Raw genomic sequence first — 72,089 nt, forward strand, 5'->3', positions numbered from 1 at the left:
CTGGACTTACGTAGGGTCTCTTCGATTATGTCCACAGAGTAGCTGCTGCTTGGTAGAGTGGGCTGGCGGAGAAATGTTATGATGCCGGGTCTAAACCAGGAAGTCAAAATCAGGGACAGAATCGTGATACAATTGGGTAGGCAGAAAAAAATGAGCCAAAGTCAGGAACTAAACGCCAGGCGTTTCAGGGCTAAACAAAGCAGTGGACAAGGGTAAGTACAACTTATAACTGGCTGCTGATTGTTTGGGGCTTATATAGTGTGCAGCCCTACAAAAGCTCTCAGAAGAAAGCTAATTAGAACTGATGACAGAGCTCAGTGTTAACCCATGAGCGTCTACCGAGGATGGAACTACAAATCCCAGTAAATCTACATTGTTCACTGGCACCCACAGTGTAAATCCACTTGCATACTGTGACAGAGGCTGCGGCAGTAGGAATACATTCAGGTGCAGGTGTAACAGTTGGTTAATGTCATAATTAGTGTTGAGCGACCACTAAAATGCTCGGGTTGTCGAAGCGCGGGCCGAGCTCACCGTGATACTCGGGTGCTCGACCCAAGCAATGAGCCCAATGTTAGTCTATGGGAGACCAAAGCATTTTTGTGGCGGCACCCCCGGCAGTCTGTAGAAAGCCTAAAAAGTGCCCAAAACAATAGTGACAGTGCTCAAAAGACATGGGGGCAGCATGCGGATTGCCCCTGGAAGCATTTCTGACCCCCAGGTCACTGCTGTCAACAACGTGGTCAGATGTATTAAGACACTTTTACTGGCTCACAATAAAACGTTCAAAAACGAAACTGAAACGGTTTTCCTGTGAAATATGTTAAGGAATTTCCTTTCCAGGATAAAGACTTGTGTATAAGGTAAAATAAATAACCAAAAACAAAAATACTCCTCCACACCTTGGGCTATGTTCACAAGTAGGATTTTTCATGTGTTTTTGCACTTTTGTATTGCTTTCAACCGTGACAAATGCATTCACCGGGAAATGTCATTTTAACATTTTACAACCTTATCTGGCCATGTGCTGTGTGACACATGCATACAGTGCTGAAAAGACATGGGAACAACATGGGGAAGACCCCTGGAAGCATCTCTGACTCCCAGGTCACTGCCTAAAAGTGTGCCCATCAGAAGTGATCCTTGCCGCATCAGAAGATGCAGACTTGCAACTATCCCCGTGCAAGTCCTTGTCCCAGGGCATTGTTCAATTGTACCTCCCCCATTCCTTGCAATGCAAGCGCAAATATGCAGCCAACCACCCACCCACCTGCAGGCTGCAATACCAGACTGCTAGCTTTCACTTGAAATGGGGCCTTTTAGTTTGGAGGAGGCCGAAGCTGGCCACTACCTCATGGCTGCTTCGGCACGAGGTATCCATACTCAGTCCCCAGCCACCCGGCGGCCGGGTGTCCACGCTCGATCCCCAGCCGCCAGGGGGCGGCCGTGTGTCCATACTCGGTCCCCAGCCGCCCCGCGGCCGGGTGTCCACACACGGTCCCCAGCCGCCTGGGGGCGGCCGGGTGTCCATGAATGGTCCCCAGCCACCCCTATTTCTCCTGTCACCTTCCCACACACTTTTCTTAGCTGGCCTGCTTTAGGGCAGCATTGGACGAGCCCACCAGAGAAAGAGACTCCTCCAGTGGGCCCTGGCTTCTCCATCAGGGGAGTTGAGAGTGCCAAGGTGAGGAGCATGATGATGATGATAGAAGTTAGCATCTGCTTTGTTTTCTTTTAATGCAAGCATAATTGTGCAGCCTGCCACCCACCCACCCCCAGGCTGCAATGCCATACTGCTAGCTTGCACTTGAAATGGGGCCTTTTAGATTGGAGGAGGCCGAAGCTGGCCACTACCTCATGGCGGTTCGGCGGCCTGGTATCCATACTCAGTCCCCAGCCGCCCGGCGGCCGGGTGTCCATAAACGGTCCCCAGCCGCCCCTATTTCTCCTGTCACCTTCCCCCACACTTTTCTTAGCCTGGCCTGCTTTACTGCAGCATTGGACGAGCCCACCAGAGAACCAGACTCCTCCGGTGGGCCCTGGCTTCTCCATCAGGGGAGTTGAGAGTGCCAAGGTGAGGAGCATGATGATGATGATAGAAGTTAGCATCTGCTTTGTTTTCTTTTAATGCAAGCGTAAGTGTACAGCCTGCCACCCACCCACCCACCCAAAGGCTGAAATGCCATACTGCTAGCTTGCACTTGAAATGGGGCCTTTTAGTTTGGAGTAGGCCGAAGCTTGCCACTACCTCATGGCTGCTTCGGCGGTCTGGTATCCATACTCAGTCCCCAGACGCCCGGCGGCCGGGTGTCCACACTCGGTCCCCAGCTGCCAGGGGGCGGCCGGGTGTCCACACTCGGTCCCCAGCCACCAGGGGGCGGCTTGGTGTCCATACTCAATCCTCAGCCGCCCCGCGGCCGGGTGTCCACACACGGTCCCCAGCCGCCTGGGGGCAGCCGGGTGTCCATAAACGGTTCCCAGCCGCCCCTATTTCTCCTGTCACCTTCCCACACACTTTTCTTAGCCTGGCCTGCTTTAAGGCAGCATTGGACGAGCCCACCAGAGAACCAGACTCCTCCGGTGGGCCCTGGCTCCTCCATCAGGGGAGTTGAGAGTGCCAAGGTGAGGAGCATGATGATGATGATAGAAGTTAGCATCTGCTTTGTTTTCTTTTAATGCAAGCGTAAGTGTACAGCCTGCCACCCACCCACCCCCAGGCTGAAATGCCATACTGCTAGCTTGCACTTGAAATGGGGCCTTTTAGTTTGGATTAGGCCGAAGCTGGCCACTAACTCATGGCTGCTTCGGCGGCCTGGTATCCATACTCAGTCCCCAGACGCCCGGAGGCCGGGTGTCCACACTCGGTCCCCAGCTGCCAGGGGGCGGCCGGGTGTCCACACACGATCCTCAGCCGCCTGGGGGCGGCCGGGTGTCCATAAACGGTCCCCAGCTGCCCCTATTTCTCCTGTCACCTTCCCACACACTTTTCTTAGCCTGGCCTGCTTTACTGCAACATTGGACGAGCCCACCAGAGAACCAGACTCCTCCGGTGGGCCCTGGCTTCTCCATCAGGGGAGTTGAGATTGCCAAGGTGAGGAGCATGATGATGATGATAGAAGTTAGCATCTGCTTTGTTTTCTTTTAATGCAAGCGTAAGTGTACAGCCTGCCACCCACCCACTCCCAGGCTGCAATGCCATACTGCTAGCTTGCACTTGAAATGGGGCCTTTTAGTTTGGAGTAGGCCGAAGCTGGCCACTACCTCATGGCTGCTTCGGAGGCCTGGTATCCATACTCAGTCCCCAGCCGCCCGGCGGCCGGGTGTCCACACTCGGTCCCCAGCTGCCAGGGGGCGGCCGGGTGTTCATACTCGGTCCCCAGTCGCCCCGCGGCCGGGTGTCCACACACGATCCTCAGCCGCCTGGGGGTGGTCGGGTGTCCATAAACGGTCCCCAGCTGCCCCTATTTCTCCTGTCACCTTCCCACACACTTTTCTTAGCCTGGCCTGCTTTACTGCAACATTGGACGAGCCACCAGAGAACCAGACTCCTCCGGTGGGCCCTGGCTTCTCCATCAGGGGAGTTGAGAGTGAAAAGGTGAGGAGCATGATGATGATGATAGAAGTTAGCATCTGCTTTGTTTTCTTTTAATGCAAGCGTAAGTGTACAGGCTGCCACCCACCCACCCAAAGGCTGCAATGCCATACTGCTAGCTTGCACTTGAAATGGGACCTTTCAGTTTGGAGTAGGCCGAAGCTGGCCACTACCTCATGGCTGCTTCGGCGGCCTGGTATCCATACTCAGTCCCCAGCCGCCCAGCGGCCGCGTGTCCATACTCGGTCCCCAGCGGTCCCGTGGCCGGGTGTCCACACACGGTCCCCAGCCGCCTGGGGGCGGCCGGGTGTCCATAAACGGGCCCCAGCTGCCTCTATTTCTCCTGTCACCTTCCCACACACTTTTCTTAGCCTGGCCTGCTTTAGGGCAGCATTGGACGAGCCCACCAGAGAACCAGACTCCTCCGGTGGGCCCTGGCTTCTCCATCAGGGGAATTGAGAGTGCCAAAGTGAGGAGCATGATGATGATGATAGAAGTTAGCATCTGCTTTGTTTTCTTTGAATGCAAGCGCATGTATGTAGTAGCGGCTAGGCCTGAGGTGGTCAGCATTTTGGCGCATATCCTACCTCCTCCGAGGATTGCTGGATGTTTTCCTGCTTCTATCCCAGTTCTATGACTACCGTTAAAACAAAGCTTCAGGTGATAAATGATGGAGCAGGAGGAACAGGGACCATTCACATCAATATCAAGCCAATCAACCACACATGTCTTTTAGGATATGTTTCTGTACCAAAAGGAGCGGCTCGGCTACACAATTATAGGGCATACTGTGAGTGCAATACCTACTAAAAATTTAGAGGCACTCCAATGCCCCTTGGAAGTGACATGGAGGTCAGAGGGCCTTAACAACCATTTTTTCCATTTATAGCAACTGGGTCTCCTGTGCACTGTTGGCCTAAGCAGTGAATGGAAGGCGTTCCAAAAATTATGAGGAACTGCAATGCCCCTTGAAACAGACGTGGATTATAGCGTACTAAAAACCTTCTACTCATTATTGGGGAGTGAGTCTCCCTTAGTGTTAGCCTATGCATTGAAAAGCAAAAGCTGACTAAAATTAGGAGGAAATGCAATGCCCGCTGGAAGAGTCGTGGAGGTCGCAGTAGCTTAACAAGACGGTTTTAATGCCCCTTGGAAAAGTGGTGGAGGTCACAGTAGCTTAACAAGACGGTTTTAATGCCCCTTACAATAGCCATACAGTACAGCATCTTAAAAACATTATTCCCATTATTGGGGAGTGGGTCTCCCATAGTCTTTGCTTATGCCTTCCAATCAAAAGCTGACAAAAATAAGGACGGAGGAACTTTCAATAATGGCAACACGGACCACGGTCACCCTGGTGGTATAGTGGTGGTGGAGGCTGAGGATAAGAACATAAAACAGCCGAAAGGAGGAAGCGTATACCATGTGTGGGTGTGAAGCGGTGCATGTGAATACACCTCCCAAAATAACACAGTGGATTTGACTTTATGTTACTCTGCTGTCATTTGGTGGTGATGATAAGTCTGGCCCAATCCAGCCCTTGTTCATTTTGATAAGGGTCAGCTTGTCAGCATTGTCAGTTGACAGGCGAGTGCGCTTATCAGTTATAATTCCCCCAGCGGCACTAAAAACACGCTCCGATAACACGCTAGCGGCAGGGCAGGCCAGGACCTCCAAGGCGTACAGAGCGAGTTCATTCCAAGTGTCCAGCTTGGATACCCAATAATTAAAAGGCACAGAGGAATCACAGAGGACTCTGGTACGGTCGGCAAGGTATTCCCTCACTATCTTTTGAAACTTTCCACTCCTTGTGAGAGTACCCCGCGCCTCAGGGTCTGTCCGAAGGGAGTGTCTGAGAAAACTGTCCCAGAACATTGACAGTGTTCCCCTGCTTCTGCTGAATTGGAGTTGCGTCTCTCTCGCCTGTACGCCTTGGTTGGGCAACGAACTGTGACCTCTGCCGCTAGCGTGTTCAGATGGGAATTTTTTTAACAGTTCTGCAGCAAGGGCCTTCTGGTACTTCCCCATTTTTGTAGACCTCTCCACCTCAGGAATAAGAGAGTGAAAGTTCTCCTTGTAGCGGGGGTCTAAAAGTCTCACCAACCAGTAATGACTGTCACCCAACATTTTGACAATGCGAGGGTCACGGTTAAGGCAGCGTAACATAAAGTCAGCCATGCGTGCCAGACTGGTAACGGGCAAGACTTCCGTGTCCTCACCAAGATGACGACTGACCATGATCTCCTCCTCCTCCTCCTCCCCCCTGTCCTCAGGCCACCCATGGTGAACCGACGGTATGACAGATGTACAGGTACTACCGTCTACAGCGCATGATACAAGCTCCTGTTCGTCCTCCTCTTCCTCCTCCTCTCCCTAATTGTCCCCCAATGCACGTTGGGATGAGATGAGGCTGGGCTGTGTGTAATCGACTGCTATGGCTTCTTGATCCATCTCATCATACTCTGGCTGCAATGCCTCCTCTTTAATTCTCTGCAGAGAGCGTTGCAAAAGACAGACAAGTGGAATGCTGACGCTAATGATGGCGTCATCGCCACTCACCATCTTGGTGGACTCCTCAAAGTTTGTCAAGATGGTACATATGAAAATTAGATAGCCAGTGTGAGAAAAAAATATATGTAGATGTGTCTATTTAACCATAAAACCTATATGTATGACACATGAACTAAATGCAGTATAAAATGTAACATTTATTAATGATAATTTAAAAATACATAATTGGAGTAAAAGATAGGGAAAGGAGTCACAACAAGGAAAGGTCACAGAGGTAAGTATCCCACAATATTAGGATCCAGGTCTCACGGGTCAGTACCAGCTTAAATATGTAATACATGCCCTATCCTTGCACACCATTCTCACCTTGTCTTGCTACTTTTATATATCTAATATTGTGGGAAGTATATTAGCACATTGCACTTTATCACTGTTTCACTCTATTATTTGCATATACAACATTACAACACTTCATGTGGAGAATTGGTTTTGATGTATCCATTTTGTGCATGTTAATCTTAGTATTGCTGATACTTACCTCTGTGGCCTTTCCTTGTTGTGACTCCTTTCCCTATCTTTTACTCCAATTATGTATTTTTAAATTATCATTAATAAATGTTACATTTTATACTGCATTTAGTTCATGTGTCATACATATAGGTTTTAAGATGGTACATATGTCAGACATCCAGGTCCACTCCTGAGGTCTTATGTGTGGAGTCTGACCTGAATATCGACGGCCTTGTTGCAGCTGGTACTCCACAACTGCTCTCTTCTGCTCACAAATCCTTTGCAACATGTGGAGGGTAGAGTTCCAACGTGTGGGGACATCACACACCAGTCGGTGTGACAGAAGCTGCAAACGCTGCTGCAGCACAGCAAGGGCGGCGGAAGCTGTAGTCGACTTGCGAAAATGAGCTGACAGGCGGCGTACTTTGACGAGCAGATCTGGCAACTCGGGGTACGATTTAAGAAACCGCTGAACCACGAGGTTAAGCACATGAGCCAGGCATGGTACATGTGTGATCTCACCTCGCCTCAGAGCCGCCACCAGGTTACGGCCATTGTCACACACGACCATGCCTGGATGTAGGTTCAGCGGTCTCAGCCACAGATCTGCCTGCTCTTTCACAGCTGTCCACAACTCACAAGCAGTGTGAGGTTTCTCACCTAAGCTTATGAGGTTCAGCACAGCCTGTTGCCGCTTGGCGGAGGCAGTACTGCAGTGCTTCCAGCTTGTAACTGATGTGGTGATATCTGAGATGGAGGCTGAACATGAGGAGGAGGAGGAGGATGATGCGCAGGAACTGTACACTGCGGGGGCAACTCTGACTGACATAGGGCCCGCAATCCTCGGTGTGGGGAGGATGTGTTCCGTCCCAAGGTCAGACTGGGTCCTGGATTCCACTATGTTTACCCAGTGTGCCATCAGGGAGATGTACCGTCCCTGGCCACAAGCACTTGTCCACGTGTCGGTTGTCAGGTGGACTCTCCCAGTAACATCGTTCTTGAGGGTACGGCAGATGTTTTGGGACACGTGCTTGTGTAGTGCGGGGATGGCACACCAGACAAAATAGTGTCGACTTGGGGCCGAGTACCGAGGGACGGCCACTGCCATAAGGTTGCAGAAGGATTCCGTCTCCACCAGCCTAAAAGGCAGCATTTCCAACGCAAGCAGTCATGAAATGTGCGAATTTAGGACTGTGGCCTGTGGGGCGTTGGCTGCGAATTTCCGCTTTCGTTCAAAAGTCTGGGATATGGACAATTGAATGCTGCGGTGGGACGTGGCATGGACGTTGATCCTGTTTCTTGAGAAACTGCCATAACAAGTGAAGACTGAGAGGAGGGGGCATCTTTGCATGCAGTATGGACAGGGGATTGCCTTGCACACACAACAGGGGGTTCTATTGCACGCACAACAGCGGAAGAAGCAGTGGTGACACCCGCTGACACTGGTCGTGGACCCTGGGGTTCACCCCACAAAGTCGGGTGCTTTGCTGCCATGTGCCTGATCATGCTGGTGGTGGTCAGGCAGGTAGTTTTGTCACCCCTGCTGATGCTGGCATGGCAGGTGGTACAAATGGCCTTTTTGGGGTTATCAGCAGAGTCTTTTAAAAAATTCCAGACTCTGGAAGACCTACAGGTTGTACTGGCAACGTCCCTCGTGTTGGTGTTACGGGGAACTGTTGCCTGCCTTCTGTGTGCGGCCACTACACTGCTTCTTCCTGCCTGTTGGGGTACTCTCCCTCCCTCACCCTGTGTTCTGCTGGCCTCGCTCTGCATGTCCTCCTGCCACGTTGGGTCAGTTACTAGATCATCCACCACCTTCTCCTCTTCCACTTGTGCACCACGATCCTCCTCCTCACTTCCTGGCAATTGTGTCTTGTCATTGTCCACCTCTTGTGACAAATTGCCAGCGTCAACTTCCTGTGGCCATGGCTGTTCAAATATTTGGGCATCGCTACATGGGATCTCCTCTTCTACCACTTCAAGCGGAGCAGGCGAGGGGCACAAATTTGGAAATGAACCAGTGAACAGCTCTTCAGAGTGTCCAAGTGTGGGATCAGTTGCTGTCTGACGACACTCGGCATGGGGGGAGGAAGGAGCATCAGGGTGAGAAGGAGTATGCGGTTGAGACTCACGGCTACTAAGATTTAACCATGTGGAAGACAGACCGGAGGTGGTGGTGCCCAGGTAACTGGAAGTATTATCTGCTATCCAATTAATAACCTGTTCACACTGATCAGTTCGCAATACTGGTGTATTTCTGTGCTTCCCTAGTAATTCGGTCAAGAAGTAGGAGCGAGAAGATGTGGCTGTTGGTTGTGGCACATTTTCACCTTGGCCACGGCCCCGTCCTCTGCACGCACCATCACCAGAACGTCCAGTTCCACGTCCCTTGCCATGCACCTTGCCCATTGTAAATGATGTAAAATAGTTTACACTCGCACTATCAATGGAAAAAGTGTAATAAAAAGTAGATTAGAACCGTGGAAGAGGAAAACCACAGTTCTATTTCTCTGGCCTACACCCGACTCTTTTAAACAATCAGGGAGAAACTATTACTGTTTTTCTTTACGGAAAAAATACCAAAAGCTGAATAATAGAGTTTTTACCGTGGAATGGCAAAACCACAGTTATTGTTTACTGGGGTATACCAGACAATTTTAAAAGATATATTTGCGGCTCAACAGTGAGCGACACACTCAAACTGTTTTTTTTTAGGTAAAATGGCCCAAAAGTGGATAATACAGAAGTTTGAACCGTGGAACTGCAAAACCACACTTCTATTTCTCTGACCTACACCAGACTATTTTCAACAAATATATTTGTGTCTGAACAATCAGGAGACACTATTATTTTTTTTTTTAAGGCAAAAAATGCCAAAAGCAGAATAATAGAGATTTTTTACCGTGGAATGGCAAAACCACAGTTATAATTTACTGGTGTATACCAGACTCTTTAAAACAGATAATAGAGATTTTTTACCGTGGGACTGCAAAACCACAGTTATAATTTACTGGTGTATACCAGACTCTTTTAAACAGATATATTTGTGTCTGAACAATCAGGAGACACTATTACTGTTTTTCTTTACGGCAAAAAATGCCAAAAGCAGGATAATATAGAGATTTGACCCGTGGAACTGCAAAACCACAGTTCTGTTTCTCGGGCCTACACCAGACTATTTTAAACAGATATATTGGTGTCTGAACAATCAGGAGACACTATTACTGTTTTTTTTTACGGAAAAAATACCAAAAGCTGGATAATAGAGATTTTTTACCGTGGGACGGCAAAACCACAGTTATAATTTACTGGTGTATACCAGACTCTTTTAAACAGATATATTTGTGTCTGAAAATCAGGAGACACTATTAGTGGGTTTTTTTACGGCAAAAAATGCCAAAAGCAGGATAATACAGAGATTTGACCCGTGGAACTGCAAAACCACAGTTCTATTTCTTGGGCCTACACCAGACTATTTTCAACAGATATATTTGTGTCTGAACAATCAGGAGACACTATTACTGTTTTTCTTTACGGCAAAAAATGGCAAAAGCAGGATAATACAGAGATTTTTCACCGTGGAATGGCAAAACCACAATTATAATTTACTGGTGTATACCAGACTTTTTTAAATAGATATATTTGCGGCTGAACAGTGAGCGACACACTCAAACTGTTTTTTTTTTAGGGAAAAATGGCCCAAAAGTGCATAATACAGAGGTTTGAACCGTGAAACTGCAAAACCACACTTCTATTTCTCTGGCATACACCAGACTATTTTCAACAAATATATTTGTGTCTGAATAATCAGGGAGACACTATTACAGTTTTCTTTTTACTGCAAAAAATGCCAAAAGCAGGATAATAGAGATTTTTTACCATGGAACGGCAAAACCACAGTTATAATTTACTGGTGTATACCAGACTTTTTTAAATAGATATATTTGCCGCTGAACAGTGAGCAACACACTCAAACTGTTTTTTTTATGTAAAAATGGCCCAAAAGTGGATAATACAGAGGTTTGAATCTTGGAACTGCAAAATCACACTTCTATTTCTCTGGCCTACACCAGACTCTTTTAAAAAAATATATTTGTGTCTGAACTGTCACAGACACACTTTTTTTTGGGGGGGGGGGGACACCTAAAGGTTAATAAGATGGGTATTTGTACAGTGTGAAGGAGGAAAAAAAAAAAAGAGGATTTAGATGAAAAAAAAAAGGATTTTTCCTGGCCCCCGAGACCTGGAGCTAAGTCCAGCAATTTCAGCAACAGGAGCACACAGGACTGTAATGCAGCGTTTGCTGGTATAACCACTGCGTCTCCTATACTGCCTGCCTGACTGCCTGATATCTGGGGTGGATATTAGTCCTGATAAGGACTGTTTGTTTGATCTGGCAGCCTTTACAGACCCTACACTAACTATTTTGCAGTATATATCTCTCCCTAAATCAGCAGCGCTGTCCCTACACTGTCTGATCCCAGCTGTCTGTGTCCAAGATGGCGGCACCTGGTTTTAAATACTCGAGGTGACGCTGTGCGGCCGGCCAATCAATGTAATGCCCACAACCAACATGGCTGCGGCATTACAGTGACTGGCTGGCAATCCCTGCATGTTCATTGGCTTTGTAAAGAGCGCCAAATATGCAGGGCGGAGACCCGAGCTCCCGCCCGAGTAACCCGGAAATGCTCGGTCGCTCGCCGAACATCCCGAGTAGCGTGATGCTCGGGCAAGTACCAAGCAGTGTCGAGCATGTTCGCTCAATACTAGTCATAATGTATCTTTAACCGCTTCCCGACCGCCCACTGTAGATAAACGTCCGCGCTGCCTGGGCTCTGTGCAGCGCTGACGTTTAAAAACGGTGGGTGTTCCCGCAGCTCTCAGGACCCCCAGGGTCCTGCAAGTGCTTCGGGTGTGGTGCAGAGCGATAGCTCTGACAGGGAACATCATCGGGACCTGATTAGATCAGGTCCCAGTGATGTTAACCCTTTGCTGTCTTCTATATGCCGCGATCTATAGTGATCGCGGCATATAGAAGACAGCAGGAGGAGAGGGGGTGGTATACTTACCTCTCCGAAGACCCCTGATACCTTCCAGGACCTGACGTTGCTATGGCAGCTGGAGGTCACATGACCGCCTCCAGATCTGCCATATATGGTGTCCTGCCTGGCTCAGCCTGCAGCTGAAGCCTGGTGGGACACACTGACTGTGAAATAGCAAAGATCTCATGTAATGTAATACATGTCTATTACATTACATGAGATCAGTGATCATAAAAATAAAAATTAATGTCCCATACAGGGACTAAGTAAAAATGTAAAAAAAAAGGTAAAAAAAATGTTTTGAAACTGTTAAAAAAAATCACAAAATAAATAAAAATAAATAAATAAAATATTACACCGATAAATCCATATATTTATGCAAAAACAAAAAAAGTACACATATTTGGTATCGTCGCGTCCGAAACAACCCAAGCTATAAAACTGTCACACTAATTAACTCCTTCTGTGCACACCGTAATAAAAATAAATAAAAAACGGAGCAAAAAACTATGCTTTTTCCTCATATCGCCAAACAAAAAGTGGAAAAAAATGCGATCAAAAAGCAAAATGGAAATAAAAATGGTACCGCTGAAAACGTCATCTTGTTCCGCAAAAAACATGCCACCATACAGCTCCATCAGCCGAAAAATAAAAAAGTTATACCTCTCAGAATAAAGCAATGCAAAAAAAATATTTTTTCTATAGAATTGTTTTATTGTGTAAAAGTGCCAAAACATAAAAAAATATACAGTAAGTGTAGTATCACTGTAAACGTACTGACCCGAAGAATAATGCTGCCTTATCACTTTTACCACACGCAGAACGGCATAAAAAAAACCCTCAAAAAACAATTCCTGAATTGTTGGTTTTTGTTAATTTTACCTCCCAAAAAATGGAATAGAAAGCGATCAAAAAATGTCACGTACACAAAAATGGTACCAATAAAAACGTCAACTTGTCCCGCAAAAAACAAGCCATCACATGACTCTGTCGGCCGAAATATGGAAAAATTATAGCTCTCAAAATATGGCGATGCAAATACTAGATTTTGCAAAAAAAAGCATCTTTTAGTGTGTTACAGCTGTCAATCATAAAAACACGATATAAATCTGGTATCTCTGTAATCGCACCGACCCAAAGAATAAAGTAATCTCATCACTTATGCCGCACGAGGAACGGCGTAAAAAATAAATAAAACCAATTCTTCACCTGCTACTGATTTGTTTATTATGTCTCCTAATGTGCTCACCACACATCTAGATAAGTTCCCTAAGGGGTCTAGTTTACAAAATGGTGTCACTTGTGGGGGGTTTCCACTGTTTAGGCACATTAGGGGCTCCCCAAATGCGACATGGCGTCCGCTAATTATTCAAACAAATTTTACATTCAAAAAGTCAAATGGCGCTCCTTCCCTTTCCGAGCCATGCAGTGTACCCAAAGAGTGGTTTTCCCCCACATATGGGGTATCGGCATACTCAGGAGAAATTGCACAGCAAATTTAATGGTGCAATTTCTCCTGTTACCCTTATGATAATGCAAAATTAGGGGATGAAAAACATTTTTTGTGGGAAAAATGGGAAAATTTTATTTTAACGGCTCAATATTTTAAACTTCTGTGAAGCACCTGGGGGTGCAAGGTGCTCACCACACATCTAGATAAGTTCCCTAAGGGGTCTAGTTTCCAAAATGGTGTCACTTGTCGGGGGTTTCCACGGTTTAGGCACATCAGGAGCTCTCCAAACGCAACATGGCGTCTGCTAATTATTCCAACAAATTTTACATTCAAAAAGTCTAATGGCGCTCCTTCCCTTCCGAATCCTGCAGTGCACCCAAACAGTGGTCTTCCCTCACACATGTGGTATCAGCGCGCTCAAGAGAAATTGCACAAAAAAATTTGGGGTCCATTTTTTCCTGTTACCCCTGCAAAAATAAAAAAAATTGGGTCTAAAGTAACATTTTTGTGAAAAAAGTTAAATGTTCATTTTTTTCTTCCACATTCCAAAAATTCCTGTGAAGCACCTGAAGGGTTAATAAAGTTCTTGAATGTGGTTTTGAGCACCTTGAGGGGTGCAGTTTTTAGAATGGTGTCACTTTGGGGTATTTTCTGTCATAAAGACCCCTCAAAGTGACTTCAAATATGATGTGGTCCCTAAAAAAATGTTTTTGTAAATTTTGTTGTAAAAATGAGAAATCGCTGGTCAACTTTTAACCCTTATAACTCCCTAACAAAAAAAAATTTGGTTCCAAAATTGTGCTGATGTAAAGTAGACATGTGGGAAATGTTATTTATTAACTATTTTGTGTGACATATCTCTCTGATTTAAGGGCATGAAAATTCAAAGTTTGAAAATTGCAAAATTTTCAAAATTTTCGCCAAATTTCCGATTTTTTCACAAATAAACGCAAGTGATATCGAAGAAATTTTACCACTATCATGAAGTACAATATGTCACGAAAAACAATCTCAGAATCAGGGGAATCCGTTAAAGCGTTCCAGAGTAATTACTTCATAAAGTGACAGTGGTCAGAATTGAAAAAATTGGCCTGGTCACGAAGGCAAAAACAGGCTCTGGTGCGAAGTGGTTAAAGCGGTTGTTTTTTTATACAGAGTTTCAGATCTTAACGTTTTGGCTGCCTACAAAAATATGTGCGTAAGTTACATTTGTACAGCTAACCCAAAACTTACAAAGAGTTGACCTTTACTATATGGTAAGGATTAAATAAAATAAAAAATAGCATATTCACCAGCTTGAAACCCATGGTTCGAGTGCAAGACACTCTGGTGGTCAGCGCTGGGATAAGAAGTATTGACAATGTACACCCAATGGACATCCATTGTCAGTTACCTGACTGAAGAACGGGATGTCATCGCTTTCTGTGCTGGCGATAAGTATAACTAATTTAGTTTTTTTAATTTATCCCAGCCCTATCAAAATTGTCTTTAGCAGTCAGAAAAGCCCTTCCATACAAAATGTAGCTTTATTAGGCACCCTTAAGGCTGCATTCACACATCCATCTGAGTGTTATCATATGATTGAAATGGGCTGTTTTATTTTCCCCCAGTGTCATCCTAGTTGCATTCTGTTTGCATCTTGGTTGCTTTCTTTTTATCTGAACAGGTGTGCTTTCTTCCAAGTGAATAAAAAGTCCCCTGAAAGATCACATTTTTACTCAAATTTATCACCAAACAGTAAAGGACGTACACAAAATGGAAGCAAATCTGAAGCCTTCAGATTTACATTTAGGTTTCATGGATCCCTGATGAGTTGTATGGCCAAGTCTGCTTCATAAAAATGGATTCAGAATAGGACATTTTCTGACAGTCACATATCTCATGAATTCTCCAGCTGCATCAGTGAAATTAGGCATTAAATAGTGGGCACTGAATTTTATGAGTTGTGTTATGCACACACATGTCCAATCCTCTTTAAAGAGAAATATCCTTTTAGATGCTCTCCAATCTACCTAACAGACTGAGATCACCATTTTAAAGTATATTTTTTTCTGACTTGCCAATGCAGTCCAGAGTAAAACATGCATGTCTTTGATTCATGCTAACCGTGGATCAGGCAGCACGACTCAGCTGGCAGTTTCCTTTTGAATGCAAAAATTTAAAGGGGTTCTCTAGTCCAAACTGATAAGTCTGCAGTTACTTTGTGTGACTGGAGACTTATGAATCCCCCCAGTGCACGCACTGTACCCTGCAGGAATTCACCAGTTCCTGAGCCAGGGACATACCCTCAGCCAGTGGGCGCGGCCTCACTTTCATACGCTTGCATGGAACGAGGCTGCACCCCCTAGTTGGCCTTGCTCACTGTTTGGCCGCGTCCCTATGTATTGAGCGAGACCACGCCCACTGGCCGGGAGTATGTACAACTCATACATACCCTCCTGTCCCCGGCTCAGAAACTGGCGAATAAGTAAACAGGATAAAAGTGGCAAAATTTTAGCACATCCTCGAGTTGCACCAAAATTTTGCGACTTTTAAAAGGTTTTTACACCAGGATACTGGCATAAAAGCTTTGATGAATGGGGTCCTAAGTGTTTAGTCTTCCTTGTCACCTCAATCCTGTTTGCAATTTATACATGTCTATAATAACTTGTTTCAGGCAGAATGAGTCAGCTGACAGGTTGCCTTTAATATTTAGACCTCGCTCACATTGGTAAGCCACATATATAGGGCCTGGTGCCTCAGAGTTCCTGTGGATCGGCACAATGGAGGCATATGTACTCTGTGTGCCGCCTTATGGCAACTCTGTATTGCAGATAATTATGAAGATATTCTCCTATTGTAGAAAAGTGTTAGCTAGAGAATATGGCATCAGCTGGAACATGGGGTGATTTTCATTCAGATTTACACATCTGTGTTTGGTCACCTACACATAAAAATGGTATGAGTGTCATTAGTATGCTAACATAGAATGAATGAAAAGCGGCACTCACCACGGTCTGCGGTTAAAAGTCCTTTAATCCAGGGAACAGAACATCAAAGTGGAAGGTAGCGGGTGTGCGGGAGAGGGTAGGAGAGGACGACGGCCGTTTCATGCTTCTGTGACACCCCAGGGGTCTGGTTGCCACAGTGATAGAGATATTACGTCTGAGAGCAGGTGGGAGGTCCTTTGGTCAGGGATCCTGTGCATGCCACACCTCCTGCCCAGTCTTGGGAGGGGAAGGACTTCCCCTATATAAACCCGGGGCTGAGGCAGAGTGAGTGAAAAAAAGAAGACAGAACAAGAGTAGAGAAGAGAAGCAGCATAGCAAGAAACATCAGGAGCTCTGTGGGGAGCAGTGTTACAACGAGTCAGGGGCTGGCAGCTACAGAGCTCGCCCTGACTGAGAAGATTTCTTACCGGACCCGGAGTCCGAGGCTGTGGGGACTAACTCCTACCCAGCAGCAGAAACCGTCCGGCAGAGGATTTCAGGTCCTCTGGCCCAGAAGCCCGAAGGCACGGTCACACGCGTGGGACCAGCACCGCCATCGTGGAGCGGAAGCCATTAGAAGGCCCCGAGTCACCGGCCATACGGGTGAGCACCAAACGGTACACTCAGGGACGTGGGCTACTTATTCCCGCCTCTAGCAAGGTAGCCAGAAGAGTACAGTTAGTTGGGAAGGCCTACAACTCCGCCTGGCCAGGGGAGATCCCATCTGCTCAAGGACTGACCAGGCCCCTATCACTAGCAAGTACTCCGGGAGGGTCTATCTTTGTCACCAGTAAAGACCCTGAACTACACCGCACCGTCTCTGAGTGGTTCCTGCTACCCCCATCATCCACATCTGCTGCCCTGAGGCCATACCCCTCCCGTTGGGGGTTATACCATCTACGCTGCACCATCCATCCACCGGCCTCAGCGGACTGTCCTGCAGCGGCAGCTCCATAGCTGCATTCAACGGGTGGCGTAGTCGTCCTGCATCTACCGCTGATACATCGCCGCTCAGTTTGACTCCCTGGGCACGGACCGGGTCACCGCCACGAGACTACAGGCCTCAACAGATCCGGCTCCGGGTAAGCTCCCGCGTGCGCAACGCTGCGCGACACAGGCCCAGGGGCGCGTCAACTTTGGCGTAGTCGGCAGGATTTCGTGCCCGCAACCACCGGGTACTGCGTGCCTGAAAAGCAAAGACTGTTCAAACTTACCAGTGGTGAAGATTCCCGTTATCCGTGGAGGTTTCCCGCCATCCGGCGCCATCTTCTACCTTCTTCCCGCCATCCGCGAAGTTTTCCCGCCATCCGGCGCCATCTTCGACCTTCTTCCCGCCATCCGTGGAGTTTTCCCGCCATTGGACGCCATCTTGAGGACGCCGCGCGGGAAAAAGAGGGGCGTGGACTCCGAAAGCGCGCGAGAACTGAAGCCCCGCCTCACGTCCGGACGTTGCGTAAGGTCCTGGAAGGAGCCCAGCAGACGCCGACGTCACCGGAGCGCGACGGAAGGTCCTCAACCCTGACGATCCACTGCGGAGCCGCGGCCTACGGAACAGGATCATCGCAAGGTAGGCCACGGTCCACTAGGGGGGAGGAAGATGTCGGATACGGAGGAGAGCTTCACTGCCTCAACCCCCGCCAGCGCCACCGCTGCTGCAGTTATGCCCTTCACCATGCCCTATATCCCGGGAGCAGCTTGGCTACCCCAGTACTCAGGGGAGTCACATACCCTGCATGACTTTAGAGAAAAGCTGGATAGCCTCTTCCAGGTGTACCCCCTCACAGAAGAGCAAAAAGTGAGCATCCTGGTGGCCCAACTAACTGGGGCAGCCAAAAGGGAAGTAAAATCCTGGCCACCTGGGAGGAAGACTGTCGCAGGGATACTAACCCGGCTGAAGGACACCTTTGATACCCGCACCTCAGCCGAGATTAAGCTTAGATTCTACGGGTGCAAGCAGCGAGCGCATGAGAGTATAAGGGACTATGCACTAAACATACAAGAGGCCCTGAGGGCCATAAAGCAGACCGACCCTGATGGGGTGGGAAACGAGGACAGGCTGTTGACTGAACAATTTATAGAGGGTTTATATTGCAATGCCCACCGAACCCAGTTGCGGGCAATGGCCTTACAGGATCCCCATCTGGACTTTGCACAGTTCAAGGACAGAGCCATCCGGGTGCTCCGAGACCCGGCACCGGGTGGCGTTGTGACCCACAGGCGCCCAGCTATCACTTACCACCAGGAGGCGGCGCCCTTGTCGGCAGGGCCTGTGGGAGCTGATGCGCAGGCTTTGGACAATGACCCGGCTCCAGACCTACGCCATCAGGTCCAAGAGCTAGCTAAGAGCGTTGCTGCGCTAACCCGAACTGTGCAGTCTTTACAGGTTTCCACCCCAGGGAAGATCCAGCTGGCATCCGGACCGGAGGACATCCCGTGGCGTCGACCAAGGAGGACCCCACCGGCCAGAGGAAGACCCAGTGACCGATACAGCGAGGACGGACGACCCATCTGCCGCCGCTGCAATCAACCCGGACATATGGAAAGGTACTGTTCTTTAAACGGGCACAACCTGGGGTAGAGGGCCAACCCCCAGGAAAAAGATCACCAGGCCCATCGAACTGGCGCGACAGATATGTGGGAGGACGTCCAGTCTTGCCTGTGGTACTGGAGGGCATTCCCATGAGTGCCCTACTGGACACCGGGTCACAGGTCACCACCATCCCATACGTGCTCTTTAAGCAGTACTGGAATGACTCGGATATTACCCGCTACCCTGACGACGACTTGAGTATCATCGCCAGCAATGGCCAGCCCGTGCCACAGATCGGATTTAAAGAGGTGACCATCAAAATCGGTAGAGTCGAACTGGCAGCACAGGGACTGATCATTGTAGACATTGACAAACATGAGAGCCACCCAAAAATAACTCTAGGAACTAATGTAATTGAGAATTGTCTTGCAGAGGTGATTTTCCTTCTACAGCAGGTTGCCAAGAACGCCAGCTCCGGCGAGCAGCGAGTGCTCCAGAAAGAGATCCGGGCACTGATGCGACGGCAACAGGTGGAACTCTCCGGCGGTGAGATTGGTAGTGTAAGAATGTGTGACCCTTTCCCTATTGCCATGCCCCCAAAAAGTGAAATGATGATTTGGTGCCGGGCAGCTATTGGTCTGAGAGGTAGAGATTACCAGGCAATGGTAGAACCAGTTTACTCAGACAGTAGGCCCACCATTTTGACAGCACGGGGGGTGGTCAATGTACGCCATGGGAGGGTGCCCGTTCGCATAATCAATATCGGGGAGAGGGAAGTGTACCTGCCCCGGTATGCCACGCTAGCAAAATTATATACCATCAACCAAAACTCTATACAGTCTGTGGAACCCTTGCCTCCATCTCACCCGGAGGAAGGTAACGGCTCTAAGAAAGTAATGGAGGATTGGTGTCAGCAACTACACTTGGGAACTGACTCCACTCCCTCCCACCAGAAACAGGGAGTCTACCGGGTGGTTCAGGAGTATGAGAGAGTGTTTAGTAAACACCCGTTAGACTTCGGGCGAGTCAAGGGGGTAGAACACCGCATCCCCACGGGAGATCATCCTCCCATAAAAGAGAGGTATCGACCCGTACCCCCTGCACATTACCAACACGCCAAGGGGATGCTTAGAGACATGAAGGAGGCTGGGGTAATCCGGGATAGCTGTAGCCCCTGGGCAGCCCCGCTAGTTTTAGTCAAAAAGAAAGACAACACCATGAGGATGTGTGTAGATTACCGGAAAATCAACCGTATCACACACAAGGATGCGTACCCCTTACCAAGGATAGAGGAGTCATTGGCTGCTTTAAGATCTGCTAACTTCTTCTCTACCTTGGATCTCACTAGCGGGTACTGGCAGGTTCCTGTAGCAGAGGCGGACCGGGAGAAGACCGCATTCACCACCCCGATGGGACTTAGTGAGTTCACCTGCATGCCGTTCGGACTCTGCAACGCCCCAGGAACCTTCCAACGATTAATGGAGTGCTGTCTGGGCCACAGAAACTTCGAGACGGTCCTGTTGTACCTGGACGATGTCATCGTATACTCCAAAACTTATGAGGACCACCTGAAACACCTGGCGGAGGTGTTCGAAGCTCTGGCGAGTTACGGCCTAAAGGTGAAACCCTCCAAGTGTCACCTCCTGAAACCAAAGGTGCAGTACCTGGGACACGTGGTGAGCGCTGACGGAGTGGCTCCCGACCCCGATAAGATCACCGCAATTAAGGGATGGCCAAGCCCCTCCAGCGTAAAAGAAGTGCGGCAGTTCCTCGGTTTGTTAGGCTACTACCGAAGGTTTATTCCCGGTTTCACCAAAAAGGCAGCGCCTATGCAGGACCTCCTGATAGGCCAGTCCCGGAAGGCCAAGAACCAGAAGCCGCCCTTCAAATGGGAAGAGCTAGAAGAAGAGTCCTTCCGCCAGCTGAAGATGGCCCTCACGGGGGATGAAATCTTGGCGTACCCGGATTATAGCCAGCCCTTCATCCTCTACACCGACGCCAGTAACATCGGGCTAGGAGCCGTACTGTCCCAGATCCAGCAGGGGAAAGAACGAGTAATCGCCTACGCCAGCCGAAAACTGCGACCCACCGAAAGGAACCCCGAGAATTATAGCTCATTTAAGCTAGAGTTCCTGGCCGTGGTATGGGCAGTCACTGAGCGCTTTAAGCATTACCTTGCTTCTTCCCGGTTCACCGTGTACACGGATAACAACCCGTTGACACACCTGGACACGGCAAGACTCGGTGCCCTGGAGCAGAGGTGGATGGCCCGTCTGTCCAACTACGAGTTCATAATCAAATACCGGGCAGGGCGCTCCAATACTAACGCGGACGCCCTGTCCAGGATGCCCAACCTGCCGGACGAAGGAGAAGATCCGGAGGGACTGGAAGAAATTGAACTCCCTGCGTTCCACCGTCATGGGACTATCCAGTATTCCCACCGGGTAAGGAGTAAGCAGGCTGCTACGTTGAACCCCTTACCTCACTACAACTGGGCGGAAACGCAAGACAGCGACCCTGCCGTCCGACTGGTGAAGGAGATGCTGACTCGGCCGGAGGCTCGCCTTGAACCAGACGCTCCGGAGGAAGCCAAACAACTATGGGCAGAGAAGAGTCGACTGTTCCTTTACAAAGGGAAGTTGTGCCGCAGAATGGTTAACTCCCGGACGCATGAATTACTCTGGCAAGTAGTGGTGCCACGAAGAGACGCAGCCATGGTGATGGAGGCATACCACGACGGAGCTGGACACTTCGGGTGGAAGAAGCTGGAGTTCCTGCTGCGCGAGCGATTCCACTGGGTAGGCATGAGGGGAACCATTGAGAAGTGGTGCAGAGACTGTGGCCCGTGCAACCTGAGAAGGAAGGACCGCGCCAGCCAGAAGACTCCCCTGCAGTCCATCGTCACCCGGCAACCGTTGGAACTGGTAGCCTTGGATCATGTAAAACTGACCCCAAGCAGAAGTGGCTACGTCTACGCGTTAACCATCGTGGATCATTACTCCCGGTTTCTGGTTGTCGTCCCCGTCAAGGACTTAACGGCTCAAACAGCAGCTAGAGCCTTCCAGCAGCACTTTTGCCGTCCACACGGGTACCCGGACCAAGTGCTGACGGACCAGGGACCTGCCTTTGAAGCGGAGGTCTTCCAGGAATTCTGCAATCTGTATGGCTGCCGGAAGATAAGGACGACACCCTACCATCCGCAGACTAATGGACTTTGTGAAAAAATGAACCAGGTGGTAATGGATCTTCTAAAAACATTGCCCCTGGAAGAACGCAGTCTGTGGCCTGAAAAGTTGCCCGATCTGGTGGACCTATACAACCACATCCCGGTAGGTTCCACCAACTGTACCCCGGCTTACCTAATGAGGGCAAGACCTGGTAAGTTACCTGTTGACCTGGAAATGGGAGTCCTGACACCCGAGGACACTTCACCAGAAACAGACTGGGACACAGAGAGGCAGCAGCAGTACCGGAGAGTACAGGAGAGCGTGGAGCGAAGTCTCTGTCAGGCTAGGGAAAGACAAGAGAAAACTTACAACCAGTATGCTCCCGCTGTTCCCCTGGTACCCGGAGAGCAGGTCTTGAAGAGGAAGAGACGGCTCCACAAGTTGGACGACCAGTGGGAGAAGGACCCGTACACCGTACTGCCCTCAAGCCACGAAAACCCGAAGGTCTGTACCATCAGTAAAGACGGAGGGGAAACCACAGCCATTGTATCCCGGGACCACCTGAAGAAGTGTCCCGAACAACTGAGGAACCCTGAAGAGGAACAAGAAGACCATCGACCCGTAGAGGAAAGGGAAGATATGGTTAGTACCGTGCTCGGGGACTTCCCTCGGTCTTGGACTCAAGTCAATGGTGCAGTTGTGGTACCCGTACTCACCTTCCTCCAACCATCATCCCAAGAACCTACGGAGCAACCGGTAGAGCTGGAAGAACAGCCGGTCCAGGAGGCAGAAGACTCTACACAAGCAGACCCGGAAAATCAACCCTCTGCTTATAGTGAGCCTGCCATACCCCTAGTGAGCCAGAGGGCCCATAGACAGCTGCCCAGTTTACCCTTGACAGCTCCTACACCCTGTAGTTCAGGGCCAGACAGTCAGCTCCGTAAGTCCACTAGGGCCACTAGAGGCCAGCTACCCGCACGTTGGAGGATCTAAATGTTTAAGCTATCTTATAATGTTTACTTGTTTATAGTTGCTTGTGTATAATTTTGTGTTTCTAGTTCTTTTTAGGAGTCCTTGGTGGATTTACCGGGAATCCTTGTACATAGTTGGAGCGTAACCCAGGATGGACTAAAGACTGTTAAGGACTCGGGGCAGGACAGGCCCCTACCTGGTTACGTCTCCCTGTTTTGGTGAAATGGACACCTTGCTTTTCAAAACTGCACCCGGTTGCGGACACGCCGTAACCATCTTATGTGTTTTTCTTATTGTATTGTTATTGTTATACCTTGTTATGTTTTTCTAAAAAAAAAAAAAAAAAAAAATATGTTTAGTCCCGGAGTACTAAATTTCACTTGGGGGGAATGTGACACCCCAGGGGTCTGGTTGCCACAGTGATAGAGATATTACGTCTGAGAGCAGGTGGGAGGTCCTTTGGTCAGGGATCCTGTGCATGCCACACCTCCTGCCCAGTCTTGGGAGGGGAAGGACTTCCCCTATATAAACCCGGGGCTGAGGCAGAGTGAGTGAAAAAAAGAAGACAGAACAAGAGTAGAGAAGAGAAGCAGCATAGCAAGAAACATCAGGAGCTCTGTGGGGAGCAGTGTTACAACGAGTCAGGGGCTGGCAGCTACAGAGCTCGCCCTGACTGAGAAGATTTCTTACCGGACCCGGAGTCCGAGGCTGTGGGGACTAACTCCTACCCAGCAGCAGAAACCGTCCGGCAGAGGATTTCAGGTCCTCTGGCCCAGAAGCCCGAAGGCACGGTCACACGCGTGGGACCAGCACCGCCATCGTGGAGCGGAAGCCATTAGAAGGCCCCGAGTCACCGGCCATACGGGTGAGCACCAAACGGTACACTCAGGGACGTGGGCTACTTATTCCCGCCTCTAGCAAGGTAGCCAGAAGAGTACAGTTAGTTGGGAAGGCCTACAACTCCGCCTGGCCAGGGGAGATCCCATCTGCTCAAGGACTGACCAGGCCCCTATCACTAGCAAGTACTCCGGGAGGGTCTATCTTTGTCACCAGTAAAGACCCTGAACTACACCGCACCGTCTCTGAGTGGTTCCTGCTACCCCCATCATCCACATCTGCTGCCCTGAGGCCATACCCCTCCCGTTGGGGGTTATACCATCTACGCTGCACCATCCATCCACCGGCCTCAGCGGACTGTCCTGCAGCGGCAGCTCCATAGCTGCATTCAACGGGTGGCGTAGTCGTCCTGCATCTACCGCTGATACATCGCCGCTCAGTTTGACTCCCTGGGCACGGACCGGGTCACCGCCACGAGACTACAGGCCTCAACAGATCCGGCTCCGGGTAAGCTCCCGCGTGCGCAACGCTGCGCGACACAGGCCCAGGGGCGCGTCACTTCTATGGCACTTCTACGGGTCCACATTAAAGGATTTTTAACCGCAGACCGTGGCGAGTGCTGCTTTTCATTCATTTTATGTTAGCATACATTTAGACTTTATGCGAGCACCACCGCTAGTTCTATTGTACAGCATATAGCTCAGTATAGAAGGAAGTTCTTAGACTTACAGGGTCGGACTAGTGCCTATTTAGCTTCACCTTTTTCTGCTATGAGTGTCATTAATGTTTGGTCCATGTATTAGTTTTTACCATCAGTGTTTTTCACATATTGATAAATGACAAAGATTCTCCTATCCTTTGCAATGTTAATCACCGACAACACACGGACGGTACACTGATGCAATCTGTGTGCTCTACGTGATTTTCAAGGACCTATAGACTTGTATGGGTGATTTTTATCCATGATGCTGGTAAAAAATGAACATGTCGCAGTAAGTTTTGCACAAATACATGGTCTGCAAAAATATAGGGAAATTTGAACAGCCCTATAGACTATAATCACATAGTACATGTGCATGAAAATGGACTTATGAGGCCTTATATAGAATCTAACAAACAAAAAATCTGTGTTTTTCCAAACGGAGTCTGACACATATGGATGTTTGTGAAGACACAGCATTTAATCTTAATGATGGCAGACGTATATTTGCAGTGGGTCAAGCGACATAGGCCTTTTTTATATGAGCCTTAATGTTGACTCTTGAGTTGACATTTGTTGCACCATATTGTGTTGCTGACGCGCCCCCTGGGCCGTGGGGTACTCGGTGCCGGGTCGGTCGGTGCTGGGGATGTCACAGTGGCAGTGACCTGGTCCATGACCCAGGGCGGTCAATAAAAGGGGAATAAAGTGAAAAGGGGAATATAGTCTTTATATATAATGGTCGTGACGTCACCTGCAGTATGCAGCTAAATGGAGCCGCCACTGCGGTGCAGATCCCCTGGAGCTGATGGTGACGCAGCAGAGTTGGTTCAGCTCTCCACAGGTAGAGCTAAGCTCCAGGGCGGTGCAGTGATGATTAAATGAGGTAGATGTTGCAGTGCAGTGTAGTGCAGGTGATGGCGCAGATAATAATTCTAGGACACAGTGGGGATGCAGTCTTCAGATTTACTCACAGTTGTCTGACTCCAGGTTACCAGTACCAGGGTAATCTCCCACGCCGTCCTGTGTTTACCAAGGCAGGGGTTCAGCAATCTCCCAGGTGTTTCAGGAGTACATAACGGGACCCCATTCTGTGTGCCTTCCTCGGTCTTCTTCCTGCACTGGCTCTCACCCTCCTGCCCTGCGCCTCGCCACCAGTGTCTGAAGCCAGTAACCTCGGATTTTGGCGGGCAACGTGCAGTCCCCTGAATCCTATGCGGCTCCCTTTTTAGGGATTTAGTTTCGGTTGAGAGCACCTGCACCTGCACCCTGAAAGTACAGTAGTCTCTGGTTTCTAGCTGAGCCTTGCAGTTCTCCACTAGTTAGGGGCCGGTCCCCTCTGCGGCCTGATCCCTCCACGTTCCTGTAGATTCGGGCGCACGGGGGGCTTCCGCACTCGTCGTGCCCACTTCTGGAGCATATCCTCTGCTCCCGTCCTCTTCCAGCCTGTTCTCCTGGGCCTCTCAATTTAGGCCCGCTCCTCTCTCTTCTGAGTAGAGCTCCTACAGAGCTCCTGCTCCTACTCCTTCTCCTCCCAGACTGTACTGATCACTTCCAAGATGGTTGCCTCTTTTTATACTCCTCCTATAGTGCTCCCCTGTCTGCTTCCTCCACCCACACCCACTACATGGTTCCCCCTCACTCGGTTCCCCCCACTTCCAACCAGGGACAGGGCTCAGTATAAGCCAGTGCTGCTGGTCTGGAAGGGTGTAGTGTTGTATGCAGGTGGGTGGGTCCCGGGCAGTACTCCATCCTTACCTGAGATTGGGATACCACATCTCTGGGTGAGATGCAGTACCCCTGTGGCGACTGAACCCACAGGGGCGCCACATTGCTATCTTTGGATGACAGGAACACAGGGTCATTGAACAATTGATGTTTGCTAATATGCTGATTACCACTGTATAAGTTCATGCAGTTTGTTGGCCTGCAAAATAGAGGAAGACAAACTATGCAGATTGATTAAATACTCAAGCCATGAGAAATTAGCCCTGCCAGCTTATCCCAATCCTGTGGAAAAATGCCTGAATAAGAGCTGTGAAGTATAAAAAGGGGATTTGCCTCTATATCAAGAGTGACTTGACAGAACGCAGCCAAAACATCATGGCTCCATCAAGAGAAAAACTCTACAAAACCACAGCCAGGAATACCCTACAGGACAGCTGTCAGGACACCGTGGATGCATCAAGAGGGACACAGATTTGACATTCTACAGGATGCTAGCCTTAAGGCCCTAGCTGTAAAAATACAGATCTGCTCCACTGACCATCACTGAACTCATGGATGCGGTTGGGGAAGCCAGGATTGGGACTCACTGGTCACCTGCCCCCATGGAGACATTCGCAGAAGCCAGGTTGCGACCCTCCGGTCAATTGACCCCATGGATATATTTGGGGAAGGCAGCATTGGGACCCACCGGTCATCTGGCTCTATGGAGACGTTTGCAGAAGCCAGGTTGCGACCCTCAGGTCACCTGGCCATGTGCCTCAATGGACTGTCAGCTTCCAAGTTTGTCGTTACCTCTTCTCTGTGAATGCCCACCAAAAGAGGGGTGCCACTTGTGGGGTTAGTTGGCCCTGGAAGCTCCGAAGTCGCAGCTGCTCTAATCCGGATTGTCAGCAGAAGGGTGTGACTCTGTAATTTGAACCATCTTTGATAATTGCTAGGACTGTTCTATATGATATTGTCTGTTTGGTGGTTCAATAAAGTATTGCCACACTGTTTTACTCTGACCCTGTTTTGTCTGAGTAGTATTATGCCCACGGGAAAGGAGAGCGGACGTTCAGCGGGATGAGCCATGGTCCAGGCTGTCTAGGGCCAGCGGTCGAGAGCACAAACTGACACCCGTGTCTCCACAATGTTTAAAATAGCATCATAGCCTTCTATCATTGCCCATTACAGCTCCGTACAACCTTCTACAATCTTGTACATAAACAATAAGAACAATGTTACACTTTTTTTGCTGAGGAAGATGTTGTATTTAGGATTTTGAAAACTTGCAACTTTTAGGGCATGCTGTATTTATTTTAAGTAGTTTTTTTAGGCTTTTTTTTTAACACATATGCAATTTTCATGTTTTTTTTTCCTGTGAATAAAACTTTTGGAGAAATTTTACAAAAATTCACACCTTGAGAATACTGGTTTAAAAAATGCTAAGGATAAAAAAAAAAGTACCAAAAGGGTGAGAAAATGCTACATCTGGCAGCAACAATTTTTGAAACAAAAATGGCTACTCAGCATTTTTGCATGACACATATCATTTTTAAGATTCTGTTATAATATTGCAGCTATTGCATCTCTATGTGCTCTAATAAAATCACAATGCAATTTCTGTCCAAGATCACAATATATTCCAAGTGATAAGTCACTGTGGATCTCCTGCCGTTCAGGTTCAGATATCAAGGTCAGTTTTTCAGCAATGGTTACATTTTAGGCTAGGGTCCCACCACTGTATTTTCTCTCATCTGAGAGAATTGGGCTAATTATGCAAATCACTTTCTAATTAGAGTATGATCAAAGTTTGATGACAGTGTGATCAGAATTTTTCGGATGTGGAGAAGATGGAAAAAAAATGTCTTCATCTTCTCTATTCTGTCAGTCCATGAAAATGGCACCACACTCAGATGTCAACCGAGTGCGGTTCAATGTTTTTCATGGACTCATTGAATTGCATGGGTGTGTGCGATCTGAATATCGGATGCAATCGTGCATGCTGTAATTTTTTTCCTTAGACAGACTCTGTCCAAGGAAAAAAATCGGACGTGTGCACAACCCCATAGAATAACATTGGTCTGGGTGTGATCCAATGTTTTGCTGGATCGCATTCGGAGCGAAAATATGGTCGTCTGCATGAGCCCATAAATAGATAATTTTCCTTCCACTTTCCCATAGGGATCATTTGGTGAATCTGTTAATTTATTATTCTGCTCAATTAGTCCAATGTTTTTACTTCCGCTAAATTTGCAATCTGATAAATTCTTGTTTCTTCTTGTGAACAAAACCAATGAGGAAAAAAAACAAAATGTCTGTGATATGAAGAATGAGAATGAGAATATAGTATATAACAAAACTAAACTACATAAAAGGAAAAAAAAAAAAAAACCCACTTACAGTATCTTCTCTCCATGTTTAGACACAGATGAGCAGTTCGCTTCCTTGGTAGACAGTGACTTTGGGATGCTGTGATGGATAACGTTGGCTCCTAGAAATATTATTTGCCATGGTGATAGAGATTGGATTAAATACGGCTGTTTATTATTCACACAACATAAGATCCGATTTGGAAAGGAAATAAAATTCCCTTTACCTAACCAGTCCTTTTATAAACCTAATTAGTAAATGACAAGCATGTGCTGCTCCTCATCATCCAAGTTCTGCAATGTGATTGTTTTCAACATTTAGCATGTGATAAAAGGCATGAGTTCAGTTACAATATGTACAGACATACCATGGGTGTAGTTGATGGTGGTTCAGTGGTTAGCACTGTTTTACAGCGCTCGAGTCCTGGGTTCAATTCCTATCAAGGACAACATCTGCTAGGAGTTTGCGTGGGCTTCCTCCCACACTCCGAAGACATCCCGATAGGGAATTTAGATTGAGAGCCCCAATGGGGACAGCTATGATGATGTCTGTAAAGTGCTGCGGAATATGATGGCGCTATATAAGTAAGCATAATAAATGAATGTAGCAGAGCTGAGTTTGCCATTTGCATTGAGGTGCAATAAACTGATAAATCTTTATGGGATATGGAATCATACAATTGCAGGGCGTCTTAATTTATTAACAAACATAACACTGTGCAAGATTAATGCAGCTCCAAAGACTGATTTAATAGTTATACTTTTATCTGAATTCATTCTGTACATTCAGGTTAAAAGGACCAGCAGACTAGATCAGCTTTGCACCTGCTTTATGAACTACATATGTCAGGATACCCTTGTCTGTGTCTGCTGGCATTTGTAGTTCTTTCCTAGCTTTTCCAGTCACATGTCAGGACACTAGCCAGGATTTTAAGCTTGAACACATGCAGATCCATGAATATTGGACAGGATGCTAATCTCAGGAGTCATTATGCATTTTACTGGGAGGTGACTGTATCCAATGAATGAACTCATCACAGTCAGATGAGCTGATGGCAATAATAGCATGGACACAAGCATCTAATGACAATTCAAGTGAAGAAGTGGTGCTGCTTGCCTGCAGCTAATGCTGCTGATCACTTTGCACAGAAGGAGCTCAGCCTGAGAAGAGCATACACACTGCAAGAAGCTGTGCCTGCATCATCCATCACACATCACTCTCCCTCCCTCCTCTTTCTTCTACACAGCGGCTCAGAAATCCACTTGGAAGCAGAGGATCTCCGCTGTAGCTGCTTCTCCACTGCATTCCTATGGGACACTTACAATGACTACATCCCCTGATCTCCTGGTGCCTGTGGAGGCCAAGGTCCTGTTGAACACATGGAACCAGTCCAGAGACATTACAGAGCTTTTACACCCCTTCAATGTTCTCAGCATCAACAGCAAAAATACTAGCAGCACCAATGCCCCCATGGAGACTGAGAGGGATGTGAGCATGATAGTGATCCAGTTCATCTATGCCATCGTGTGCCTCATTGGGCTGATTGGAAACTCCATGGTGATTTTTGTCATCCTGAGATATGCCAAGATGAAAACAGCGACCAACATCTACATCTTGAACTTGGCAATAGCTGATGAGTTGTTCATGTTGAGTGTGCCCTTCTTGGCAGCCTCGGCAGCCCTGCAGCACTGGCCCTTTGGCTCAGGGATGTGCCGAACTGTTCTCAGTGTGGATGGGATTAACATGTTCACTAGTGTCTTCTGCTTGACTGTGCTCAGTGTGGACAGGTACGTGGCTGTGGTCCATCCTCTGCGAGCAGCGAGGTACAGAAGACCAACTGTGGCCAAGATGATCAATATCTGTGTTTGGATTGTGTCCATCTTGGTCATTTCCCCCATCCTAATTTTTGCAGACACAGAGTCCTCCAAGAATGGGGTTGTGGTCTGCAATCTCATGTGGCCAGAGCCCACATGGTCCACTGTGTTTGTCATCTACACCTTTATGCTGGGCTTCTTCTTACCTGTGGTGGCCATCTGCTTATGTTATATCCTCATCATTGTAAAAATGCGAGCAGTGGCTTTGAAGGCAGGATGGCAACAGAGGAAGAAGTCAGAGAAGAAGATTACTCGAATGGTCCTCATGGTTGTCACAGTGTTTGTTATTTGCTGGATGCCCTTCTACATTGTCCAACTTCTCAACCTGTTCTTACCCCACATGGATGCCACCATCAACCACGTCTCCATTATATTAAGTTATGCCAACAGTTGTGCCAACCCCATCCTCTATGGTTTCTTCTCAGATAACTTTAAGAGGTCCTTTCAGAGGATCGTTTGTTTTCGTTGGCTGGAGAATGGCACAGATGAACCAGTGGATTATTATGCCACAGCCCTGAAGAGTAAGGTGTGTAATAACCATCCCCTGGACTTCCAACAGGAGCCCCTCCAGTCCGACCCTTGTTACAAACATGGAACAATCACTAGGACCACCACCCTATAGTAGATCCAGAAGATGCCTTGTCCATTAACTGCTGCTAGCCACATGCTACTACTGTTCTACCTGTTCTACCTGAGGTTTACATGTGTTTTCAGTCGTTTTGTGCCCACTTTGTATTTATGATGGAATGGAGTGAGCTTAATAAATGATCAGTCTGCCCTGAAACAGCTGTTTCTTCCCCCACATTTCTTATTATCACATCACATTGTCATTGCTGCTTAATCTCAGTTCTTACGTCCTAGTAGCTACAGCCTATAACTAAGGACGATATTGCTGAGTTCTAATGCAAAAGTGATATGTAACATTATGAAGGGAGAAATGCTCCATAATATCGATCCAGCTGTTGTTGCATCAATACAGAATAATGATAAAGAGAAGAATAGAGGTCAGCAAGAGGTTAAGACTGTCTGAACTGATACAGTTTGTGTGAAGGCAACATTTGCTATAAATTATAAAACATATATAATTTCCTAAATTCTTTATAGGGCAAAAGCTCTACCAATCAATAGCTGAATTAATTATGGTATCTGTTTACTTATATTATTGAAAATGGTTACATTCTGTAATATTTCATTTCATGATGATATGTCTGCCAGGGATCACTGTAATTTACTGTGTAGCAATAGGTTGTGAGGGAAGACATTACCTTGTGTAGTACAGATATTCCTGCTATTGCAGCTCCACTACAACCCTACCAGGAGCTCAGAACTGTGACTGACAGTAGGATTTATCCCAGGACCCTTAGGAGATCTGTCTTGCTATTTATAACTTTACTCATAAAATAAGGGTGAAACAAATACGTGTCTGAATAATTGTATAACTTCAAGTCCCAGCATATCTTGTAGTTCTATAACTTTAGGAGCTCAGCCTATCCTTATTATGCAGGGTAATACTAAATGTGTTTTTTTTTTTAAGAGGTGGATTATGTGGAATATAGATATAAAACACTAAACATACCTCTGTAAAAAAATAAAATAAAATAAAAAATAAAAGGCAGCACTCCGAAATAGCAAATCCAGTGAAAAAGTGGCTATTTTCTATCCCAGAGTTGCCTAATATGCTAATAAATAGCCACTATTTCATTAGATTTCCTGTGTTGGAGTGCAGTCTTTTTTTTTCAGAAGCATCTGTTGGTGGTTCTGTGGTAAGGAGCCTGGGGGCGTTCAGCTCTCATATGTTGGGATTTGTGCTGCTTAAATCTTTTTTTTTCTTTTTTTTTTACACATTGTATATAGATATATGGTCAGAAATCACAAATGTTTTCATTTTTAGTTTATCAATATAGCCTAAAAAATAAAACTGCTGTTTTTTTTCACTTGTTATTTTTATTCCAGTTTTCTGAGCAGTTTTGTCCTTTTTAAGTCTTCAGTTTTGTCCTTTTTAAATTCTTTTGATAAAAATTATTTTTAGTGCCATTTTTTTTTAAAAAATAGTGTTTTTTTTCATGTAATTTGCCAAGCATATTTAAGAACCTATTAGAATATAAAAGTATGTGCACACTGTGTTTTTGGATTAAAAACTGAGCGGAAACTCTCCAAATCCTTCTGAAAAATATAAAACTCCCTAAATTTTTTTTACATTTCTGTTTGGTTTCCGCTCCAGAAAGTCAGCAAAAAGACTGCTTCAAAAAACACCTGCAAACACACTTAAATGGCTAATTTAAATTGTGAAAACCCTTGCTATTCGTATGTTCAATCTTTTAAATATTTTTTCTGCTTGAGGTTGCAAGAAAATGCCTGGTGAGAAAAAAATACATGACATGTCACTTCTTTGAAACGTCTCAAAATGTAATCCGCTCCAAAGTAAGCACTTTGCAATCAAACAGCTGCAAAAAAAAAAAACTATTCTGGAAAAAATCTGTTCCAAAACATTTCAAAATCACTTCAGGAACTTAAAAACTCCTCCAAATATTCACGAAAGAAAAAGCATTTCCTAAAGAAGTTTCCACTAAAAAAAAACAACAAAACTGTATGCATGCTGCATTTTGAGTAAAACTACACTGACCACAAAAACTCCAAACTACTGTGTGAGGAGTGATATTGATAGGTTCTTATAGACCAAGGCCATGCTCAGTATTTGGTCAGTATTTTGCATCAGTATTTGTAATCCAAAACCAGGAGTGAGCAAAAAATACAGAAGTGGTGACGTGTTTCTATTATACTTTTCCTCTGATTGTTCCACTCCTGATCTTGGCTTACGAATACTGATGCAAAATACTGACCAAATACTGAACGTGTGAATGTGGCCTAACAGCAAACATCAGGCCACAATATTTTGGCTAGAGAAAAAAATCAGAAAATGCAAACAAAAATATTGATGCCGGGTTTGTGGCAGTCCACGTGATAAATAAAGGTCCGTGCTTTAGAGATGTCCTGTCAGATATGTATATATATTGCTTTTTTCAATTTCTTTTCTGGTAGGCAGAAGGAGAGCTGTTTAGCTGCTAATTTCCTCTGCAGCACCACCACAGGAAAAATGAGGTATTACACAGTGTCCATTGGAATTAATTAGCTGTCTACATAAGCGCTCGTGAGGACGGCTGTATTCTGTCATGGACTGACAGAATGGAGAAGGTGGAAAAAATTTTTTTCCATCTTTCCCACATCTGAGAAAATCTGATCACATTGTGATCAAACTCTGATCAGAGTGTGATTAGTATATTCATCCCAATTCTCTTGGATGAGAAAAAATAGTTAAACAGTTATGTTGCGAAACAGCAGTTTACTACACTGCCAAAAAATTATGAAACTGCTTTCAGCTACTTTCATCTGCAAACTGTGCCGCTCAGCATGTTAGCATGGTTGATCGACTACATCATGTATGTGTCTCTGTAACGTGGTTTAGGGTGATAGCCGTGGGCGAGGTACTCATCTCTTGCACCCCGACACATTACATGAAGGTGGGGGTCCTGGCTGGGTGTGTGGCCTTGTGCTATGGAGGCGCTACGATCTTGCAGGCCGCGTGTTACCGATGACTTTGGTTTGCCAGGACCAGTTGTTAAACAGTTCAATGAGGGAGACCACCAGTCAAAAATAAACTTTTTACTGAACAATAACTTGGTGTGGGTTAAATACAATAGGTAACAGGTACACAACTTAATGAATGGTTCCTTCACATTACGGAGCATTTTTCACACACAGTTCCAACTCCTTCCTCTTTGCTCGCTTGTCCTCTATCTCCACTGTTCCTACTTCACCACAACCCAGGTCAATACTACAGTTAGCAAGAGTCCTATTCTCAACCCGTGGTTCTGTGTCTTCTTTCCCCTTAAGGGAACTATGTTGCCAATATGGCCAGTACTTAGCTTCTCTGCTACTGATGCTCTGGAATTCACTCCATGAGGCACTCTCTCTCTTCGTCTCGCTTTCTCTGTCCCATCTTAGCCCATTACCTTTCTGAGTTGTAAACTTGGGGCCATACTACTAGGTATTCTCTCCTGGGACCCGTCTCCGATTAATCATTCTGTCCTTCCGTTGGTTCTCTTTTCCTCTTTGCTTCGTTTCATGCTAACCACCATCTTGGTCTCCCCTCACTTCAGTACACCCATGTCATGCGGCACTGCTACTGTCTAGACTTTAGGTCTACTTCAGATGCACACCGGGCCCTATCTGAGGTTCTGAGAGGAAACTACCTTTGTACCTTCACCATAGCCTACTCTGTGCTATTCCCAACCATTAACTCCAACTCTTCTTACTGTGGGGCAGAACACAAATTAACACCATTAAAGCATGTCACAATTCACATTGCACAACGCAAAAATACACATGTCCTTCGAGGCGGAATGTGGGCAGTATGTCCATCTCCTTACACCTCAGTCACAATACGGGAGCAACATGACTGTCACGTGTGAACACAGTTTAATAAGCCTTTATAAAGCGGTTGTTTAAATCCGGTAATCTCCTTTGCAATAAAATAGACCCTAAAATCACAACACTTTTTTCAACAACCTTTTGGAGGGAATTCTTCATGAGATGAATTTTTGAAGTCAGTTTTGCTTGTGTCTGCTGTATCATTATTTGAATACAGCGTCTAGAGCTGATTTTCTACTTTTTATGCCACCTCCTTATTGGAGTGAGTTTGTGACCTAAACCTTATTTACATAAATAACCATTTTTTTAAAAAAGTGATGAGAGAAATGAAAAATAGCATAAAAAAAACACATTTTGCACAAAGTTCAAATGTTACAAAAATGTGCAGCTTTTTATGTAAAAAGTGGAGTAAAACCTTTGATAAATATTCTGGATGTGGAGGCACCTAGGGCTGAATTCACACAAAGTATTTTGCTAAATATTCAATTTTTATAATTGTATGAAGCTACTTTTTTCAGGTCAAAATCAATGCACCATTTAATAGTCTTCTCACAGGGCATTTCTGCTTTTTTGTTTTTTGGGGTGATTTGCAGTTTGTGGGGTTCTTTTTCTTTAAGATGCAGCAAGCTGTAAGTATGGCATATTTGTTGTTTTTTTTTCTATAGACTTTATAGGATGAGTATATATATATATACGCCTTAGAAAAAGATTTCATAATGAAAAATAATACCAAAAATGCCAGTGTTTTATTATTTTATTTTGAATCGGGCGAAAGGGGGGTGATTTAAACTTTTATATTATTTTATTTTTTTTAATATTTTTAAAAACATTTTTTTTACACTTTCTGCATGCTTCAATAGTCTCCATAGGAGACTAGAAGCAGCAGTTGTCTGATTGCTTCTACTGCATACAGGCGGTGAGCAGATCGCCTGCCTGTATGCAGTAAAAATGCTCATGTGCTATGAACGCCGACCACTAGGTGGTGCTCATAGCAACCTTTACATGACAACCACAGGGGTCTGCTGCAGACCCCGGATTGTCATGCCCACGCATCGGTCACCCGCGATCATGTGATGGGGTCACCGATGGGCGGGGGTAATGCAGCGCTTTCGGTGCGGCGATGTTAAATGCCGCTGTCAGAGATTGACAGCGGCATTTAACTGGTTAACAGCTGCGGGTGGATCACGATTCCACTCTCGGCTGTTGCGGGCACATGTCAGCTGTATAAATCAGCTGACATGTGCCCTGTCCAGTGCGGGCTCAGCGCCGGAGCCCTCACTGAACCGGGGGTGAAGTCCTGGGGCGTACTAATATGCCCCAGGCTTTAAAGGGGTTAATCTCCCCCCAGCTTTTTTTGTTTAGGTTCACTAGCATTATTTTTAAAACCCAGCAGGATCTGGGTATGGTAGTTTTTCTAGCATTTTTTTTTATAGGCTTCTTTCCATTCATTACTTTTGGCCGCGTTCAGTATTTGGTCAGTATTTTACCTCCAGTATTTGTAAGCCATAACCAGGAGTAGATGAAAAATACAGAAGAAGTGACGTGTTTCTATTATGTTTTTCCTCTGATTGTTGCACTTCCGATTTTGACTTAAAAATAGTGATGTAAAATACTGACCAAATACTGAATGTGTGAATGAGGCCTTCTTCTGAGTCTCAGGTGAGACTCACACATTCAAGTCTATGGGTGCCTAAAAAAAATTGGATTCCACGTAGAACATCCAAGTGGCATCCAGTTTTTACTGATATATTTCTCTTATAAACCTAGGAAACTGTATGTAATCATTTACATTTTTTAGTGTAGCTATATGAAAACGGATGACACACAGACCATACGAATGTCACTCAAATATCACACGAAGGTAAACAACAGAAACACAAATACACAACGGATGTCACGTCGGACGTAAAAAACGGATATATGAATGGCACATAGATGAAAATTGGATGACAATTAGGAAAAAAACGTCTGAGTGTTTCGGATGAAACTAAGACAAGTTCTCATATGATTGTCCGCAGGGGCCCAAAATAACACTTGTAAAAAGCACTATGCAAAACATTTTAAATTCATGGTGTTCATATGTTCAGGATTTTAAGCATCTTTTAAATGCTTCAGGCTTTCAAAAATGTCTGGTTGGAGAAAAGATAGGACATGTTGCTTTTTGAAGTTGCACTTGAAGGAAAAAGCTCCAAACTATGCACTGTCCAATCAAAAAGCTGTGAAAAAATGCTTCAGGGAACAAATTATGCAAGGGCTATGTGCACACTGATTTTCTGAGTAGATTTTGGAGCAGAAATTGAGTGGATCTGAGTGAAAACTCTCCAAGTTCTCTTCTAAATCTTAAAACTATTCAAAAACTTGGAGTTTCCTTTCAGTTTCAGCTCCAAAAACACAGTGAAAAGACTCTGTGCGCACATAGCCTAAAGGCTTAGAAAATTCTTCAAACTGCTCCAGGAAATGATAAACTCCTACAAAAACTCCCCAAAAGCTATATGCACATGTCAATGAGTTTTTGTAGCAGAAACTGAACAGAAACTCTCGAGTCTCCTCAAAAATTGGAGGTTTTGTTTAGTGTCTCTGTTCACACAACATCTTTTAAACTCAGGTATTCGGAACAAGTTTTTCAAGCAGAAGAAGCTTTAGGAAATCTTTCCTGAAGCGTCTTTTTTGTATTTTTTGATAATTTCCTGAGCATTTTTATGGTTTTAACCACCGGTGTTTTTGGAGGTTTTTCCCATGGTTTTGTGACATTTTTTTTACTGTAATTTTTTCCACTCTAATGAATAATGAAGAAACCACTAACGTTTTTTAAGCAATGGCAAAAATGCAAAAAAAAAAGTTATCCGGGTGTCTTACCGGCATCTTTTGAGATTTCCCATTAACTTTGATTGCACAGTACAGAGCGTCTTCTGAGCGAAAAATGCCAAAAGAATGAACAAGTCACTTCTTTTAACCTCTTGGTGTTTTTAGTTAAAAAGACGTTCAAAAGCCTAAACATATGAATAGCAAGTAATTTTTATATAGAATTGCTTAATGTTCATTATTTTAAACATTTTTTGATAGGTTTTTCAGGCAGCTTTCCTCGGCAGAATCCGCCAGAAAAAGACTCCATGTGCACTTAGCCTGGCACAGCACAATTGGAACCGTTTTCCAACTATTTTTGAAGCCATTTTTTAGGAAGATTTTGGAGAGGATCTGCTCCAAAAACTCCTCAATAAACTTCATATGCACATAGCCTATTCACATATCCCAAAAACTCCAACAGTTCTAAAGCCTGAGGCTGCTCTACTGAGAGATTCTAATTACTGAATTTATTGCACCTTCCTAGTTTTCTCCCTGGTGCACTCTTGTTATTAAAGGGGTTGTCTAGACTTGGGGTTCGAGTCTGCAGTCACTCTATGTGACTTAAGACTTGTGAATCCTCATAGTGTGCACACGGCGCATTGTCAGGACTCCAATGCTATTTGAATACATGTGGACATGTGCCCACTAAACGTGCGTGACCTCGTTCAATATAAATGCATCGAGCAAGACCTGACATGTCTAGTCGGAATGTGGCCGAAAATATGCAAATCGCATGTGACCGGCCGCTACCAACTTTTTGTGTGCTTTGAGGATTCTCAAATCTGCAGTCAAATAGTGACTGCAGACTTGAACCACAAACCTGGACAACTCCTTTAAAATTGAAGATTTTTATGACGATTGAAGACAGAGTAAGGTATTAAAACACTGTATTGAGAAATTGTGTGAAAGAAGGACTAGGTTAAAACAGGTTTCCCTTAAATGTAAACTTTTTTTTATATTCACTATTTTCTATTCTATTCACTGTCAGTAAAGCATTCTTAAAAATGGATCGATATAACAGGAAGAGGTAGGAAATAATAATACAAGTCTGAACAGAGACAGATTTTACTATTTTACGTTTCAGTATTTGCCTTTTAGTATGCTTTTGAGAAGAAAAAGAAATAGTCAAGGGGATCTGTGATTTCATGCGCAGTCACACATAAGTGCTACATTAGTGAACTGAAAACAGACGTTTGAGCATTTAATTAAATAGTTTTTAACTGAGTACAAGAGTCATTCAAGTTAATTATACAATTCATAATTCATGATCTGAAAAACTAGAAGAATCAAATCAAAAAACTGACAGCTCTCGCATCAATGTTATTTAAAGGGATGTTTAACGTAGTCTAAACATTTAGACCAGATACTAATATGCGAATCAGCGCCTGTAAAAATGCTTGTAAACAAGCATTGTATTGTAAGCACATCGCCCCGTATAAACAGGGACTGAACGATTGTAATAATGATCGCTGTGTTCCTATCGTTTTTCAACGACCTATATAAATAGGGCAATAAACAAATGCTGGACAACTTTTATATAGTTGATCTGCACTCATTAACATGAAGAGATTGGCTTGTCTAAACGGGCCATTAGGGCTGGGAGCCTGATAAAATGATTATAGCAAAAAAAAAACCATAAGGCATGGTCATACAGATTGTCATAATTAAATTTTCACCAGGTAAAGAAGTGAGCAAATTTATCTTCCGGACCCCTTTGGATGATCTACTAAGGGTAGTTTCATGTAACTTTATTATCGGCACATTTGTGCGCCCCTATTATAGACTCAAGTCCAAGCCTGACCATGGGTCTATGAACCTAAGTTAAAAGTTTAATTGTGAATTTGAGTCATCAGACACATGGCTGCGCCAAGGCTTGCGTCTGTTATATGAGTGCATAAAATGCGCCCATAATATCTGAAACTGGCCTATAGATTGTTGGAGGACTCTTCTAGACATGAAAAAGTTTGCCACAAAACTTAAAGGGAACCTATCATGTTCCCAAATGCTATTAACATGTAGATATAGGGCTGGTTAATCTGCAGGTATTTTCCAATGTTGTCCGTCTGCATTAGGCTGTGGTCACACGGCCATAGATTCTCTTGTCTGAGAGAATCGGCCCATTATGCACATGACACTCTTATCAAACTCTGATCAAAGATTGATCAGACTGTCAGCATAGTGTGATCCAATTCTCTCCGATGAGAGAATCAGAGCACGCTGTGAAGAGATGATGGAGAACAAAATTTCTCTATCTTCTTCATTGTGTCAGTGTGTGGAAATCGGATTGCACTCAGATTTTATCCGAGTGCAGTCTGATGGTTTCCACAGACTCATTGACTTGCATGGACCAGTGTGATCCGTATATTGGATAAAACACGGGCAGTATGCAATTTTTTCCTTAGACCGGTTCGGTCCGAGGAATAAAATCAGTCCTGTGCGCAGCTCCATAGATTAACATTGATCCAAGTGCAATTCGATGTTTTGATGGTTTGCACTTGGGCTGGTAATAAAGTGACTAACAAGAAAAAGACAGAGCAAATAAATATATTATGTTGGGCTGGAAACATATTTCGTCAATATTGTGTTCCCGTACAATGTATCATGATTAGTGATGAGCGAGCACTAAAATGCTCATGTACTCGTTGCTCGGGTCGAGCAAATTGAGATGCCCGAGTGCTCGACCCGAACAACGAGACTAGTGTTGAGCGAGCATGCTCGACACTGCTCGGTACTCGCCCGAGCATCTCACTACTCGAGATGCTCGGCGAGCACCGAGCATTTTCGGGTTACTCGGGCGGGAGCTCGGGTCTCCGCCCTGCATGTTTGGCGCTCTTTACAGAGCCAATGAACATGCAGGGATTGCTAGCCAGTCACTATAATGCCGCAGCCATGTTGGCTGTGGGCATTACAGTGATTGGCTGGCCGCACAGCGTCACCTCGAGTATTTAAAACCGGGCGCCGCCATCTTGGACACAGTCACTCCGGATCAGACGGTGTAGGGAGAGTGCTGCTGAGCTAGGGAGAGATTTATACTGCAAAATAGGTAGTGTAGGGTCTCTAAAGCCTGCAAAATCAAACAAACAGTTCTTCTGAGGACTAATATCCATCCCAGATATCAGGCAGGCAAGCTGGCTGTATAGGAGACGCAGTGGTTATACCAACAAACACTGCATTACAGTCCTGTGTGCTGCTGCTGCACAAATTGCTAGACTTAGCCCCAGGTCTCAGGGGCCAGGAAAAATCCTCTTTTTTTCATCTAAATCTTCTTTTTTTTATTTTTCCTCAGTCAGACTGTACAAATACCCATCTTATTAACCTTTCGGTATTTCCCCCCCAAAAAAAAAAAAATTGAGTGTGTCTGTGAGTGTTCAGACACAAATATATCTGTTTAAAAGAGTCTGGTTTCAGCCAGATAACTAGAACTGTGGTTTTGCAGTTCCATGGTTCAAATCTCTGTATTATCCACTTTTTTGCCTTTTTTCCATAAAAAAACAGTTTCAGTCTCTCACTGACTGTTCAGACACAAATATATCTGTTTAAAGGATTCTGGTGTAGGCCAGAGAAATAGAACTGTGGTTTTCCTATTCCTCGGTTCAAATCTGGGTGTAATCCACCTTTTTGCCTTTTTTACATAAAAAAATAAAGTTTGAGTGTCTCGCTGACTGTTCAGATACAAATATATCTGTTTAAAAGATTCTGGTGGAGGCCAGAGAAATAGAACTGTGGTTTTCCTCTTCCACGGTTCAAATCTGGGTGTAATGCACCTTTTTGCAAAAAAAAAAACCAGTTTGAGTGTCTCGCTGACTGTTCAGACACAAATATATCTGTTTAAAAGATTCTGGTGTAGGCCCGAGAAATAGAACTGTGGTTTTCCTCTTCCACGGTTCAAATCTGGGTGAAATCCACCTTTTTGCAAAAAAAAAACAGTTTGAGTGTCTCACTGACTGTTCACACACAAATATATCAGTTTAAAAGATTCTAGTGTAGGCCAGAGAAATACAACTGTGGTTTTCCTCTTCCACGGTTCAAATCTGGGTGTAATCCACCTTTTTGCCTTTTTTTACAATAAAAAAAACAGTTTGAGTGTCTCGCTGACTGTTCAGACACAAATATATCTGTTTAAAAGAATCTGGTGTAGGCCAGAGAAATAGAACTGTGGTTTTCCTCTTCTCCTTTAAATTACCCTAATGCCATTGATAGTGCGAGTGTAAACTATTTTACTTCATTTACAATGGGCAAGGCGCGTAGCAAGGCACGCGGGACTGGACGTTCTGGTGATGGTGCGTGCAGAGGACGGGGCCGTGGCCAAGGTGAAAATGTGCCACAACCAAGAGCCACATCTTTTCACTCCCAGTTCTTGACCGAATTAATAGGGAAGCACACAACAACACCACTATTGCGAACTGATCAGTGTGAACAGGTTATTAATTGGTTAGCAGATAATACTTCCAGTCACCTGGGCACCACCACTTCCGGTCTGTCTTCCACACGGTCAAGTCTTAGTAGCAGTGAGTCTCAACCACATACTCCTCCTTACCCTGATGCTCCTTCCTCCCACCATGCCGAGTGTCGTCAGACAGCAACTGATCCCACAGTTGGACACTCTGAAGAGCTGTTCACTGGTCCATTTCCATATTTGGGCCCCTCTCCTGCTCCACTTGAAGTGGTGGAAGAGGAGATCCCATGTAGCGATGGCCAAATATTTGAACAGCCACGGCCACAGGTAGGCGACGCTGGCAATTTGTCACAAGAGGTGGAAGATGACGAGACACAATTGCCACGAAGTGAGGAGGAGGACCATGGTGCGGAAGTGGAAGAGGAGGAGGTGGTGGATGATCTAGTAACTGACCCAATGTGGCAGGAGGATACGCAGAGCGAGGCCAGAAGCACACAAGGGGAGGGAGGCAGAGTACCCCAACAAGCAGGAAGAAGCAGTGTGGTGGCCGCAGACAGAAGGCAGGCAACCGTTTCCCATAACACCAACATGAGGGACGTTGCCAGTACAACCGGTAGGTCTTCCAGAGTCTGGAATTCTTTTAAAGACTCTGCTGATAACCCCAAAAAGGCCATTTGTACCACCTGCCAGGCCAGCATCAGTAGGGGTGACAAAACTACCAGCCTGACCAACACCAGCATGATCAGGCACATGTCAGCAAAGCACCCGACTTTGTGGGGCGAATCCCAAGGTCCACTACCAGTGTCAGCGGGTGTCACCACTGCTACTTCCGCTTGTGTGCATGTAAGAGAACCCCCTGTTGTGCGTGCAAGGCAATCCCCTGTCCATACAGCATGCAAAGATGCCCCCTCCTCTCAGTCTTCACTTGTTATGACAATTTCTGAAGAAACAGCATCAACATCCACGTCCACGTCCCACCGCACCGTTCAATTATCCATATCCCTGACCTTTGAACGAAAGCGCAAATTCGCAGCCAACGCCCCACAGGTCACAGTCCTAAATTCGCACATTTCACGACTGCTTGCATTGGAAATGCTGTCTTTTAGGCTGGTGGAGACGGAATCCTTCTGCAACCTTATGGCGGTGGCCGTCCCTTGGTACTCGGTCCCCAGCCGACACTATTTTGCCCGGTGTGCCATCCCCACACTACACAAGCACGTGTCCCAAAACAACTGCCGTGCCCTCAACAATGCAGTTACTGGGAGAGTCCACCTTACAACGGACACGTGGACAAGTGCTTGTGGCCAGGGATGGTACATCTCCCTGACGGCACACTGGGTAAACATAGTGGAATCCGGGACCCAGTCGGACCTTGGGACGGAACACATCCTCCCCACACCGGGGATTGAGGGCCCTCTGTCAGTCAGAGTTCCCCCACAGTGTACAGCTCCTGCGCATCATCCTCCTCCTCATGTTTAGCCTCCATCTCAGATATCACCACATCAGTTACAAGCTGGAAGAACTGCAGTACTGCCTCAGCCAAGCGGCAACAGGCTGTGCTGAAACTCATAAGCTTAGGTGATAAACCTTACACTGCTTGTGAGTTGTGGACAGCTATGAAAGAGCAGGCAGATCTGTGGCTGAGACCGCTGGACCTACATCCAGGCATGGTCGTGTGTGACAATGGCCGTAACCTGGTGGCGGCTCTGAGGCGAGGCGAGATCACACACGTACCATGACTGGCTCATGTGCTTAACCTCGTGGTTCAGCGGTTTCTTAAATCGTACCCCGAGTTGCCAGATCTGCTCGACAAAGTACGCCGCCTGTCAGCTCATTTTCGGAAGTCCTTGCTGTGTTGCAGCAGCGTTTGCAGCTTCCGGCACACCGACTGGTGTGTGATGTCCCCACACGTTGGAACTCTACCCTCCACATGTTGCAAAGGATTTGTGAGCAGACGAGAGCAGTTGTGGAGTACCAGCTGCAACAAGGCCGTCGATATTCAGGTCAGACTCCACACATAAGACCTCAGGAGTGGACCTGGATGTCTGACATATGTACCATCCTGACAAACTTTGCGGAGTCCACCAAGATGGTGAGTGGCGATGACGCCATCATTAGCGTCAGCATCCCACTTGTCTGTCTTTTGCAACGCTCTCTGCAGAGAATTAAAGAGGAGGCATTGCAGCCAGAGTATGATGAGATGGATCAAGAAGCCGTAGCGGGCAATTACACACAGCCCAGCCTCATCTCATCCCAACGTGCATTGGGGGACAATGAGGGAGAGGAGGAGGAGGAGGAGGAGAAGGAGGAAGAACAGGAGCTGGTGTCATGCGCTGTAGACTGTAGTACCTGTACAACTGTCATACCATCAGTTCAGTGTGGGTGGCCTGAGGACAGGGGGAAGGAGGAGGAGGAGAGCATAGTCAGCCGTCATCTTGGTGAGTACACGGAAGTCTTGCCCGTTACCAGTCTGGCACGCATATCTGACTTTATGTTACGCTGCCTTAACCGTGACCCTTGCGTTGTCAAAATGTTGGGTGACAGTCATTACTGGTTGGTGACACTTTTAGACCCCCGCTACAAGGAGAACTTTCACTCTCTTATTCCTGAGGTGGAGAGGCCTACAAAAATGGGGCAGTACCAGAAGGCCCTTGCTGCAGAACTGTTAAAAAAATTCCCATCTGAACACGCTAGCGGCAAAGGTCGCAGTTCGTTGCCCAACCAAGGCGTACAGGCGAGAGAGACGCAACTCCAATCCAGCAGAGGCAGGGGAACACTGTCAACCTTCTGGGACAGTTTTCTGAGACCCGTCCAGCTTACAGGCCCTGTGGCGCGGGGTACTCTCACAAGGAGTGGAAAGTTTCAATAGATGGTGAGGGAGTACCTTGCCGACCGTACCAGCATCCTCAGTGATTCCTCTGTGCCTTTTAATTATTGGGTATCCAAGCTGGACACTAGGAATGAACTCGCTCTGTACACCTTAGAGGTCCTGGCCTGCCCTGCCGCTAGCGTGTTATCGGAGCGTGATTTTAGTGCCGCTGGGGAATTATAACTGATAAGCGCACTCGCCTGTCAACTGACAATGCTGACAAGCTGACCCTTATCAAAATGAACAAGGACTGGATTGGGCCAGACTTCTCATCACCACCAAATGACAGCAGAGTAACATAAAGTCAAATCCACTGTGTTATTTCGGGAGGTGTATTCCCATGCAACGCTTCACACCCTCACATGGGTATACGCTTCCTCATTTTGGCTGTTTTTTGCTCTTCTCCTTATACTCAGCCTCTATACCACCAGAGTGACCGTGGTCCGTGTTGCCAGCATTGCAAGTTCCTCCGTCCTAATTTTTGGCTGCTTTTGCTTGGAGGGCATAGGCAAAGACTATGGGAGACCCACTCCCCAATAATGGGAATAATGTTTTTAATATGCTGTACTGCATGGCTCTTGTAAGGGGCATTGCAAGTTCCTCCGTCCTAATTTTTGGCAGCTTTTGCTTGGAAGGCATAGGCAAAAACTATGGGAGACCTACTCCCCAATAATGGGAATAATGTTTTTAATATGCTGTACTGCATGGCTCTTGTAAGGGGCATTGCAAGTTCCTCCGTCTTAATTTTTGGCAGCTTTTGCTTGGAAGGCATAGGCAAAGACTTTGGGAGACCCACTCCCCAATAATGGGAATAATGTTTTTAATATGCTGTACTGCATGGCTCTTGTAAGGGGCATTGCAAGTTCCTCCGTCCTAATTATTGGCAGCTTTTGCTTGGAAAGCATAGGCAAAGACTATGGGAGACCTACTCCCCAATAATGGGAATAATGTTTTTAATATGCTGTACTGCATGGCTCTTGTAAGGGGCATTGCAAGTTCCTCCGTCCTAATTTTTGGCAGCTTTTGCTTGGAAAGTATAGGCAAAGACTATGGGAGACCCACTCCCCAATAATGGGAATAATGTTTTTAATATGCTGTACTGCATGGCTCTTGTAAGGGGCATAAAAATCGTCTTGTTAAGCTACTGTGACCTCCACGTCTCTTCCACGGGAAATTGATATTGTCTTTTTAATCCCCTGGGACCTCCCGTCTCTTCCAAGGGGCATTGATATTGTCTTTTTTTCCACTGTGACCTCCACGTCTCTTCCAAGGGGCATTAAAACCGTCTTGTTAAGCTACTGTGACCTCCACGTCTCTTCCACGGGGCATTAAAACCGTCTTGGTAAACCACTCTGAACTTCACAGCTCTTCCAAAGGGCATTGAAATGTTCTTTTTAATTAACTCTAACCTCCACGACTCTTCCAACGGGCATTGCATTTCCTCCTAATTTTAGTCAGCTTTTGCTTTTCAGTGCATAAGCGAACACTAAGGGAGACCCACTCCCTAATAATGGATAGAAGGTTTTTAGTATGCTGTAATCCACGTCTGTTTCAAGGGGCATTGCAGTTCCTCATAATTTTTGGAAAGCCTTCCATTCACTGCTTAGGCCAACAGTGCACAGGAGACCCAGTTGCTATAAATGGAAAAAACGGTTTAGTTAAGGCCCTCTGACCTCCATGTCACTTCCAAGGGGCATTGGAGTGCTTCGAAATTTTTGGTAGGCATTGCACTCACTGTATGCCCTATAACTGGGTAGCCGAACCGCTCCTTTTGGTACAGAAACATATCCTACAAGACATGTGTGGTTGACTGGCCTGATATTGATGTGAATGGTCCCTGTTCCTCCTGCTCTTTCTCCTTTGCCACCACCTCATCCATCATTCATCACCTGAAACTTTGTTTTACCGGGAGTCATAGAACTGGGATAGTAGCAGGAAAACATCCAGCAATCCTCGGAGGAGGTAGGATATGCGCCAAAACGCTGACCACCTCAGGCCTGGCCGCTACTACATACATGCGCTTGCATTCCAGGGAACAGAAAGCTAAGGAGATGAATGGCCTCATGATCATGAATAATTTACTCGTTGTGTAGGAGTCCGACCACTGCTGCTGTCTACCTTCTGAACTTTGTGTTGAAGCCTGATTGACCCAGGACCCGCAATCCTCTATGTCTGGAGGACTATTTGTATCCCAGTGTCCAACTGTGTCCCGACTTCCACAATATTAACCCAGTGTGAAGGCGTCAGTGAGATGGACCATCCCTGGCCACATTCACTTGTCCACGTGTTTGTTGCATTCCCACTAAATGCACTTGGGAGGGCACAGGTAATGTTTTGGTATGTGCGCTTGTATATAAGGCGCACCGGGACAAATAGGGGCGGCTGGGGACCGTTTATGGACACCCGGCCGCCCCCAGGCGGCTGGGGACCGTGTGTGGGCACCCGGCCGCGGGGCGGCTGGGGACAGAGTATGGACACCCGGACGCCCCCTGGCGGCTGGGGACCAAGCGTGGACACCCGACCGCCCGGCAGCTGGGGACTGAGTGTGACCAGATTCCGCCTCCACATGCCTAAAAGGCCCAATTTCAAGTGCAAGCAAGCAGTATGGTTTTTCAGCCTGCGGGTGGGTGGGTGGTTGCATATTTGCGCTTGCATTGCAAGGAATGGGGGTGGTACAATTGAACACTGCCCTGGGACAAGGACTTGCACCGGGATAGTTGCAAGTCTGCATCTTCTGATGCGGCAAGGATCACTTCTGATGGGCACACATTTAGGCAGTGACCTGGGTGTCAGAGATGCTTCCAGGGGTCTTCCCCATGCTGTTCCCATGTCTTTTCAGCACTGTATGCATGTGCACATGGCCAGATAAGGTTGTAAAATTTTAAAATGACATTTCCTGGTGAATGCATTTGTCACGGTTGAAAGCAATATTAAAGTGCAAAAACGCATAAAAAATGCTACTTGTGAACATAGCCCAAGGTGTGGAGGAGTATTTTTGTTTTTGGTTATTTTACCTTATACACAAGTCTTTACCCTGGAAAGGATGTTCCTTAACATATTTCACAGGAAAGCAGTTTCAGTTTAGCTTTTGAACGTTTCATTGTGATCTCGTAAAAGTGGCTTAATACCTCTGACCACGTTGTTGACAGCAGTGACCTGGGGGTCAGAAATGCTTCCTGCGGTGATCTCCATGCTGTCCCCATGTCATTGGGAAACTCGAGCATTTTTCTGGCGGCTCCCCCCGGCAGCCTACAGAGGGCCTAAAAATTACCCAAATCGATGGGAACAGTGCTCAAATGACATGGAAACAGCATGGAGAAGACCCCTAGATGCATTTCTGACTCCCAGGTCACTGCTGTCAACAACGTTGTCAGAGGTATTATGCCACTTTTACGGACTCAAAATAAAACATACAAAAATGAAACCAAAATGGATTTTCCTGGGAAATATGTTAAGGAACATCCTTTCCAGGGTAATGACTTGAATATAAGGCAAAATAAATAGCCAAAAACAAAAATACTCCTCCACACTTTGGGCTATGCTCACATGTAGCATTTTTGTTGCGTTTTTGCACTTTTGCATTGCTTTCAACCGTGACAAAAGCATACACCGGGAAATGTCATTTTAACATTTTACAATCTTATCTGGCCATGTGGTGTGTGAGACATGATCAGACATCCTGTTTCATTTATGAAGGAGGGACTCTGAAAGTCACAAAGCCTACTTTTATAGTGCCATCAGGCGGCCTTTAGTATTATTAAAGGCCCAGCAGTCGGCCCTTACTATTCTTAGAAAGCCATCAGCCGGCTATGCTTTGTTGTTCCCATTACTAAAGAGTGGGTCTCCTATACTGTTATTGCGTATGTACTGAGTGGCAGAGCTGCCCAAAATTTGGATGCACCCCAATACCCCTTTGAAAATTTGAACGCACCCCAATACCCCTTTAAAGAGACTTAGTGGGGGGCCTCCTGAAAACAATGTTCCCATTATTAGGAAGTGGGTCTCCCATTGTGTTTGCCTTCACATTGAATGCAAGGGTTGACAAAAATTTGGAGGCACTCCAATGCCCCTTGGAAGAGACGTGGAGGTCAGAGGGCTTCCTGAAAACAATGTTCCCATTATTAGGAAGTGGGTCTCCCATTGTATTTGCCTATGCAGTGAATTCAAGGTTTGCCAAAAATTTGGAAGCACTCCAATGCCCCTTGGAAGAGACGTGGAGGTCAGAGGGCCTCCTGAAAACAATGTTCCCATTATTAGGAAGTGGGTCTCCCATTGTGTTTGCCTATGCAGTGAATGTAAGGGTTGCTAAAAATTTGGAGGCACTCCAATGCCCCTTGGAAGAGACGTGGAGGTTAGAGGGCCTCCTGAAAACAATGTTCCCATAATTAGGAAGTGGGTCCCATAGTGTTGGCCTATGCAGTGAATGCAAGGGCTGCCAAAAATTGGAAGGCACTCCAATGCACCTTGGAAAAGACGTGGAGGAGGGCCTCATAAAAAAATGTTCCCATTGGAAAGGAGCCCGGTCTCCTATACCTGGATGAGGAGAAGGAGGAGGACAAGAGCAAATAGCCAAAATCAGGAAGCATATACCCATGTGTGGGTGTGAAAAGGTGCATGGGAATACACCTCCCAAAAAAAGACACTGGATTTGAGTTTATGTTACGCTGCTATTATTTGGTGATGTTGAGAAGTCTAGCCCAATCCAGCCCTTGTTCATTGTTATAAGAGTCAGCCTGTCAGCATTTTCAGTTGACAGGCAGATGTGCTTATCAGTTATAATTCCACCAGCGGCACTAAAACCCGCTCTGATAAAATGCTAGCGGCAGGGCAGGCCAGGACCTCTGAGGCGTAGAGAGCCAGTTCGTTCCATGTGTCCAGCTTGGATACCCAATAATTATAATGCACAGAGGAATCAAGGAGGATGTTGGTACGATCGGCAAGGTACTCACTCAGCATCTTCCCAAACTTTGCACTCTTGTGAGAGTTCCCCGCGCCTCAGAGCCTGTGCGATTGGAGGGGCTGAGAAAACTCTCCCAGAACTTTGACAGAGTTCCTGTTATGTTCTGCTACCAGAGCTAAGGAAAGAGAGGAGATCTGTCCCTACGATAGAACTCAGCTTTATCCCTACGATGTAACAGGGGACCTGATCCTGCGATCAGACCTGCTAAAGTCCTAAGCTAGTCTGTACGGAGACCTATAGATGTGGGGAAGGAATCCCTACAAGTACTAAGGACTGGGAGGAAAATGGGACACCTCCTAACAGAAATAGTAGCAGACAGACAAACAAACAAAATATATAGAACACTGAGGTCCGTAGACCAAGCAAACTAACAGACTTAGATACAGAGCACAGGCTAGCTAGAAAGTAGTTATACAATGAAGTCCAGCAAAGCCAGAAGGGCGGAGCAGGATTAAATAGGCCAACAAGGTCATGTAACCAGCAAAGGAAAAAACCTAAGAGCAAGGTTCTAACAGTACCCCCCCCCTCTAAGAGGATCCTCCGGATCCCCTAGGACTAGGCTTATCAGGAAATCTCCTGTGAAACGCTCTGATAAGTCTGGACGCGGAAACATCATCTGACCTCACCCAAGAGTTATCCTCGGGTCCGAAACCTTTCCAGGCCACAAGATACTGCAAACTACCTCTATACCGTCTAGAGTTAAGGATGCGAGAAATTTCATATTCCCCGTCCTCCACCACCGGAGGAACAGAGGCAGAGGCGTCACCATCCGACACAACAGCTTTTTTTAACAGAGAGACATGAAATACCGGATTAATTCTCCAGGAGGTAGGAACCTCCAACCTAACAGCAGATTGGTTGACAACCTGAAGCACCTTAAAGGGCCCTACAAACTTGGGACCCAATTTCTTAGAAGGAATCCTCAACCGCAGATTCCTAGAGGACAACCAAACCATGTCACCAACAGCGAACAAAACCTCCTGTCGTTTCCTATCAAAGTAGTCTTTAGATTTTCTGTTGGCCTCCTGAAGATTACCACACACATCCGTCCAAACTCTCTCCAAATCACCGGAAAAATTCTCCTCCTCAGGCACGGCAGATCCCAACTTGGAGAACGACCCAAACGACGGATGTCTCCCAGAACAACAAAAAAAAGGCGAACAACCAGCAGAAGAAGATGTATGATTGTTCAGAGCAAATTCAGCAAGTGGCAGAAACTCAGACCACCCCTCTTGATTGTCTGCCACAAAACAACGCAAGAACTGCTCAACATCCTGGTTTTTCCTTTCTGTCTGGCCATTAGATTCAGGATGATATCCGGACGAGAACGACAAATGAACTCACAACCTGTCACAAAAGGCACGCCAAAAACGAGCCACGAACTGAGGACCCCTATCAGAAACAATGTCAGTAGGAACGCCATGAAGTCTGATAATTTCCTTGACAAAGGCCTTAGCGAGAGTTTTAGCGCAGGGCAGTTTGACGAAGGGAACCAAGTGACACATCTTGCTAAAACGGTCCACGACCACCCAGATGACAGTAAAACCCTCAGAGGGGGGAAGGTCAGTTATAAAGTCCATAGCCAAATGTGTCCAAGGAGCACTGGGAACCTCCAAAGGACAAAGCAACCCCGCAGCAGGAGTATGTGAGGACTTAGATCTAGCACATATAGTACATTGACGCACCCACTTAATGACTTCCTTCTGCCATCCAGGCCACCAAAAACTGCGACCCACCAGTCTCTTGGTCTCAGAGATTCCGGGATGACCTGCCAACCGAGATTCGTGACACTCAACAAACAAATCTCTCCTAAAGGTCCCAGGCACAAACAACCTCCCATGAGGAGTGTTAGATGGGGCATTCTCCTGTGCTTTAAGAATCTCATCTTTCAAAACGGAGTCCAAAGCAGCTATCACAACACCTTCTTGTAAAATGTTCTCCTCTTTCTCAGCACCGACTATGGGAGAAAAACTGCGAGACAAGGCATCCGCCTTAACATTCTTAGTACCAGGGATGTAAGTAACGGAGAAATTAAACCGCGAGAAAAACAGTGCCCACCTAGCCTGACGGGCATTCAGGCGCTTGGCAGCATCAAGATAAATCAGATTTTTATGATCCGTAAGAACCTGAACGGGAAATTCCGCACCTTCCAAGAAGTGGCGCCAGTGTTCAAATGCGAGTTTAATAGCCAATAATTCCCGATTACCAATATCGTAATTCAGTTCAGTCTCCGAAAATTTTTTGAAAAAAAGGCACAGGGATGTAATCCATCCCCATTATCCTGAGACAATACTGCGCCAACCCCCACAGAGGAAGCATCAACCTCAACCAAAAACGGCTTAGTCACATCAGGCTGCATAAGGATGGGAGCAGAGGTGAACCTCTCCTTGAGATACACAAAAGCTTCAATGGCCTCAGAAGACCACTGAACCTCATCAGCACCTTTCCTCGTGAGATCGGTCAGAGGTTTGACAATACTAGAAAAATTTTTTATGAATTTTCTGTAATAATTGGCGAAACCTAAAAATCTCTGTATCGATTTCAAACCAATAGGCCTAGGCCATTCCTGTACAGCTTGAACTTTAACCGGGTCCATCTCAAAACCTTCGCTGGAGATAATGTAACCCAAAAAACTAATTCTCTGTACAGCGAACTCACATTTCTCCAGCTTAGCAAAAAGCGAATTGTCCATTAACAACTGTAATACCTCACGTACGCTCCGCCAATGAGACTCCAGATCCGGCGAATAAATCAAAATGTCATCCAAATACACAACCACATTTTTGCCGATCAAAGGTCTAAGGATGTCATTAATAAGATTCTGAAAAAATGCAGGAGCATTAGTAAGACCAAAAGGCATAACCAGATTCTCAAAATGACCCACAGGAGTGTTAAAAGCAGTCTTCCATTCGTCACCCTCCTTCATGCGCAACAGATTGTATGCCCCCTTAAGGTCAATTTTAGAGAACCACTTGGCCCCCATTAACTGGTTAAACAGATCAGGAATCAATGGCAGTGGGTAAGGATTGCGTACAGTAATTTTGTTAATCTCACGAAAATCCAGACAAGGACGTAAACCGCCGTCCTTTTTTTTTACAAAAAAAAAATCCAACCGCCACAGGAGACTTAGAGGGCCTAATGTGACCGGCGGCCAAACTTGTCTGTATGTATTCCTCCAAAGCTTTCCTCTCAGGAATAGTAAGGTTAAATAAACGACTTTTAGGAAGAGTCGCTCCAGGGACAAATTCAATAGAACAATCATAGTCTCTATGGGGAGGCAAAACCTGCGATTCCTTCTCAGAAAAAACTCTCCAAAAATCCTGAATAGGAACAGGCAATTCTCCCCTATCCAAAGCTGCAATACGCCCGTTACAACACTTGTCATAACATTTATGGCTCCAGGATTTAATTTCACTGGTAGACCAATCCAGTACAGGATTGTGAAATTTTAACCAGGGCAATCCCAATATTACTGGAGAAGGCAAGTTATTCAAAACTACCAAATCCAATTTCTCATGGTGAACACCATTAATAGTGAGAGGAAATTCACAGACCTTGAGAGTAATATTCTTCAAAGGGGAACCATCCACAGAAACCACAGCAATGGGGGATGATAAAGGTTCGGGTTTTAAATTGAGTCTTTCCAAGAATCCCCCATCAATTACATTCAGAGTAGACCCACAATCAACAAACACCCGAAATTCCATTAATTTTTCCTGAGCAATCGTGGAAGCAGCTAAAAATACACCCTTGGAATTTAAACAGGCAATACGGGCATGACTGACCATTTTTTTTTCTTTCTTCATACGAAGCTCACAGCCTTTAATCAAATGACCAGATTTTCCGCAATAGAAACACAAGCCTTCAGAAAATCTGTGATCTTTTTCTTGAGAGCGAGGTGCCACCGATCCAATCTCCATCGGTTCACCACTGTTAGTACACACATTCTCATAACCAGAAACTGACATAGCAGAGGATTTGCTCTCATTAACCCTTGCACGCAGTCTCCTATCCACCCGTATAGCTAATTGCATAGCCTGTTGCAAATCTTCAGGTGTAGGATAAGCAATTAGCAGGTCTTTAACCCTTTCATTGAGCCCAGCAAGAAATAGACTTTTCAGAGCAGAATCGTTCCACCCTGTTTGAGTAGACCAACGACGGAAATGAGTACAATATTTTTCCACATTACCTGATCCCTGTTTCAAACGTCTCAACTCAGTCTCAGCTGATGCGACACGGTCAGGATCATCATATAATAGCCCCAAAGCAGAAAAAAAACTATCCACTGATCTGAAGCATGTATCACTAGCTTGCAAAGAAAAGGCCCACTCCTGAGGTTCTTTGCGCAAAAGTGACATTATGAACCCTATGCGCTGGGATTCATCCCCAGAGGACTTGGGTCTCAAACGAAAATACAATAAGCAAGCATTTTTAAATGAAAAAAATTCTCGGTGTTCACCAAAAAATAAATCCGGCAAACATACCTTAGGCTCCAAGAAATGTGCTCCAGGACAGTTACTCACGTGCTGACGGAGCTCGGCCACCTCCAGAGAGAGTCCCTGCAGGCGTTTAGCCAAATCCAGAACCGACACCATGATGGAACAGAAAAATCTTTCCTTAGAGAATTTGCAGGCTGGACTTACTGTTATGTTCTGCTACCAGAGCTAAGGAAAGAGAGGAGATCTGTCCCTACGATAGAACTCAGCTTTATCCCTACGATGTAACAGGGGACCTGATCCTGCGATCAGACCTGCTAAAGTCCTAAGCTAGTCTGTACGGAGACCTATAGATGTGGGGAAGGAATCCCTACAAGTACTAAGGACTGGGAGGAAAATGGGACACCTCCTAACAGAAATAGTAGCAGACAGACAAACAAACAAAATATATAGAACACTGAGGTCCGTAGACCAAGCAAACTAACAGAGTTAGATACAGAGCACAGGCTAGCTAGAAAGTAGTTATACAATGAAGTCCAGCAAAGCCAGAAGGGCGGAGCAGGATTAAATAGGCCAACAAGGTCATGTGACCAGCAAAGGAAAAAACCTAAGAGCAAGGTTCTAACAGTTCCTTTGCCTCTGCTGGATTGGAGTTGTTTCTCTCTCGTCTGTACTTCTTGGTTGTCCAACGAACTGTGACCTCTGCCGCCAGCGTTTTCAGATAGGAATTTTTTAATAGTTCCACAACAAGGGCCTTCTTGTACAGCCCCATTTTTGTAGACCTCTCCACCTCAGGAATAAGAGATATAAAGTTCTCCTTGTAGTGTGGGTCGAGAAGTGTCACCAACCAGTAATGACTGTCACCCAAAATTTTGATAACGGGAGTATCACGGGAAAAGCAGTGTAACATAAACTCAGCCATGCGTGCCAGACTGCTAATAGGCAAGACTTCTGTGTCCATACCAAGAGGATGACTGACCATGCTCTCCTCCTTCTCTTCTCTGTCCTCAGGCGATCTATGCTGAGCAGATGGTATGACAGATGTGCAGGTAGTACCATCTATAGCGCATGAAACTAGCTCCTGTTCTTCCTCCTTCTCCTCCTCTCCTCATTGTCACCTAATCCACGTTGGGATGAGATGAGGCTGGGCTGTGTGTAATCACCCTGTATGGTTCCACTAATTATGGCGTCATCGCCGCTCACCATCTTGGTGGAGTCCTCAAAGTTTTGGAGGATAGTACAGATGTCTGACATCCATGTCCACTTCTGAGGTCTTATGTGTGTAGTCTGACCTGAATACCGATGACCTTGTTGATGCTGGTAGTCAACAACTGCCCTCTTCTGCTCACAAATCCTTCCCAACATCTGCAATGTAGAGTTCCAACGTGTGGGGACTAGAGATGAGCGGTGTTTGACTAGAACTGTTCGCCAATCTCAAATTCGAGCTGTTTTGGGCGGTGTTCGAGTCGTTCGACGAACGCAAACGATTTGCAAAAAATTTGGCTGTTCGAGGTTATGTTCGATAACTGTTTGTGCACAAAAAGCGTAACTGGATTTTTTCACATCATGCAGGGATTGTCTGCCACTCACTGTAATGTCACAGCCATGGTGGTTGTGGCATTACAGTGGTTGCCCAAATCGATGGGAACAGTGCTCACAGTGAAACATGAAAAGCCGGCAATTCAACAGGGGCATACACCGGTACCCAACAATTTAGAACAAAAAGAATAGACCATTACACATAGATTAGATAGATAGAAACATGCCAGTCACATATATAAGAAGTACAGTGACAGTGTTGGTTACTGTACTTGTCATTTAGTGTTAAAGGATTTATTAAAAAAATTAATAGTGTTTTCACGTACTGTCTCTTTAAAAAAGCCGGCTGGCAATTCAGCATCTGTACCCGACAATTTAGAATAGAAAGAATAGAGCATCACACATAGATTAGATAGATAGAAACATGTCAGTCACAAGTATAAGTACAGTGATAGTGTTGATTACTGTACTTGTCATTTAGTGTTAAAATAAAGGATTTATTAAAAAAAAAATTGGCGTGAGGTTCCCCGTAATTTTAGTCTCTAGCGGAGGTTAAGCAGACGGATGGGGCAGATGTCTGAAGCCTGGGAAGGGGGTAATACCCACGGAGCTTCCCAGGCTACTAATATCAGCCCCCAGCTGAATACCTAGCATTTACTAGCTATTAAAATGGGGGACCCCAAAAAATAATGACGTGGGGTCCCCCCTATTTTAATAGCTAGCAAAGGCTAGGCAGACAGCTGGGGGCTGATATTAATAGCCCAGGAAGGGTGCCATGAATATTGGCCCCCTCCCAGGCTAGAAACACCAGCCGTCAGCCGCCCCAGAAATGGGGCATCCATAGGATGCACCAATTCTGGCACTTAGCCTCGCTCTTCCCACTGCCCTGTAGTTGTACTGGCAACTTCCGTCATGTTGGCGTTACGAGGAACACTTTCCCGCCTACTGTCTGCGGCCACCACACTGCTTCTTCCTGTCTGTTGTGGTGCTATGCCTCTCTCCCCCTGTGTGCTGCTGTCCTCGCTTTGTATGTCCCCCTGCCAGGTGTGATCAGTTACTATATCATTCACCACCTCGTCTTCCACTTACGCACCCTGGTCCTCCTCCTGACTTTCTGGCAATTGTGTCTCATCATCAACATCCACCTCTTGCGACAGTAATTGCACTTTCCCACCGTATTCTTCATGTGACCGTGGATGGTCCAATATTTTGGCATCGCTACATGCGTTCTCCTGTAGACTCGTTTGAAGCTGGCCAGGCGAGAGGCCCGAATCTACAAATGGAAAAGTTAACAGCTCTTCTGAGTGTCCAAGTGTGGGATCAGTTGTCTCCAGTCACTCGGCATGGTGGGAGAAAGGAGAATTAGGGTGAGGAATATGTGGTCCAGACTCACAGCTACTGAGACTTGACAGTGTGGAAGACAGGGTGGTGGTGGTGGTGGCAAAGTGACTGGAAGCATTATCTGCTATCCAGCCAACAACCTTTTGACACTGCTCTGTGTTCAATAGTGGTGTTCTGCGATCCCCTAATAATTGGGACAGGAAGGTCAAGCGACAAGATGCGCTTGTTTGTTGTGGCACAATTTCAGCTTGCTCACGGCCACGTCCTCGCACTCGGCATGGTGGTAGGAAGGAGAATTAGGGTGAGGAATATGTGGTCCAGACTCACAGCTACTGAGACTTGACCGTGTGGAAGACAGGGTGGTGGTGGTGGTGGCAAAGTGACTGGAAGCATTATCTGCTATCCAGCCAACAACCTTTTGACACTGCTCTGTGTTCAATAGTGGTGTTATGCGATCCCCTAGTAATTGGGACAGGAAGGTTGAGCGACAAGATGCGGGTGTTTGTTGTGGCACAATTTCAGCTTGCTCACGGCAACGTCCTCAGCCTCTGCATGCACCATCACCATCACGTCCACTTCCCCTTCCCTTGTCACGCACCTTGCCCATTTTAAATATAGTACAATATTTTTCACGTTCACGAGAAATGGTTGATTTTGGAACGCAGTTATATGTAATACATCTGACAGAGAACCACGATTTTAAATAGCAGGCCTGTAATTTACTAATATTTTTCTACACAGAGACTTAGTGTGAATAGCTTGACCGACACACTGCAACGAAATGAAAATGGAAGAAATGTCTGATTTTGGAACACTCTTATAGGTGATATGTCTGACAGAGAACCATGGTTTAAATTGCAGGCCTGTAATTTACTAATTCTATTCTTCACAGACACCTAGTGTGAATAGCTTGACTGACACACTGCAACAGAATGGAAAAGGAGGCCAATATTTTCCACGTTCAGATAAAATTTCTGGATTATTATCGCTGAAATATGGAATATATCTGGCTTTATTCTGCAGTGAGAACAAGCAAATGGAGCAGAAAAATGGTGTACTCTAGATTGCTTTTTAAGCACATAACCAGGATTAAGATAAAAAAATTGCCCTGGCCCCTGATATCTGGGGCTATGTCTACAAATATCTGTAATTAATACAGCAGCCGACAGGATGTTCAATGGACCCTCTTGTGCAGTATCATACACTGCAGTCTGCCACATACACTGCCTCCCTGCCTAGCACTGATTAGATGCAGCTGGATTAGTCTTCAGAAGGACTGTTAGTTCAGATGGATATAGATATATGTTGTGGAATACCTATACTAACTATAAACAAGCAAATTTCTCCCTAGCTCAGCAGCACCTCTCCCTACTCTGCTTGATTCCGGAGTGACTGTGACGAGCACAGCGGCGCCAGGTCTTATATAGACCTGATGATTCTGTGCGGCCAGCCAATCACTGTAATGCCCACAACCAACATGGCTACGGCATTACAGTGCGTGGCAGGCAATCCCTGCATGTTCACTGGCTCTCTAAATAGCGCCAAACATTCAGGGAGGGGACCCGAGTTCCCACCCTAGCAACCAGAAAATACTCGCTGAGCTTGTCAAGCACCGTGATGCTCGGGCGAGTACCCGAGCAGTGGCGAGCACGTTCGCTCATCACTAACTGTAATGTTAAAGAGTAACTGTTGTTTTGATCTTTGTCATAAATCAATAGTTCATGTAAAAATAACAAACTTTGTAATGTATCTTGTTAGAGAGATCTGCTTCTTTCTCATCCTGGACTGATCATTCACGGCCAAAATTTTCAGTTCACGTGTAAAATCTGTCTTCAATGAATACAGACTTTCCCATTAGGCTATGGCCCCACTATCAGTATTTGGTCAGTATTCGGTCAGTATTTTTTCTCAGGAGTGGGAACCAAAACTAGGTGAGGAACAATCAGAGAAAAGATATAATAGATAGAAGTGCACCGATTCTGCATTTATCACCCACTCCTGGTTTTGGCTCCCACTCCTGAGAAAAGATGCTGACTAAATACTGATAGTGGGGCCTTGGCCTTATTGATATAGGAGATCGCAGGTGGTTTTATGGAACTTGCAGCAGAATTTGTGTCTGCCTCTAGCTCCTCCATCTTCTATAGAACTTTACAAGCACCAACTGTCATTTCTTAGCTAAGTAATGTGACAATCTGGATTGTGAGAGTAAAAGCTCAGTCCAGGAGGAGAAAGAAGCAGATTTTTCTGATAAAATACATTACAAAGTTGATTTTAGTTTGAAGTTTTCATGTGTACTATTCATTTTTTAAATAAAAATCAATATAAAAATTACAATCAATCTGCTGCCTGTGATTTTCATGGGCCAAAAACGAAGACATGTGAACAATCCCATAGATTATAATGGGTAAATGTTCCATTTGTAAAAAAAAAAACACGGATTAAAGGGGTAGTTCCAGTACTTTATATTACCCCCCCAATGTATCCCCCCGGGGCCCCTAAGACTTTTGTAATTACCTTACGTTGCTGATAATGCCTGTGAGCGGCCTGTGAGCAGCCAGTGAAACAACTTATTTAAATATGTAAGTGAATGAGGCCTTCTTCTACCTCATTTCCATCAGTGACATGCTGCTTTTGCTACAAGGAAATTGTACACATTATTAGGCTGTGTGCACACATTGCGTTTTTGTTGCTTTTTTTAGTGCAGATTTGTCACAAATCTTGAAGGGTTTCCTGCTGCCAGCAAAGTAAATTAGAACCCTGAAGTATCATGCACACGTTGCTTATTTCTGACTTGCAGATTTAATTCTGCAGCATATCAATTCTTTCAGCATTTTTGCTGCAGATATCACCCATACTAATGAGTGCAGAAAAATCCTCACCAAAACCACAAGTAAAAAATGCAGCAAAAGTTGAGCAAAAAAACAAACATTTTTGTTGCTATGTTTTTCCTGCCAAAAAGATGCAGAAATGGACCAGAAATTTCTGCATCAAAAACTTAACGTGTGTACATACTCTTAAAAGGCCTTCAGAACATAGTAGCATACTGCTGAACACTGAACTCAATAATTAAACAGTATACAGTAAGCTCCCTCTACTGGTGGATCCAGGCAGCTAGAATGTCATAGTTTAGGCTGTGTGTCCACGATGCGCTTTTTAAGCATTTCCGCAGCGGCAAAAACGCTTGAAAAACACATGGTAGAAGACCTGCCATGTTCCCCAATGATAATCCGCATGTGCTGTGCGGAAAAAAAGCAGCACTACCAATTATTGTGCGGAAGCGCTGCGTTTTCGCCGCCATTGACTTTCATTGGAACGCATGGAATCTGCATCACTGAATCTGTACATGCGGAATCCAAACGTTTCAGTGTGCGGATGGTACCCGGGTGTGGAGGACAGGAGACTCTCTCAACCCGGGTACCATAGAACCTGTAAAAAAAAGAATAAAATAAAAAATAAATATTATATTTACCTTCTGATGGCCCCCGGTGTCCTTGTCTCGGCCTGCCGGCAGATCGCGGTGGACTGAAGGACCTGCGGTGACGTCATAGTCGTGTGGCGGCAGGTCCTTCAGTGTACCGCGAGCTGCCGACAAGCCAGGATGGAGCGAAGCAAGACTCCAGGGGCCATCAGAAGGTAAGTATAGATTTATTTTTTTATTTTTTACCATTCTTTAAGGTCACACTATATAAATCCATGCTGTTTGCATGGTGTGACCAAGTTGTCAAGCACTTTCCAAGTGATGCTAAAATCGCTTGGAAAGCGCTTGTCAACCCGCATGCGGAAATGCATGTGAAGAACGCTTCACATCCGCATGTACAAGCCGCATGCGTTTTTTCTGCCAGGGAGATGCAGAAACGCTCAGGAAAAAATCCTGAGCATTTCTGCATCATGGGCACATAGCCTTAAAGTGAACCTTTGACTCAATTCATGTTGCCCAAACCAGCATGAATCAGAGCTTGCCTGCATGATTGCTCAGGTATGGAGCATTTCGGAAAGTATATAGTTTGGCGAGTCGGACAGGGACTGTATGCAAAGTCTAATCCAGCTTTTTCCACGCACCAATCTAGGTAATTGTCAGGTCTCTTCCATGTGTGTATTTAGTGAGAAACCTGTCAATCTCTGGAAAGTTGGACAGGGGCGGTATCTGACTAGTTTCAGGCTGTGTGTGTCGCCGGATCTTCATACTATATGTTTTCTCTGACAATCCAGAGAACAACTTTAGTGATTGGATATAATGAACAGAATGGATTCTATATCTGGAGTAAATAAGGAATAAATCATATCCAGGCTGTCATAGCTATGTAAAACTTTCCACACACTTATGCAGACATATACATCATAAATGTGCTCTGCTATTTGCAGCCCTGGATCATGGCTGCCATATGTTTGCATTTAATAGAATTATGATTTCACATATTTATCCCACATTGCTCACATTTATCATTCCACATGTTAGTTTATCACTTTGACCTTTCACTGTATATATCCGCCTAGCTGTAATTTCCCCCGTCAGTACAGGTCAGCACAAGCTACATGTGGGTATAAGTAAGAACATGTGGCTAAGAAGAAGCATCACAGCATGATAATGCCCTGCTGCCTATGTCTCCTACTTGCATCTCATAATAACATGACATCACCTTGGAGTCGTTTTCTTTAGCCGACACAACCACACCATTGATTTCCTTGCATTCTTCCTCACTAGGAGTTACTGGAAGCAATTACCAGCCAGCAAGTGAACATTCCCTGCCATTTCTATGAGAAGCTACAGAACCTCCCTCTGGTGAGAAATCTCCATGCGTCAGGAACAATGGATAAGGAAAGGTGTATAAGTTTCCCTATTTATATTGTTTCACAAATAGAATGCAAAGCGCTTTGGGTGGAGGCAGGCTTATCCCTGTCCTGTATCGTCACCTTTTATGCTTTTGTTATAATTTAACATCTAACTAAATGAATAAATATTTCCTTAAAGGGAGCCTGCTAGATGATACATGCCGCATAATCCATAGCAGCATATATCGGCCACTGGTTGCATGATCTCAGCCTGATATGTATAACTCTTAAACGCTGCCTGGGACTGAGCCGAAGGAGAGACTAGTCAGACAGGCTGATCCCTGGTGGCTTCCCCCTGCCCGCTCCACTGGAGTGACAGGTCTCTCCCTTCGTGTGCATGTATGAAGAGACCTGTCACTCCAGGGCAGCGGACAGGGAGAAGTCTGTCTAACTAGCGTCCCTGAGGCTCGGTCCCTGGTAGTGTTTTAGACTTAAACATAACTGGCTGAGATCATGCAGCCAATGCCTGATACAATATATGCGGTCCGTGGATCAGCCAGCATGTATCAGCTGTCAGGTTCCCTTCAAGTCTGGTTGCACATATCCACATTTCACAATCAGCATTTCTAGACTGACTGCTGCTTTGGACGGTGAAATGCAGACTTGTTAAGACAGTCTTAGGCCTCATGTACTATACCTTGTCAGGTATCATAGACTGTTAAAGTGCTAACTAGAGATAAGCGGACAAAATTAGAATTTGTCTAATTGCCCAAATTTTCATTGTGAAATTTGATTCACAGAGAATGGCTCTGCAAATTGAATGTTCCTTATCATACTCTGGGATATCTTGAGATCACTGAGCTTTATAAACATAGGGTGTAAAAAACAAAACAAAAAAAATAATAATACTCACCTCATAGTTCACTTCGCCGTCTGGTAGTCGGCACTTCTTCTTTCTGCCACATCTCTTGTGTCTTCACTACAGGTCAAAACTCCCAGTCACGGCCAAGCCTCGGACATTCCTGCATGCCATGCAGATGCAATCCAAGTCGTGATGTCACAACGTTCCGACATACGTCACAACCTTATGATATACTATGACCTCTGAAGCCTGTTCATGGCTGTAAGTCCCGGCCTAAAGTGAAGAAACAGGAGATGCACCGCACAAAAGCAGAAAGAAGAGGCACCAAGGACCATGCAGCAGGCAGTGAGCTACATTGACAGCCAAAGAAAGGAGCAATGAGGCATTTGTTTTTTTTTCTATTTTTAACCTTTCACCAGCCCTCCATTGTTCAGTAAAATGGCGGCCAGCTGGCCACCATTTTGCTGAATTCGTGATGAGCAAATTCCAAAAAAATCCATATTCTCCAGAGTATGGATTTTTGAAAAATTAGTGTAGAATTAAATTCCACTCAAATAAATATGCCTATCTCTAATGCTATCTTCTAACATTGGTATGGCCTCACTGTTGACATGCCCCACTGATCACCAGTTTTATCTACTGTTTGAATGGAGAGGCAGTCAAACATCATAGCGCCACTCTGTAATATCAGTGCCAGTTCCTATCCCCCCTGTTTCTACTTCAGTTGCTGGTCGATGCCGTGCCTTAGGCGGGGCTGTTTGCTATTTAAACCCTTGGACCTCTGGCTTCCAATGCCAGTTAATAAGTTCTGCTTACCTGGTCTATAGCCTTACTCCTTCCTCTTGTGGTGTCTCCTGATTAATTCTGTTTTCTGACCTCAGTTTGTATTTTGACCATCGGTAGCCCTAGCATCAGCTGTACAATCTTGTACACTAAAACACAGTGGGCAGGCAGCCAGGAGATGTGTTGCTGGTGTGGCTGTAAAGTAGATCTGGCAAAGGTAGAATACAACAACATTAATACTACAGTATACAGTAAAGATGACATGATGGACAGGGAGTAAATGCCCGACTTAGCATGGGCTATCGAGAATGGTGGCATTAGAATGGTGTGTAGAAGATAGAAAATTTGCACACAGGCAGATGGAACAGACAATTTAATCATTGGCATCAGCTGGAGATGAATAAAAGTTTCCACTGGTCCATGTCGGATTAATTTTGGCAAATCTTTTGTTTTCCAAGCTTGTGACGGATAACCTGATCCGCTTGGGTGTGACAAAGTTACTGGCCTCATTGAACACCCTCTCTAACATTCCACTGAAGACTGGAGATGAAAGTACAACAATAGCAAATTGGGCCGATTCTTGCCAAATCTGTTAACCCAGAAGTCCATGGGATTATGGCTTAGGGAATCTCCTTGAGAAAAGACACAGTATCAAGATGCGATTGAACCTGGCTGTTCAGACAGTGCATCTCTGTTTGCTAAAGTCCATCACAGTGTTTGTCACAATTGCAAATAAAACATCTGGTCCATCATGTCAAAGTTTTCTAGCTGTGGCTGCTGTTACCTTGGCTACTAATTGTATGTGTCAGTTTATACTGTAATAAGTTAATTTTGATTCCCTATTAGTGATGAGCGAGCACTAAAATGCTCGGGTGCTCATTGCTCGGGTCGAATAAATTGGAATACTCGAGTGCTCGACCCGAGCAACGAGCCCAATGTAAGCTATGGGAAACTCGAGCATTTTTCAGGCGGCTCCCCCCGGCGGTCTGCAGAGGGCCTAAAAATTGCCCAAATCGATGGGAACAGTGCTCAAATGACATGGGGAAGACCCCTGGAAGGATCTCTGACTCCCAGATCACTCCTGTCCGCAACGTGGTCAGAGTATTACACCACTTTTACGGACTCACAATAAAACATACAAAAACGAAACCAAAATGGATTTTCCTGGGAAATATGTTAAGGAGCATCCTTTCCAGGGTAATGACTTGTATATAAGGCAAAATAAATAACCAAAAACAAAAATACTCCACCACAACTGATGCGTTTTTGCACTTTTGAATTACTTTCAACCAAGACAAATGCATTCACCAGGAAATGTCAATTTAACATTTTACAACCTTATCTGGCCATGTGGTGTGTGACACATCATCAGACACATGCATACAGTGCTGAAAACACATGAGAACAGCATGGGGAAGACCTCTGGAAGCATCTCTGTGTAACATACCTGGCGGCGTCCTTGCATGGTGGTCCATCTCCCACTGTGCAAGAGGGCGCACTTGTTCTCCTGTTCAGAATGTCTCTCTGGCTTCCCTCCATGCTGTCTGTTTGTGTCTGTTTCTGCTGCTTAAGGGCGGCGCCCGATCACTTCCTGCCTTTTGTACCTGCTGTGGGTCACACCCCTTGTGCGTCCTCAGCCTATTGCTGTCTGTCACTTGGTATATAGCTCAGCAGCTCCCTTCTATCCCTGCCTGAGCATAGTGTTTCATTCAGTGTGTGCTTGCACTCTGAAGGTGCCAGGTCCCGTCTCTTGTCTCCTGCTTTTTGTATCAGTTCCCGTGTCTGAACTGTGTCCTGTATGTCTCCTGCTTTGCGGTATCAGCTCCCGTGTCTGAACTGAGTCCTGTATGTCTCCTGCTTTGCGGTATCAGCTCCCGTGTCTGAACTGAGTCCTGTATGTCTCCTGCTTTGCGGTATCAGCTCCCGTGTCTGAACTGACTCCTTTCTGTGTTCTCTTGTCTGTCCTGTCTGAACACGCTCCTAGCCTGTTCCTCTCGCCTTCTAGTGGCCGATTTCCTAGACCCGCTCCTGTGTCTGGTCTGTCCTGTCTGAACACGCTCCTTGCCTGTTCGTTCCGCCCTCTAGTGGCCGATTTCCTAGACCCGCTCCTGCGTCTGGTCTGTCCTGTCTGAACACGCTCCTTGCCTGTTCGTTCCGCCTCTCTGGGGGCCGTATTCCCAGACCCGCTCCTGTATCCCTCTGCAGTGTCGGTCTCCTCCGTACACTCAGTTCCAGTCTGAACTCTCTCCTGTCCTTTACCTGTTTTGCCTCTATGTCCGTTCCCTTCCTTTTTCTGCAGAGTCTGAACTCGTACCTAACTCCTGCTTGTTGTCTCTGCAAGTACTGTGTGAGTATCTGGCTCTGTCTTTCCCTTCCTGTCTGTTCCGTGTGAACAGAGCCCTGTCCTCCCTGCTCAGCCTTGTCGGCACTCTAGCTGTGCTTGCCTGTAACCCTCTGCCTGTATTGTTCCTGAGTCCCGGTGTGTACTGGGTCCTATCCCGCCTGTGTTCCTACCTGCTAGTACCCCCCTGCCTGCATACCCGCCTGCCTGCATACCAGTCGTGCCTGCCTATACCCTCCAGTCTGTGTGCCAGCCTACCAGCCTGTTCCTGTATTCCCCTGTGTGGGTCAACAGCCGTGTCCGGGGTCTGTCCTGGAGTAGCACCTGGTCCCTCTGCTCGGTTCCTCCTTGGTGCACTGGCGTTGTATGCCGTCGTGCGACCCTGGTCGGATCGGGTGAATACTTAGTCACGCCCCTCCAGGCATTCACTCTCCGGCACGGTCCAGTGGAATCACTACCAATCCCACGCACACGCCGCTTAGCCCGGGCGTGTGCATAACAGCATGCTCAGGCCATGGTTCCCGTTGAGCCCCACGGCCTTCGCTCTTTGAGAAGTTTTTCCAGCGAATACATGCATTAAAATAAATAAATACATTTTTTTTTCCCCCTTTAGCTGAGTTCCAGGCGAATTACGCACCCGTCCAGATGGATTTATCAGCTCTCGTTCCTGCGGATCCGCCACGTTACTATGGGGATCCAAGACAGTGTCGTGCATTTGTGGAGCAATGCATGCTACACTTTAAGGCCTACCCTCTCTATTTTCCTTCCGATTGGGCTAAAGTGGCCTTTATGATTGACTACCTAGCGGGTGATGCCTTGAAATGGGTCACCCCCCTATGGGAAGCATGGGATCCTGTCATCCTTGACCTGCAGGCCTTCCTGGTGGCCTTTCGTATGGTCTTCGAGGACCCTAACTCTGAAGCCCCTGCTGAAGCTTCACTTCCCAATATCCCGGAGCAGCCCCGACGGGTAATGTGTGTGGGTAGCGCAATAGTCCTCCAGCCCAATGAGACTACTGCCCACCCAGAATCCTCACAGGGTGACTACGCTTTCCGGAATACTTCTCTCAACCTCAAGAGGCAGTCCAGACGTGCTAGACTTAGAGGCAAGCCGTCACGCCAGGGTCTGTCCTCCCTGAGACCTCCTGACCCCAACCTTGAAGTCCCTACTGAAGCTTCATCTCCCTGTATCCCGGAGAAACCCCAATGGGTAATGTGCGTGGGTAGTGCACCAGTTCTCCTGGCCGAAGAGACTTCTGCCCATCCAGACTCCACACAGGAGAACTTCCTGCACCCGGCATCAGATGCTTCTTTCTCTTTAACCGGTGTGCATGTCCAAGGATGCTCCAAAGCTGTGGTTACCTCAGAGTCTGTGCACCTCTACTACCTGGCGGAGGATCCCCTGTTGCCTCCTGAACCCTCCGGGATACCACTCGATGACAAATGGAGAGAGACTTCTCTACACCCGGTACTCAATACTTTGTCCGCTTCGTCCTGTGAGCCTGACAATGGGTACCCCAAAGTGGTAGTTACCTCCGAGTCTCTACACCCCTCCGACCAGGCGGAGGATCTCCAGTTGTCTCCTGAACCCTTCGGGGTGCTACCTGGTAGCGAAAGGACAGAGACTCTCCTATACTCTGTACCTGATACCTCGCTCGCTTCGTCCAGTGAGTCCAACTTAGTGTACTCCGAAGCAGAGGTTACTCCTGAGTCTCTACACCCCTCCGACCAGGCGGAGGACCTCCAGTTGTGTTCAGAATCCTTCGGGGTGCCACCTGGTGGTGAATGGACAGAGACTTTCCTATATCCTGGATCTGATACCTCGCTTGCTTCGTCCAGTGAGTCCGACCTAGTGTACTCTGAAGCAGAGGTTACCCGTGAGTCTCTACACCCCTCTGACCAGGCGGAGGACCGCCAGCTGTCTCCAGAACCCTTCGGGGTGCCACCTGGTGGTGAATGGACAGAGACTTTCCTATACTCGGTACCCGATACCTCGCCTGCTTCCTCCAGTGAGTCCGACCTAGTGTACTCTGAAGCAGTTGTTTTCTCTGAGCCTCTACACCCCTCTGACCAGGCGGAGGACCGCCAGCTGTCTCCAGAACCCTTCGGGGTGCCACCTGGTGGTGAATGGACAGAGACTTTCCTATACTCGGTACCCGATACCTCGCCTATTTCTTCCTGTGAGCTTGACAAGATGTACCTCGAAGCAGAGATTACCCTTAAGTCTCTGTCCCCCTCCAACCCAGTGAACGACTGGCCCTCGAATTCCCTGCGGAAGATTCTGGCAGGCCTGAAGAAGAGGGGGCGTAAGGGGGGAGGTACTGTAACATACCTGGCGGCGTCCTTGCATGGTGGTCCATCTCCCACTGTGCAAGAGGGCGCACTTGTTCTCCTGTCCAGAATGTCTCTCTGGCTTCCCTCCATGCTGTCTGTTTGTGTCTGTTTCTGCTGCTTAAGGGCGGCGCCCGATCACTTCCTGCCTTTTGTACCTGCTGTGGGTCACACCCCTTGTGCGTCCTCAGCCTATTGCTGTCTGTCACTTGGTATATAGCTCAGCAGCTCCCTTCTATCCCTGCCTGAGCATAGTGTTTCATTCAGTGTGTGCTTGCACTCTGAAGGTGCCAGGTCCCGTCTCTTGTCTCCTGCTTTTTGTATCAGTTCCCATGTCTGAACTGAGTCCTGTATGTCTCCTGCTTTGCGGTATCAGCTCCCGTGTCTGAACTGTGTCCTGTATGTCTCCTGCTTTGCGGTATCAGCTCCCGTGTCTGAACTGAGTCCTGTATGTCTCCTGCTTTGCGGTATCAGCTCCCGTGTCTGAACTGAGTCCTGTATGTCTCCTGCTTTGCGGTATCAGCTCCCGTGTCTGAACTGACTCCTTTCTGTGTTCTCTTGTCTGTCCTGTCTGAACACGCTCCTAGCCTGTTCCTCTCGCCTTCTAGTGGCCGATTTCCTAGACCCGCTCCTGTGTCTGGTCTGTCCTGTCTGAACACGCTCCTTGCCTGTTCGTTCCGCCCTCTAGTGGCCGATTTCCTAGACCCGCTCCTGCGTCTGGTCTGTCCTGTCTGAACACGCTCCTTGCCTGTTCGTTCCGCCTCTCTGGGGGCCGTATTCCCAGACCCGCTCCTGTATCCCTCTGCAGTGTCGGTCTCCTCCGTACACTCAGTTCCAGTCTGAACTCTCTCCTGTCCTTTACCTGTTTTGCCTCTATGTCCGTTCCCTTCCTTTTTCTGCAGAGTCTGAACTCGTACCTAACTCCTGCTTGTTGTCTCTGCAAGTACTGTGTGAGTATCTGGCTCTGTCTTTCCCTTCCTGTCTGTTCCGTGTGAACAGAGCCCTGTCCTCCCTGCTCAGCCTTGTCGGCACTCTAGCTGTGCTTGCCTGTAACCCTCTGCCTGTATTGTTCCTGAGTCCCGGTGTGTACTGGGTCCTATCCCGCCTGTGTTCCTACCTGCTAGTACCCCCCTGCCTGCATACCCGCCTGCCTGCATACCAGTCGTGCCTGCCTATACCCTCCAGTCTGTGTGCCAGCCTACCAGCCTGTTCCTGTATTCCCCTGTGTGGGTCAACAGCCGTGTCCGGGGTCTGTCCTGGAGTAGCACCTGGTCCCTCTGCTCGGTTCCTCCTTGGTGCACTGGCGTCGTATGCCGTCGTGCGACCCTGGTCGGATCGGGTGAATACTTAGTCACGCCCCTCCAGGCATTCACTCTCCGGCACGGTCCAGTGGAATCACTACCAATCCCACGCACACGCCGCTTAGCCCGGGCGTGTGCATAACACTCTGACTCCCAGGTCACTGCCTAAAAGTGTTCCCATCATAAGTGATCCTTGGCGCATGCGAAGATGCCTCCCGCCATTAACCTGTCGTTGCAGAAATGCAAGAATCACCGTCCACGTCCTTGTCCCACTGCAGTATTCAGTTGTCCCTACCCCATTCCGTGGAATGCAAGCGCAAGTATGCAGGCAGCCACCCACCCACCCACAGGCTGCAATACTATGCTGCCAAATTTTTGACCGCTGCTTGCACTTGAAATGTGGCCTTTTAGAGTCGTGGAAGCGGAAGCTTTTCACAACCTCATGCCGGTGGCTACCGAGTGTCCTTACTCAGTCCCCAGCCATCACTATATTTCCCGGTATCGCCTCCGCCTTCCACAAGCATGGGTCCCACAACATTACCCGTGCCTTCCCCAGTGCACTTACTGGGAAAGACCGCCTAACCACAAACACGTGGACAGGTGAATGTGGCCAGGGACGGTACGGAGCCATTTGTCTGTGGTGCCTTGACACACACACACATCTTTCTTTGCACATTAAATTTCTAGAATACAGAGTTGGACAATGGTCTGATCTGTAATGCGTTTTGAGAAATAACATGCATAAGCATGGCCGCTCCACATTAAAAAAGCAGCCATAGAGTGTCCGGGAACCTTCCCCCACACTTTTCTTAGCCATAAATGCTTTTCGGCAGAGTTGGACGGGCTCACCAGAGAACCGGAGACTCCTCCGGCGGGCCCTGGCTTCTCCTTCAGGAGAGTTCATAGTGTCGAGGTGAGGCCATGATGATGATAGAGGCCACTATCTGCTTAGTTTTCTGTTACTTGGATTGCAAGTGTAAGTATGCAGCCAGCCACCCACCCACAGGCCGCAACACTAAACTGCCACATTTCTGGGCAGCTCTTTGCACTAGAAATATGGCCTTTTAAGCTCGTGGAGGCGGAAGCTTTTCACAACCTCATGCCGGCGGCGGCCAGGTGTCCATACTCGATCCCCAGCAGCCACTATATTTCCCATTATCACCTCCACCTTCCACAAGCACGGGTCCCACAACATTACCCGTGCCCTCCCCAGTGCACTTACTGGGAAGGACCGCCCAACCACAAACACATGGACAGGTGAATGTGGCCAGGGACGGTACGGAGCTAGTCCACAACTTTTTTGGCTGAGAGTTGTATTTAGCTCGGTGAAAGGACTGACATAGAGGGAAACCGTATCTACCCTGCGTGTCATTTCTCCCAGGAAGTCCTATAAAGCTGCTTGCACTTGAAATGTGGCCTGAACATTACTGCTGGTACTTTCTGTGGGAATTTGCTTGCCTCCAACCAGCCTGGAATATTTCCAGCAAACTATGGTACGACACCATGGTATTAGCACTGCCCCCAGTACCAGTAGCGAAGCCATCCCCAATTTCCTTCTCAGGAATTTTATTTGGTAGACTGAGTGGCTGCCCAATTACATTTTCTCACAAAGGAGCTGAAGATAGAGTGGAAGTAGGTGCAAGTTACTCCAGTCTGTTAGATATTAGAGGGTGAACGGCAGCACATTGGATCAGTGGTTAGCACTGAAATCTTGCAGCGCTGGGATCCTGGGTTCAAATCCCAGCAAGGACTACATCTGCAAGGACTTTGTATGTTCTCCCCGTATTTGCATGTGTTTCCTCCTCAGTAAAAAGCAGCCATAGAGTGTCCAGGAACCTTCCCACACACTTTTATTAGCCAGGACTGCTTCTCAGCAGGGTTGGACGGCCCCACCAGAGAATCCTCTGGTGTGCCTTGGCTTCTACCTCAGGAGAGTTCATGATAACTTTGCAGCTGCTATGGGGCTCTTGAGCGGGTGAGAAAGGTTAGCCCTCAGAATCAAATCCTCTGGTGGCACAATGTTTTTCAATCTGAAACAGCTTCTCAGTGGGAGTTGTATTTCACCACAGCCATATTCTTTAGCTCGGTGAAAGGACTGGCATAGAGGGAAACCGTATCTACCCCGGCTGTCATTTCTCCGTCACCAGGTTCCGCCCATTGTCACACGACCATGCCTGGCTGTATGTTCAGCGGTGAGAGCCACGGATCAGGCTGCTGTGATAGAGCTTTCAACAACTCTGCAGCGCTGGGCGGTTTGTCAGTTAAGCATTAACCATGTTTTCTTCAGCACAGCCTGTTGCTGCTTAGCCAAGGCAGTGCTGCAGTGCTGTCAGCTTGTGACTGATGTGATCATTTCTGAGATGGAGGAGGAGGTGCATGAACTGAACAATGTGATTACATTGAGGTTAAATTGGTGACGCTGTTTTTTATAGTAAAGAAAGATCCTATTGTTTTGTTTTTTTACGTTTTTTTTTAAGACAAATGCATTCACCGGGAAATGTCATTTTAACATTTTACAACCTTATCTGGCAATGTGGTGTGTGACACATCATCAGACACATCCTTTTTATTTATGATGGAGGAACTCTGAATGTCATAAAGCCTATTTTTACAGGGACATCAGACGGCCCTTACTATTCTTAAAAGGCCAGC

At 46.5% G+C, this 72,089-nt stretch overlaps 1 protein-coding gene across 1 annotated transcript; it reads left to right on the forward strand.

The window, feature by feature from the left end:
* Positions 1–29,343: 29,343 nt before the first annotated feature.
* Positions 29,344–32,119, forward strand: LOC141258331 (somatostatin receptor type 4-like). The gene has a single exon (XM_073673341.1). The coding sequence runs from the start codon at positions 29,687–29,689 to the stop codon at positions 30,857–30,859; it is 1,173 nt and encodes a 390-aa protein (XP_073529442.1). The 5' UTR covers positions 29,344–29,686; the 3' UTR covers positions 30,860–32,119.
* The last annotated feature ends 39,970 nt before the right edge of the window (positions 32,120–72,089 follow it).

Source organism: Phyllobates terribilis, unplaced genomic scaffold (genome assembly GCF_046119375.1).
Source record: "Phyllobates terribilis strain yellow unplaced genomic scaffold, ASM4611937v1 Scaffold_3__8_contigs__length_932513732, whole genome shotgun sequence".
NCBI lineage: Eukaryota > Metazoa > Chordata > Amphibia > Anura > Dendrobatidae > Phyllobates > Phyllobates terribilis.

Coding starts and splice junctions, on each gene's coding strand:
- LOC141258331 (XM_073673341.1), top strand. CDS start 29,687: ATGACTACATCCCCTGATCTCCTGGTGCCTGTGGAGGCCAAGGTCCTG.